Here is a 72,089-nt window from a genome sequence, read left to right as displayed (position 1 = left end):
TGTTTAAACACTTGAAAGTGATGCAGCATAGCTGTAAAAAGCTGATTAGAAAATATCACCTGAACATCTCTATGTAAAAAAGAAAGATATTTTACCTCAAAAGTTCCTCAGTAGCCACCTCCCATTGTAAAGGATTTCTAAGCAGCATATTAGTATGTCTGTCCTGGGACAGCTGAAAGGATGAGCATTGTGAACTCTCATATTATTTCACCAATCAGGTAAAGGAAGCTTACTATGAAATCTCATGAGAGTTAAGTCAAATCTCATGAGATCACAGTAAGAGTTCATGACCTCAGCACTGCTGATGCTGATTGGCTGCTGTTCATTTCTTCATTTTTTTTAAATTTTTTTACCTGCAGCTGGGAGCAGCTGAGTATAACTTTTTACACAGAACTTACTCTGCTGAGCTGAGGAAATTGTGAGGTAAAATATCTTCCTTTTTTACATAGAGATGTTCAGGTGATATTTCTCCAACATTGGTGTGTCCGGTCCACGGCGTCATCCTTACTTGTGGGATATTCTCTTCCCCAACAGGAAATGGCAAAGAGTCCCAGCAAAGCTGGTCACATGATCCCTCCTAGGCTCCGCCCACCCCAGTCATTCTCTTTGCCGTTGCACAGGCAACATCTCCACGGAGATGGTTAAGAGTTTTTTTGGTGTTTAAATGTAGTTTTTATTCTTCTATCAAGTGTTTGTTATTTTAAAATAGTGCTGGTATGTACTATTTACTCTGAAACAGAAAAGGATGAAGATTTCTGTTTGTAAGAGGAAGATGATTTTAGCAGACAGTAACTAAAATCGATTGCTGTTTCCACACAGGACTGTTGAGATGAAGTAACTTCAGTTGGGGGAAACAGTTAGCAGACTTTTCTGCTTAAGGTATGACTAGCCATATTTCTAACAAGACCATGTAATGCTGGAAGGCTGTCATTTCCCCTCATGGGGACCGGTAAGCCATTTTCTTAGTCAAACATAAAAGAATAAAGGGCTTAAAAAAGGGCTTAAAAACTGGTAGACATTTTTATGGGCTAAAACGATTGCTTTATTGGGGCATATTATGCAGATTCTAGCTAATAATTGGCATTATAATCTTTGGGAACGTTTAAAAAACGGCAGGCACTGTGTTGGACACCTTTTTTAGTCTGGGGGCCTTTCTAGTTATAGACTGAGCCTCATTTTCGCGCCATTACTGCGCAGTTGTTTTTGGAGAGCAAGGCATGCAGATGCATGTGTGAGGATCTAAGAATCACTAAAAAAGCTTCTAGAAGGCGTCATTTGGTATCGTATTCCCCTCTGGGCTTGGTTGGGTCTCAGCAAAGCATATAGCTGGGACTGTATAGGGGTTAAATTTGAAAACGGCTCCGGTTCCGTTATTTTATGGGTTAAAGCTCTGAAATTTGTTGTGCAATACTTTTAATGCTTTAAGACACTGTGGTGAAATTTTGGTAATTTTTGAACAATTCCTTCATACTTTTTCACATATTCAGTAATAAAGTGTTTTCAGTTTGAAATTTAAAGAGACAGTAACGGTTTTATTTTAAAACGTTTTTTGTGCTTTGTTGACAAGTTTAAGCCTGTTTAACATGTCTGTACCATCAGATAAGCTATGTTCTATATGTATGAAAGCCAATGTGTCTCCCCATTTAAATTTATGTGATAATTGTGCCATAGTGTCCAAACAAAGTAAGGACAGTAATGCCACAGATAATGATATTGCCCAAGATGATTCCTCAAATGAGGGGAGTAAACATGATACTACATCATCCCCTACTGTGTCTACACCAGTTTTGCCCATGCAGGAGGCCCCTAGTACATCTAGTGCGCCAATACTTATTACCATGCAACAATTAACGGCTGTAATGGATAACTCCATAGCAAATCTTTTATCCAAAATGCCTACTTATCAGAGAAAGCGCGATTGCTCTGTTTTAAACACTGAAGAGCAAGAGGGCGCTGATGATAACTGTTCTGACATACCCTCACACCAATCTCAAGGGGCCATGAGGGAGGGTTTGTCTGATGGAGAAATTTCAGATTCAGGAAAAATTTCTCATCAAGCTGAACCTGATGTTGTGACATTTAAATTTAAATTAGAACATCTCCGCGCACTGCTTAAGGAGGTGTTATCTACTCTGGATGATTGTGACAATTTGGTCATTCCAGAGAAATTATGTAAGATGGACAAGTTCCTAGAGGTTCCGGTGCCCCCCGACTCTTTTCCTATACCCAAGCGGGTGGCGGACATAGTAAATAAAGAGTGGGAAAAGCCCGGCATACCTTTTGTTCCCCCCCCTATATTTAAGAAATTATTTCCTATAGTCGACCCCAGAAAGGACTTATGGCAGACAGTCCCCAAGGTCGAGGGGGCGGTTTCTACTCTAAACAAACGCACTACTATTCCTATCGAAGATAGTTGTGCTTTCAAAGATCCTATGGATAAAAAATTAGAGGGTTTGCTTAAAAAGATTTTTGTACAACAAGGTTACCTTCTACAACCAATTTCATGCATTGTTCCTGTCACTACGGCAGCGTGTTTCTGGTTCGAGGAACTAGAAAAGTCGCTCAGTAAAGAATCTTCGTATGAGGAGGTTATGGACAGAGTTCAAGCACTTAAATTGGCTAACTCTTTTGTTTTAGATGCCGCTTTGCAATTAGCTAGATTAGCGGCGAAAAATTCAGGGTTTGCTATCGTGGCGCGCAGAGCGCTTTGGCTAAAGTCTTGGTCAGCGGATGTGTCTTCCAAGACAAAATTGCTTAACATTCCTTTCAAAGGTAAAACATTATTTGGACCAGATTTGAAAGAGATTATTTCAGACATCACTGGGGGAAAGGGCCACGCCCTCCCACAGGATAGATCTTTTAAGGCAAAAAATAAGCCTAATTTTCGTCCCTTTCGCAGAAACGGACCAGCCTCTAATTCTGCATCCTCTAAGCAAGAGGGTAATACTTCACAACCCAAACCAGCCTGGAAACCAATGCAAGGCTGGAACAAGGGTAAGCAGGCCAAGAAGCCTACCACTGCTACCAAAACAGCATGAAGGGATAGCCCCCGATCCGGGACCGGATCTAGTGGGGGGCAGACTCTCTCTCTTTGCTCAGGCTTGGGCAAGAGATGTTCAGGATCCTTGGGCGCTAGAAATAGTTTCTCAAGGTTATCTCCTGGAATTCAAGGAACTACCCCCAAGGGGAAGGTTCCACAGGTCTCACTTATCTTCAAACCAAATAAAGAGACAGGCATTCTTACATTGTGTAGAAGACCTGTTAAAGATGGGAGTGATACATCCAGTTCCAATAAGAGAACAAGGAATGGGATTTTATTCCAATCTGTTCATAGTTCCCAAAAAAGAGGGAACATTCAGACCAATTTTGGATCTGAAGATCCTAAACAAATTTCTCAGGGTACCATCGTTCAAGATGGAAACTATTCGAACGATCCTACCCACCATCCAGGAAAGTCAATTTATGACTACCGTGGATTTAAAGGATGCGTACCTACATATTCCTATCCACAAGGAACATCATCAGTTCCTAAGGTTCGCTTTTCTGGACAAGCATTACCAGTTTGTGGCACTTCCATTCTGATTAGCCACTGCTCCATGGATTTTCACAAAGGTACTAGGGTCCCTTCTAGCGGTTCTAAGACCAAGGGGCATTGCAGTAGTACCTTACTTGGACGACATCCTAATTCAAGCGTCGTCCCTGTCAAAAGCAAAGGCTCATACGGACATCGTCCTAGCCTTTCTCAGATCTCACGGATGGAAGGTGAACAAAGAAAAAAGTTCTCTGTCCCCGTCAACAAGAGTTCCCTTCTTGGGAACAATAATAGATTCCTTAGAAATTAGGATTTTTCTGACAGAGGTCAGAAAATCAAAACTTCTAAGCTCTTGTCAAGTACTTCATTCTGTTCCTCGTCCTTCCATAGCGCAGTGCATGGAAGTAATAGGATTGATGGTTGCAACAATGGACATAATTCCTTTTGCACGAATTCATCTAAGACCAAAACTGTGCATGCTCAGACAGTGGAATGGGGATTATACAGACTTGTCTCCGATGATTCAAGTAGATCGAAAGACCAGAGATTCACTCCGTTGGTGGCTGACCCTGGACAATCTGTCACAGGGAATGAGCTTCTGCAGACCAGAGTGGGTCATTGTCACGACCGATGCCAGTCTAGTGGGCTGGGGCGCGGTCTGGGAATCCCTGAAAGCTCAGGGTCTATGGTCTCGGGAAGAGTCTCTTCTCCCGATAAACATTCTGGAACTGAGAGCTATATTCAATGCTCTCAGAGCTTGGCCTCAACTAGCAAAGGCCAAATTCATAAGGTTTCAATCAGACAACATGACGACCGTTGCATATATCAATCATCAGGGGGGAACAAGGAGTTCCCTGGCGATGAAAGAAGTGACCAAGATAATTCAATGGGCGGAGGATCACTCCTGCCACTTGTCTGCGATCCACATCCCAGGAGTGGAAAATTGGGAAGCGGATTTTCTGAGTCGTCAGACATTCCATCCGGGGGAGTGGGAACTCCATCCGGAAATCTTTGCCCAAATAACTCAATTATGGGGCATTCCAGACATGGATCTGATGGCGACTCGTCAGAACTTCAAGGTTCCTTGCTACGGGTCCAGATCCAGGGATCCCAAGGCGACTCTAGTAGATGCACTAGTAGCACCTTGGACCTTCAACCTAGCTTATGTATTCCCACCGTTTCCTCTCATTCCCAGGCTGGTAGCCAGGATCAATCAGGAGAGGGCCTCGGTGATCTTGATAGCTCCTGCGTGGCCACACAGGACTTGGTATGCAGACCTGGTGAATATGTCATCGGCTCCACCATGGAAGCTACCTTTGAGACAGGACCTTCTTGTTCAGGGTCCATTCGAACATCCGAATCTGGTTTCCCTCCAACTGACGGCTTGGAGATTGAACGCTTGATTTTATCAAAGCGTGGGTTTTCAGATTCTGTAATAGATACTCTGATTCAGGCTAGAAAGCCTGTAACTAGAAAAAATTACCATAAAATATGGAAAAAATATATCTGTTGGTGTGAATCTAAAGGATTCCCATGGAACAAGATAAAAATTCCTAAGATTCTATCCTTTCTACAAGAAGGTTTGGAGAAAGGATTATCTGCAAGTTCTCTAAAGGGACAGATCTCTGCTTTATCTGTTTTACTTCACAAAAGACTGGCAGCCGTGCCAGATGTTCAAGCATTTGTTCAGGCTCTGGTTAGGATCAAGCCTGTTTACAGACCTTTGACTCCTCCCTGGAGTCTAAATCTAGTTCTTTCAGTTCTTCAAGGGGTTCCGTTTGAACCTTTACATTCCATAGATATTAAGTTACTATCTTGGAAAGTTTTGTTTTTAGTTGCAATTTCTTCTGCTAGAAGAGTTTCAGAGTTATCTGCTCTGCATTGTTCTCCGCCCTATCTGGTGTTCCATGCAGATAAGGTGGTTTTGCGTACTAAGCCTGGTTTTCTTCCGAAAGTTGTTTCTAACAAAAATATTAACCAGGAGATAGTTGTACCTTCTTTGTGTCCGAATCCAGTTTCAAAGAAGGAACGTTTGTTACACAATTTGGACGTAGTCCGTGCTCTAAAATTCTATTTAGAGGCTACTAAAGATTTCAGACAAACATCTTCCTTGTTTGTTGTTTATTCTGGTAAAAGGAGAGGTCAAAAAGTGACTTCTACCTCTCTTTCCTTTTGGCTTAAAAGCATTATCCGATTGGCTTATGAGACTGCCGGACGGCAGCCTCCTGAAAGAATCACAGCTCACTCCACTAGGTCTGTGGCTTCCACATGGGCCTTCAAGAACGAGGCTTCTGTTGACCAGATATGTAAGGCAGCGACTTGGTCTTCACTGCACACTTTCGCCAAATTTTACAAATTTGATACTTTTGCTTCTTCGGAGGCTATTTTTGGGAGAAAGGTTTTGCAAGCCGTGGTGCCTTCCATTTAGGTGACCTGATTTGCTCCCTCCCTTCATCCGTGTCCTAAAGCTTTGGTATTGGTTCCCACAAGTAAGGATGACGCCGTGGACCGGACACACCAATGTTGGAGAAAACAGAATTTATGCTTACCTGATAAATTACTTTCTCCAACGGTGTGTCCGGTCCACGGCCCGCCCTGGTTTTTTAATCAGGTCTGATTAATTATTTTCTCTAACTACAGTCACCACGGTATCATATGGTTTCTCCTATATATATTTCCTCCTGTCCGTCGGTCGAATGACTGGGGTGGGCGGAGCCTAGGAGGTATCATGTGACCAGCTTTGCTGGGACTCTTTGCCATTTCCTGTTGGGGAAGAGAATATCCCACAAGTAAGGATGACGCCGTGGACCGGACACACCGTTGGAGAAAGTAATTTATCAGGTAAGCATAAATTCTGTTTTTCCTGTCAGCTTTTTACAGTTATACTGCATCAGTTTCAAGTGATTTAGCATATGAGTATTATGTCCCTTTAACATATTAAATAATCACACAGTATACAGAGGTCCTGCATCTTATAACTATTGGCAAAGCCCTACCTTACACTATAATCACATGGGGGATCCATTGATTGTGGATAAGAATTTGCTATACCATATAATCACACATTATACAGACTTTTTGCTGCTGACAGGAATACTGGGTAATATTAGCCAGGGGTTCTGGGTAATAACCACTGAAATAAGATAACACACAGAGCTTCAGCAGCAATGAATTGTGGGTAATAACCTATCTCACCTCATAAATGTATGAGAAACAGAGCTCCCGTAGTAGCCATGGATTCTGGGTAATAAACTTCCTCACCCCATAATCACATGACATACAAAGTTCCTGTTGCAGCCAAGGGCTTGGGATAAATGATGTGCCATGCACTGTAATCTCACAACACAAAGAGCCAACAATAAGTCTGTGAATTCTAGTTAATACTTTTGATATATAAATTAATTTCATAATATACTTTTACAAAAAATAAAGCTAATATCTAAAAGATCACTGTAAAATGATGCTGCAAGTATCACAGATTTAACAGTGTGTGATAGATGTTTATAAGAGTGGGCACTTTGTCCTTGTATTGTGCCAGATAACAGAAGGCAGAAATGTTGTGGTCAGTAGACATACATATGAATCCATTTAAATACTCAGGAAAGGCACAGATTTTACAAGATGATCCAATTTCATGCTACATTAGTAAAAATTATTCTAGATTCACACACACACACACTGTGATTACAATGAACTTTGGTTTCTGAGGCATGGATACTGCATTAGACAAATTGCAAATGCTTAAACTCACAATGAATATAAACCAGAAAGAGGTTGCACAGAGTGCTTGCTGCCCAGACAGACACACAATTAGTGCAGAATTATTATTGACATTATTAGGCTAGAAACCCTCTCTGAATAAAACTGAACTTGACATTACCATGTACAAGAGTTTAATATATAAGTTATGTTCATCAATGAAATTTAGAATTTCTCTGCAAAAGATTATAATGACAATGTTACCAGGGTGCCCCATTGCTGTGTCATGGTATTTGTGCGTAGTGTCTGCAGAGAACTAGCGCTGGAGAGAATAGTTAAATAGGATTTAAAATAATTGTAAGATAAAATGCTGAGTGCCAAGTGTTAGTTGTTTTTAGACTAATTTTAAAAGGGATGTGATAGTCAATGAAACTGTGATGATTCAGATAGATCATGCAATTGTAAGAGACTTTTAAATCCACTTCTTTTATCAATTTTACTTTATTTTCTTGGTATCCTTTGTTGAAAAGCATATATGTACATATCCTAAAAGGGACATGAAGTACAAAATGTGACTTTAATCATTTAGATATAGCATATATTTTTAGAAACTTTCCAATTTACCTATGTTCCCAAATTTGATGCATTTTCTTGGTAACTTTTACTTGAACAATCCGAAATGAACTACTGGGAAATAGCTTAACACACCTTCGGCTAGATTTAGAGTTTTGTGGCCAAAGGGGTGCATTAGCTACGCGTGTTTTTACCCCCCCCCCTGCACCTTTTAAATAACGCTGGTATTGAGAGTTCTCTGAAGGGCTCCGTTAGGCTCCAAAAAGGGAGCGTAGAGGCATATTTACCGCCACATCATGGGGAAACAGTTTCTAAGTCTGCACCTAACACTCTAACATGTACCCTAAGTCTAAACACCACTAACCTTACACTTATTAACCCCTAATCTGCCACCCCCGCTATCGCTGACCCCTGCATATTATTATTAACCCCTAATCTGCTGCTCCGGACACCGCCACAACCTACATTATACCTATGTACCCCTAATCTGCTGCCCACAACATCGCCGACCCCTATATTATATTTATTAACCCCTAATCTGCCCCCCCATGTTGCCGCTACCTTACCTACACTTATTAACCCCTAATCTGCCGACCGGACCTCGCCCCCACTATATTAAATGTATTAACCCCTAAAGCTAAGTCTAACCCTAACCCTAACACCCCCCTAAGTTAAATATAATTTTATTCTAACAAAATAAATTAAATCTTATTAAAAAAATTAATCCTATTTAAAGCTAAATACTTACCTGTAAAATAAACCATAATATAGCTACAATATAACTAATAATTACATTGTAGCTATTTTAGGATTTATATCTATTTTACAGGCAACTTTGTATTTATTTTAACCAGGTACAATAGCTATTAAATAGTTATTTACTATTTAATAGCTACCTAGTTAAAATAATTACAAAATTACCTGTAAAATAAATCCTAACCTAAGTTACAATTAAACCTAACATTACACTATCAATAAATTAATTAACTAAACTACCTACAAATACCTACAATTAAATCAACTAAACTAAATTACAAAAACAAACAAACACTAAATTACAAAAAATAAAAAAAGATTAAAAGAATTTTAAACTAATTACACCTACTCTAAGCCCCCTAAAAAAATAACAAAGCCCCCCACAATAAAAAAATGCCCTACCCTAATCTAAAATAAAAAGTTAACAGCTCTATTACCTTACCAGTCCTTAAAAGGGCTTTTTGTGGGGCATGCCCCAAAGAAATCAGCTCTTTTGCCTGTAAAAAAAACATACAATACCCCTCCCAACATTACAACCCACCACCCACATACCCCTAATCTAACCCACCCAAACCCCCCTTAAAAAACCTAACACTAAGCCCCTGAAGATCTTCCTACCTTGTCTTCACCCAGCCGGGTACCATCCGATCCGTCCAGAAGAGGGTCCAAAGTCTTCATCCTTCCGGCCAGAAGAGGTCCTCCAGAGGGTCGGAAGTCTTCATCCAGGTGGCATCTTCTATCTTCTTCCATCCGGAGCGGCGCGGGTCCATCTTGAAGCAGCCGGCGCGGATCGATCCTCTTCTAACAACGTCCTAACACCAAATGAAGGTTCCTTTAAATGACGTCATCCAAGATGGCGTCCCTCGAATTCCGATTGGCTGATAGGATTCTATCAGCCAATCGGAATAAAGGTAGGAAAAATCTGATTGGCTGATTGAATCAGCCAATCAGATTCAAGTTCAATCGGATTGGCTGATCCAATCAGCCATTCAGATTGAGCTTGCATTCTATTGGCTGTTTAGATCATTATAAACTGGGTTTCAATTTACAACGGTTTCGATTTACAACCATTCCTTCTGGAACCTAACCCCGGTGTAAACTGATATATATATCACATATATATATATGTGTGTGTGTGTATGTGTATATATATGTGTGTGTGTGTATATATATATATATTCACACACACAGTATTTCACTATTCTTGAATTATGCATGAAGAAGTTGTCTGTTTTATAGGCATCTTAATTTAATATTATTTTATTTTGTGCACATTGGTGGATTTGTGCATTACATATTAATGTGACAATTATTAATTTATTCTTTATTTACTGCAGAAGAATTTTTTTTGTTTCTAACGTTTCTACGTTTGGTTGCACAGCATACAATGTTGTAAACAGTTTTTTTTTCTATAATGGTTATTACATATTATTATTATGAATGTTATAATAGTCAGGTAAATGTCTACGATTTCATAACTAGTGGGTTTATTATTTTAAAGTTTAATTGCAATAACCTATTTCTACATTCTTGTATTCCTACAAACCAATTTTATTTCCTTTGTTTTTAATAAGTATCTCAAGTATATTTTTGATATACTAATAATGAAAAAGTTTAATGCAGAATGTTATTGGAAAACAAAACTGTTATGTAACAATGTATGGCTCACAAAACAATGTGAATGCTATACTTTTTAACTCTGAAAAAATATATATTGAAATGATAAGTCATTATGTATTTCAGAGCAAATTAAAATGACTTTATCTTACACTTATGAGCTCTTGTTAAATATCATTTTAATATTCTCCTTTTTTTGCTGCAAAAATATGCTTACATTTAAAACAATGGAAACATAAAGAAAAGTTTATTAAAGACAGAAGCAACTTTTTGTATAATGATATTTAGAACTCCATTTATTAAATTATTATTTATTAAAGTGTCAACTTATCAACTAAGAGTGATTTAAAGGTATAGGAAACTCAACAATTTTCATTTGTGATTCAGACAGAACGTACATTTTTAAAAAAAGTTTCCACTTTAATTCTATGATCAAATTTGCTTCGTTCCGATGATATTCTGTGTTGAAGAGATACCTAGGTAGGCATCTGGGGCACTACATGACAGGAAATAGTGCTGCCATATAGTGTTCCAGAAATGGGCCGACTTCTAAGCATACATCCCTGATTTTCAACAAAACTTACCAAAAGAACAAAGAAAATTTGATAATAGAAGTAAATTAGAAAACTGTTTAAAAACGCATTCTCTATCTGAATCATGAAAGAAAAAATTAGGTTTCAAGTCTGTCCACTCAAGTCTGTCCACCGTTACCCACAACTAGGGATTAAACGTTCGGCGTCCACAATTATTAAAAAATATTATTTTTTTCATTCATGTTAAATCCGACGTGAGTTACAGCAGGCTGTTGATAACTTTGGGTACATTGATGTCGGGATTAAAGGGACATGAAACCCAAAAATTTTCAGACAGAGAATACAATTTTAAACAACTCTCCAATTTACTTCTTTACTTAGTGCACCGAGTTGATTGGTAATGTTGGTGAGTACGGATTTCTCCATTTATATATATATATATATATATATATATATATATATATATATATATATATATATATATATATATATATATGTATCAGTATACAAAAACAAAGGTTAAAACTTCCAGAGGAAAAATCTATTACCATTACCTTCTCAGTGACTTAATCATTAGATAAACAGGACATCAATAAAACATAAAACAACACACCTCATTCACATATATTAACATCGTAGTCATAATTTTAGTGTTGAAAATATTTTAAATACAATTCATATGCCATATCAATAAAAATAAATTTTCTGTGGGGCACATTCCAATATGCTTGGTAATATATTCTGATTTGTTGACATGGTACAATAAGACAAAATTAAAGCTATCTTAATCCATATTGAAAAACAGATTATCCAGTGGTTCTCAACTGACGTGCACCATATTTAATTTGTAAAATGGATAGCTGTAATGACAACAAAAACAGAGGCGCCACATGTGTAGATCAATAGGGACCAACAATATCCAAGTGAAACAAGCTACAGGATACTCACAAACGTGAAGGCACTCAATTGTGCCTATAGGAACAGGCTGCTATTCTCACAGCAAACCAGCTGGCTGTACAAGGGAATCCCCGTCGTGATGTCCTATGGTTCTTGTTGTCCCAACAGTAACCCTTGCCTGGGTCACTTACAGCAAGAAGGAACTGGAGTGGAGAGAGATCTCAGTACATACAAGGAGATTTGCCTTTCAACACACCCAGCTGTATTTTGATGCACTGATGGTATTTCTCCAACATTGGTGTGTCCGGTCCACGGCGTCATCCTTACTTGTGGGATATTCTCTTCCCCAACAGGAAATGGCAAAGAGTCCCAGCAAAGCTGGTCACATGATCCCTCCTAGGCTCCGCCCACCCCAGTCATTCTCTTTGCCGTTGCACAGGCAACATCTCCACGGAGATGGTTAAGAGTTTTTTGGTGTTTAAATGTAGTTTTTATTCTTCTATCAAGTGTTTGTTATTTTAAAATAGTGCTGGTATGTACTATTTACTCTTAAACAGAAAAGGATGAAGATTTCTGTTTGTAAGAGGAAGATGATTTTAGCAGACAGTAACTAAAATCGATTGCTGTTTCCACACAGGACTGTTGAGATGAAGTAACTTCAGTTGGGGGAAACAGTTAGCAGTCTTTTCTGCTTAAGGTATGACTAGCAATATTTCTAACAAGACCATGTAATGCTGGAAGGCTGTCATTTCCCCTCATGGGGACCGGTAAGCCATTTTCTTAGTTAAACATAAAAGAATAAAGGGCTTCAAAAAGGGCTTAAAAACTGGTAGACATTTTTCTGGGCTAAAACAATTGCTTTACTAGGCATATTATGCAGATTCTAACTAATTATTGGTATTATAATCTTGGGGAACGTTTAGAAAAACGGCAGGCACTGTGTTGGACACCTTTTTCAGATGGGGGCCTTTCTAGTTATAGACAGAGCCTCATTCTGGGACTGTATAGGGGTTAAATGTAAAAACGGCTCTGGTTCCGTTAATTTAAGGGTTAAAGATCTGAAATTTGGTGTGCAATACTTTTAATGCTTTAAGACACTGTGGTGAAATTTTGGTGAATTTTGAATTTCTTCATACTTTTTCACCTATTCAGTAATAAAGTGTTTTCAGTTTGAAATTTAAAGTGACAGTAACGGTTTTATTTTAAAACGTTTTTTGTGCTTTGTTGACAAGTTTAAGCCTGTTTAACATGTCTGTACCATCAGATAAGCTATGTTCTATATGTATGAAAGCCAATGTGTCTCCCCATTTAAATTTATGTGATAATTGTGCCATAGTGTCCAAACAAAGTAAGGACAGTAATGCAACAGATAATGATATTGCCCAAGATGATTCCTCAAATGAGGGGAGTAAACATGATACTACATCATCCCCTACTGTGTCTACACCAGTTATGCCCACACAGGAGGCCCCTAGTACATCTAGTGCGCCAATACTTATTACCATGCAACAATTAACGGCTGTAATGGATAACTCCATAGCAAATCTTTTATCCAAAATGCCTAATTATCAGAGAAAGCGCGATTGCTCTGTTTTAAACACTAAAGAGCAAGAGGACGCTGATGATAACTGTTCTGACATACCCTCACACCAATCTCAAGGGGCCATGAGGGAGGTTTTGTCTGATGGAGAAATTTCAGATTCAGGAAAAATTTCTCATCAAGCTGAACCTGATGTTGTGACATTTAAATTTAAATTAGAACATCTCCGCGCACTGCTTAAGGAGGTGTTATCTACTCTGGATGATTGTGACAATTTGGTCATTCCAGAGAAATTATGTAAGATGGACAAGTTCCTAGAGGTTCCGGTGCCCCCCGACGCTTTTCCTATACCCAAGCGGGTGGCGGACATAGTAAATAAAGAGTGGGAAAGGCCCGGCATACCTTTTGTTCCCCCCCCTATATTTAAGAAATTATTTCCTATAGTCGACCCCAGAAAGGACTTATGGCAGACAGTCCCCAAGGTCGAGGGGGCGGTTTCTACTCTAAACAAATGCACTACTATTCCTATCGAAGATAGTTGTGCTTTCAAAGATCCTATGGATAAGAAATTAGAGGGTTTGCTTAAAAAGATTTTTGTACAGCAAGGTTACCTTCTACAACCAATTTCATGCATTGTTCCTGTCACTACGGCAGCGTGTTTCTGGTTCGAGGAACTAGAAAAATCGCTCAGTAAAGAATCTTCGTATGAGGAGGTTATGGACAGAGTTCAAGCACTTAAATTGGCTAACTCTTTTGTTTTAGATGCTGCTTTGCAATTAGCTAGATTAGCGGCGAAAAATTCAGGGTTTGCTGTCGTGGCGCGCAGAGTGCTTTGGCTAAAGTCTTGGTCAGCGGATGTGTCTTCCAAGACAAAATTGCTTAACATTCCTTTCAAAGGTAAAACATTATTTGGACCTGATTTGAAAGAGATTATTTCAGACATCACTGGGGGAAAGGGCCACGCCCTCCCACAGGATAGGTCTTTTAAGGCTAATAATAAGCCTAATTTTCGTCCCTTTCGCAGAAACGGACCAGTCTCTAATTCTGTATCCTCTAAGCAAGAGGGTAATACTTCACAACCCAAACCAGCCTGGAAACCAATGCAAGGCTGGAACAAGGGTAAGCAGGCCAAGAAGCCTACCACTGCTACCAAAACAGCATGAAGGGATAGCCCCCGATCCGGGACCGGATCTAGTGGGGGGCAGACTTTCTCTCTTTGCTCAGGCTTGGGCAAGAGATGTTCAGGATCCTTGGGCGCTAGAAATAGTTTCTCAAGGTTATCTCCTGGAATTCAAGGAACTACCCCCAAGGGGAAGGTTCCACAGGTCTCAATTATCTTCAAACCAAATAAAGAGACAGGCATTCTTACATTGTGTAGAAGACCTGTTAAAGATGGGAGTGATACATCCAGTTCCAATAAGAGAACAAGGAATGGGATTTTATTCCAATCTGTTCATAGTTCCCAAAAAAGAGGGAACATTCAGACCAATTTTGGATCTAAAGATCCTAAACAAATTTCTCAGGGTACCATCGTTCAAAATGGAAACTATTCGAACGATCCTACCTACTATCCAGGAAAATCAATTTATGACTACCGTGGATTTAAAGGATGCGTACCTACATATTCCTATCCACAAGGAACATCATCAGTTCCTAAGGTTCGCTTTTCTGGACAAGCATTACCAGTTTGTGGCACTTCCATTTGGATTAGCCACTTCTCCAAGGATTTTCACAAAGGTACTAGGGTCCCTTCTAGCTGTTCTAAGACCAAGGGGCATTGCAGTAGTACCTTACTTGGACGACATCCTGATTCAAGCGTCGTCCCTGTCAAAAGCAAAGGCTCATACGGACATCGTCCTAGCCTTTCTCAGATCTCACGGATGGAAGGTGAACAAAGAAAAAAGTTCTCTGTCCCCGTCAACAAGAGTTCCCTTCTTGGGAACAATAATAGATTCCTTAGAAATGAGGATTTTTCTGACAGAGGTCAGAAAATCAAAACTTCTAAGCTCTTGTCAAGTACTTCATTCTGTTCCTCGTCCTTCCATAGCGCAGTGCATGGAAGTAATAGGATTGATGGTTGCAACAATGGACATAGTTCCTTTTGCACGAATTCATCTAAGACCATTACAACTGTGCATGCTCAGACAGTGGAATGGGGATTATACAGACTTGTCTCCGACGATTCAAGTAGATCAAAAGACCAGAGATTCACTCCATTGGTGGCTGACCCTGGACAATCTGTCACAGGGAATGAGCTTCCGCAGACCAGAGTGGGTCATTGTCACGACCGACGCCAGCCTAGTGGGCTGGGGCGCGGTCTGGGAATCCCTGAAAGCTCAGGGTCTATGGTCTCGGGAAGAGTCTCTTCTCCCGATAAACATTCTGGAACTGAGAGCGATATTCAATGCTCTCAGAGCTTGGCCTCAACTAGCAAAGGCCAAATTCATAAGGTTTCAGTCAGACAACATGACGACCGTTGCATATATCAATCATCAGGGGGGAACAAGGACTTCCCTGGCGATGAAGGAAGTGACCAAGATAATTCAATGGGCGGAGGATCACTCCTGCCACTTGTCTGCGATCCACATCCCAGGAGTGGAAAATTGGGAAGCGGATTTTCTGAGTCGTCAGACATTCCATCCGGGGGAGTGGGAACTCCATCCGGAAATCTTTGCCCAAATAACTCAATTATGGGGCATTCCAGACATGGATCTGATGGCGTCTCGTCAGAACTTCAAGGTTCCTTGCTACGGGTCCAGATCCAGGGATCTCAAGGCGACCCTAGTAGATGCACTAGTAGCACCTTGGACCTTCAACCTAGCTTATGTATTCCCACCGTTTCCTCTCATCCCCAGGCTGGTAGCCAGGATCAATCAGGAGAGGGCCTCGGTGATCTTGATAGCTCCTGCGTGGCCACGCAGGACTTGGTATGCAGACCTGGTGAATATGTCATCGGCTCCACCATGGAAGCTACCTTTGAGACAGGACCTTCTTGTTCAGGGTCCATTTGAACATCTGAATCTGGTTTCCCTCCAACTGACGGCTTGGAGATTGAACGCTTGATTTTATCAAAGCGTGGGTTTTCAGATTCTGTAATAGATACTCTGATTCAGGCTAGAAAGCCTGTAACTAGAAAAAATTACCATAAAATATGGAAAAAATATATCTGTTGGTGTGAATCTAAAGGATTCCCATGGAACAAGATAAAAATTCCTAAGATTCTATCCTTTCTACAAGAAGGTTTGGAGAAAGGATTATCTGCAAGTTCTCTGAAGGGACAGATCTCTGCTTTATCTGTTTTACTTCACAAAAGACTGGCAGCTGTGCCAGATGTTCAAGCATTTGTTCAGGCTCTGGTTAGGATCAAGCCTGTTTACAGACCTTTGACTCCTCCCTGGAGTCTAAATCTAGTTCTTTCAGTTCTTCAAGGGGTTCCGTTTGAACCCTTACATTCCGTAGATATTAAGTTATTATCTTGGAAAGTTTTGTTTTTGGTTGCAATTTCTTCTGCTAGAAGAGTTTCAGAGTTATCTGCTCTGCAGTGTTCTCTGCCCTATCTGGTGTTCCATGCAGATAAGGTGGTTTTGCGTACTAAGCCTGGTTTTCTTCCGAAAGTTGTTTCCAACAAAAATATTAACCAGGAGATAGTTGTACCTTCTTTGTGTCCGAATCCAGTTTCAAAGAAGGAACGTTTGTTACACAATTTGGACGTAGTCCGTGCTCTAAAATTCTATTTAGAGGCTACTAAAGATTTCAGACAAACATCTTCCTTGTTTGTTGTTTATTCTGGTAAAAGGAGAGGTCAAAAAACATAATTTATGCTTACCTGATAAATTCCTTTCTTCTGTAGTGTGATCAGTCCACGGGTCATCATTACTTGTGGGATATTAACTGCTCCCCTACAGGAAGTGCAAGAGGATTCACCCAGCAGAGTTGCTATATAGCTCCTCCCCTCTACGTCACCTCCAGTCATTCGACCAAGGACCAACGAGAAAGGAGAAGCCAAGGGTGTAGTGGTGACTGGAGTATAATTTAAAAAATATTTACCTGCCTTAAAAAACAGGGCGGGCCGTGGACTGATCACACTACAGAAGAAAGGAATTTATCAGGTAAGCATAAATTATGTTTTCTTCTGTTAAGTGTGATCAGTCCACGGGTCATCATTACTTGTGGGATACCAATACCAAAGCAAAAGTACACGGATGACGGGAGGGATAGGCAGGCTCTTTATACAGAAGGAACCACTGCCTGAAGAACCTTTCTCCCAAAAATAGCCTCCGAGGAAGCAAAAGTGTCAAATTTGTAAAATTTGGAAAAAGTATGAAGCGAAGACCAAGTTGCAGCCTTGCAAATCTGTTCAACAGAGGCCTCATTCTTAAAGGCCCAAGTGGAAGCCACAGCTCTAGTGGAATGAGCTGTAATTCTTTCAGGAGGCTGCTGTCCAGCAGTCTCATAAGCTAAACGAATTATGCTACGAAGCCAAAAAGAGAGAGAGGTAGCAGAAGCTTTTTTACCTCTCCTCTGACCAGAGTAAACGACAAACAGGGAAGACGTTTGTCGAAAATCTTTAGTTGCCTGTAAATAAAATTTAAGGGCACGAACTACATCCAGATTGTGCAAAAGACGTTCCTTCCTCGAAGAAGGATTTGGGCACAAGGATGGAACAACAATCTCCTGATTGATATTCCTGTTAGTGACTACCTTAGGTAAGAACCCAGGCTTAGTACGCAGAACTACCTTATCCGAGTGAAAAATCAAATAAGGAGAATCACAATGTAAGGCTGATAACTCAGAGACTCTTCGAGCCGAGGAAATAGCCATTAAAAATAGAACTTTCCAAGATAACAACTTTATATCAATGGAATGAAGGGGTTCAAACGGAACACCCTGTAAAACGTTAAGAACAAGGTTTAAACTCCATGGTGGAGCCACAGCTTTAAACACAGGTTTAATCCTGGCCAAAGCCTGACAAAAAGCCTGGACATCTGGAACTTCTGACAGACGCTTGTGTAACAGAATGGACAGAGCTGAGATCTGTCCCTTTAAGGAACTAGCGGATAACCCCTTTTCTAAACCTTCTTGTAGAAAAGACAATATCCTAGGAATCCTAACCTTACTCCAAGAGTAACCTTTGGATTCGCACCAATATAGGTATTTACGCCATATTTTATGGTAAATCTTTCTGGTAACAGGCTTCCTAGCCTGTATTAAGGTATCAATAACTGACTCAGAAAAACCACGCTTTGATAAGATCAAGCGTTCAATTTCCAAGCAGTCAGCTTCAGAGAAGTTAGATTTTGATGTTTGAAAGGACCCTGAATCAGAAGGTCCTGTTTCAGAGGTAACGACCAAGGTGGACAGAATGACATGTCCACCAGATCTGTATACCAAGTCCTGCGTGGCCATGCAGGCGCTATTAGAATCACTGATGCTTTCTCCTGTTTGATTCTGGCAATCAATCGAGGAAGCATCGGGAAAGGTGGAAACACATGAGCCATCCTGAAGGTCCATGGTGCTGTCAAGGCATCTATCAGGACCGCTCCCGGATCCCTGGATCTGGACCCGTAGCGCGGAAGCTTGGCGTTCTGTCGAGACGCCATGAGATCTATCTCTGGTTTGCCCCAACGTCGAAGTATTTGGGCAAAGACCTCTGGATGAAGTTCCCACTCCCCCGGATGAAAAGTCTGACGACTTAAGAAATCCGCCTCCCAGTTCTCCACTCCCGGGATGTGGATTGCAGACAGGTGGCAAGAGTGAGACTCTGCCCAGCGAATTATCTTCGATACTTCCATCATTGCTAGGGAGCTTCTTGTCCCTCCCTGATGGTTGATATAAGCTACAGTCGTGATGTTGTCCGACTGGAACCTGATGAACCCCCGAGTTGCTAACTGGGGCCAAGCCAGAAGAGCATTGAGGACTGCTCTCAATTCCAGAATGTTTATTGGAAGAAGACTCTCCTCCTGATTCCATAGTCCCTGAGCCTTCAGAGAATTCCAGACAGCGCCCCAACCTAGTAGGCTGGCGTCTGTTGTTACAATTGACCAGTCTGGCCTGCTGAATGGCATTCCCCTGGACAGATGTGGCCGATAAAGCCACCATAGAAGAGAATTTCTGGTCTCTTGAATGGAATGAAGGACACGGCATGCACTTTGAAGTTTTGTTAACCTGTCCTCTGTCAGGTAAATCTTCATTTCTACAGAATCTATCAGAGTCCCCAGGAAGGGAACTCTTGTGAGTGGAAAGAGAGAACTTTTCTCTTCGTTCACTTTCCATCCATGCGACCTTAGAAATGCCAGTACTATCTCTGTATGAGATTTGGCAGTTTGAAAGCTTGAAGCTTGTATCAGTATGTCGTCTAAGTACGGAGCTACTGAAATTCCTCGCGGTCTTAGTACCGCCAGAAGAGTGCCCAGAACCTTTGTGAAGATTCTTGGAGCCGTAGCCAGTCCGAATGGAAGAGCTACAAACTGGTAATGCCTGTCTAAAAAGGCAAACCTTAGATACCGGTAATGACTTCTGTGAATCGGTATGTGAAGGTAAGCATCCTTTAAATCCACTGTGGTCAAGTACTGACCCTCTTGGATCATGGGCAAAATTGTTCGAATAGTTTCCATCTTGAACGATGGAACTCTTAGGAATTTGTTTAGGATCTTTAAATCCAAGATTGGCCTGAAGGTTCCCTCTTTTTTGGGAACTACAAACAGATTTGAGTAAAACCCTTGTCCTTGTTCCAACCGCGGAACTGGATGGATCACTCCCATTAATAAAAGATCTTGTACGCAGCGTAGAAACGCTTCCTTCTTTGTTAGGTTTGTTGACAACCTTGACAGATGAAATCTCCCTCTTGGGGGAGAGGATTTGAAGTCCAGAAGGTATCCCTGAGATATGATCTCTAACGCCCAGGGATCCTGAACATCTCTTGCCCAAGCCTGGGCGAAGAGGGAAAGTCTGCCCCCCACTAGATCCGGTCCCGGATCGGGGGCCCTCAATTCATGCTGTCTTAGGGGCAGCAGCAGGTTTTCTGGCCTGTTTGCCCCTGTTCCAGGACTGGTTAGGTTTCCAGCCTTGTCTGTAGCGAGCAACAGCTCCTTCCTGTTTTGGTGCAGAGGAAGTTGATGCTGCTCCTGCTTTGAAATTATGAAAGGAACGAAAATTGGACTGTCTAGCCTTGGCTTTGGCCTTGTCCTGAGGCAGGGCATGACCTTTACCTCCTGTAATGTCATCAATAATCTCTTTCAAGCCGGGCCCGAATAAGGTCTGCCCTTTGAAAGGAATATTAAGCAATTTAGATTTAGACGTAACATCAGCTGACCAGGATTTTAGCCACAGAGCTCTGCGTGCCTGAATGGCGAATCCTGAATTTTTAGCCGCAAGTTTAGTTAAATGTACTACGGCATCTGAAATAAATGAATTAGCTAACTTAAGGAATTTAAGTTTGTGTGTGATGTCATCTAGTGTGGATGATTGAAGTGTCTCTTCCAGAGACTCAAACCAAAATGCTGCTGCAGCCGTGACAGGCGCAATACATGCAAGAGGTTGCAATATAAACCCTTGTTGAACAAACATTTTCTTAAGGTAACCCTCTAATTTTTTATCCATTGGATCTGAAAAAGCACAGCTATCCTCCACTGGGATAGTGGTACGCTTAGCTAAAGTAGAAACTGCTCCCTCCACCTTAGGGACCATTTGCCATAAGTCCCGTGTGGCGGCGTCTATTGGAAACATTTTTCTGAATATAGGAGGGGGTGAGAAAGGCACACCGGGTCTATCCCACTCCTTAGTAACAATGTCAGTAAGTCTCTTAGGTATAGGAAAAACGTCAGTACTCGTCGGTACCGCAAAATATTTATCCAACCTACACATTTTTTCTGGGATTGCAACTGTGTTACAATCATTCAGAGCCGCTAATACCTCCCCTAGTAACACACGGAGGTTCTCAAGCTTAAATTTAAAATTTGAAATGTCTGAGTCCAGTTTATTTGGATCAGAACCGTCACCCACAGAATGAAGCTCTCCGTCTTCATGTTCTGCAAACTGTGACGCAGTATCAGACATGGCCCTTGCATTATCAGCGCACTCTGTTCTCATCCCAGAGTGATCACGTTTACCTCTTAGTTCTGGTAGTTTAGCCAAAACTTCAGTCATAACAGTAGCCATATCTTGTAATGTGATTTGTAATGGCCGCCCAGATGCACTCGGCGCTACAATATCACGCACCTCCTGAGCGGGAGATGCAGGTACTGACACGTGAGGCGAGTTAGTCGGCATAACTCTCCCCTCGTTGTTTGGTGAAATATGTTCAATTTGTACAGATTGACTATTTTTTAAAGTAGCATCAATACATTTAGTACATAAATTTCTATTGGGCTCCACTTTGGCATTAACACATATAGCACAGATATCTTCCTCTGAATCAGACATGTTTAACACACTAGCAAATAAACAGCAACTTGGAAATACTTTTCAAAGTAATTTACAAATAATATGAAAACGAACTGTGCCTTTAAGAAGCACAGAAAAATATTATAACAGATAAAATAATTAAGTTATAGCATCAATCTTTGTCAGAATATACAGTTTTAGCAAAGGATTGTTCCCCTCAGCAAATGATAACTAACCCAGGCAGCAGAAAAAAAAAATACACAAATAAACGTTTTTTATATCACAGTCAATACAATCAGCACAGCTCTGCTGTATGATTACTTCCCTCAAAAAAGACTCTTGAGATCCCTGAACTCTGTAGAGATGAACCGGATCATGCAGGAAGAAAATGAACCTCTGACTGAGTTTTTCTGATGCATAGTGAAAGCACCAAAATGGCCCCTCCCCCACACACATAACAGTGAGAGGGATCAGTGAACTGCTCTAATTTAAATCAAAACTATTGCCAAGTGGAAAAAAAGTGCCCAAAACATTTTTTCACCCAGTACCTCAGAGAAAAAAACGTTTTTACATGCCAGCAAAAAAACATTTTACCTCAATAATTAATTGTCATTTAAAACCTATTGCAAGTCCCTGCAAAATAGGTTAAGTCTATGTATACAGTTTAAAAGCCAGAGAAGTACCATTTCCCAGAAAACTGAAGTGTAAAATATACATACATGACAGCCTGATATCAGCTACATCTACTGCATTCAAGGCTGAGTTTACATTATAACGGTATGGCAGGATTTTCTCATCAATTCCATGTCAGAAAATAATAAACTGCTACATACCTCTTTGCAGATTAATCTGCCTGCTGTCCCCTGATCTGAAGTTTACCTCACTCCTCAGATGGCCGAGAAACAGCAATATGATCTTAACTACTCCGGCTAAAATCATAGAAAAACTCAGGTAGATTCTTCTTCAAATTCTACCAGAGAAGGAATAACACACTCCGGTGCTATTATAAAATAACAAACTTTTGATTGAAGATATAAAAACTAAATATATCACCATAGTCCTCTCACACATCCTATCTAGTCGTTGGGTGCAAGAGAATGACTGGAGGTGACGTAGAGGGGAGGAGCTATATAGCAACTCTGCTGGGTGAATCCTCTTGCACTTCCTGTAGGGGAGCAGTTAATATCCCACAAGTAATGATGACCCGTGGACTGATCACACTTAACAGAAGAAAGCGACTTCTACCTCTCTTTCCTTTTGGCTTAAAAGCATTATCCGATTGGCTTATGAGACTGCCGGACGGCAGCCTCCTGAAAGAATCACAGCTCACTCCACTAGGGCTGTGGCTTCCACATGGGCCTTCAAGAACAAGGCTTCTGTTGACCAGATATGTAAGGAAGCGACTTGGTCTTCACTGCACACTTTTGCCAAATTTTACAAATTTGATACTTTTGCTTCTTCGGAGGCTATTTTTGGGAGAAAGGTTTTGCAAGCCGTGGTGCCTTCCATTTAGGTGACCTGATTTGCTCCCTCCCTTCATCCGTGTCCTAAAGCTTTGGTATGGTTCCCACAAGTAAGGATGACGCCGTGGACCGGACACACCAATGTTGGAGAAAACAGAATTTATGCTTACCTGATAAATTACTTTCTCCAACGGTGTGTCCGGTCCACAGCCCGCCCTGGTTTTTTAATCAGGTCTGATTAATTATTTTCTCTAACTACAGTCACCACGGTATCATATGGTTTCTCCTATATATATTTCCTCCTGTCCGTCGGTCGAATGACTGGGGTGGGCGGAGCCTAGGAGGGATCATGTGACCAGCTTTGCTGGGACTCTTTGCCATTTCCTGTTGGGGAAGAGAATATCCCACAAGTAAGGATGACGCCGTGGACCGGACACACCGTTGGAGAAAGTAATTTATCAGGTAAGCATAAATTCTGTTTTTTATTCTTGTACAATAAAATAATTGTTTCCTTTTTTACAAGCCTGGTGTTAGTGTGGTATTTCCCTTGCAAGTAACCTAAGGGCTGTTAACCTTTCTCCCCTCTCCACTCCAGTTCCTTCTTGCTGTAAGTGACCCAGGCAAGGGTTACTGTTGGGACAACAAGAACCATAGGACATCACGACGGGGATTCCCTTGTACAGCCAGCTGGTTTGCTGTGAGAATACCAGCCTGTTCCTATAGGCACAATTGAGTGCCTTCATGTTTGTGAGTATCCTGTAGCTTGTTTCACTTGGATATTGTTGGTCCCTATTGATCTACACATGTGGCGGCTCTGTTTTTGTTGTCATTACAGCTATCCATTTTAGAAGTTACACCATCGTTTGGGTGAAGACCGAGAGCTGCCTTTTCCACATTTGGACTTTTTGGACACCATTTGAACTCTACTATTGTCAGATTGGTCACGTGCCACGTCTGTATATACACGCTTTTAATTTCTTTACATTATGTATATTGTGTAACAAGTTGCACATTTATTTTAGTAATTTCTATTATTGTTCATTTAGCGCCTCCTATAGGAGATCTGTGGTATACAATATCACGGATATTCCTGTATTTATATTTAATTTGTCAGCTATTCACTGAATCTCCACACAAACCTCACAACAGTATTTAGTTAATTTGTAATCAAACCAGCAATATATATATATATATATATATATATATATATATATATATATATATATATATATATATATATATATATTACAATGTTGTTTTGCATTGGCTGCTACCATGGTGGCATTTGAAAACCTATGAAAACATTGTTTCACATAGCTATAGATATTTGTGTTTTTACCCAATCCCCGTGTAGGAGATCAAAATCTTCTAAAATTACCTATTATAGGTGTAGCTATGACGGTTTAATGTATACAGACACAAAAGTTTCACATGGATTGGAATACAGTTGTCTTTAAAACTAAAAATTTTGAATGTGAAATTTTGAAAGATTGGAATAAATCTAAATAGTAAATATAAATAGTTAATCCACAAGGACATGTGGTTTCTCATATAAAAAGAATAGAATATCTACTTTTAGTGTTAATATTCACCATCTCTTGAAATTAAAAATGAGAAATTAAAAAATGATCTTCTGCAACTTTGGACACTCATAAAGGTGGAAAAATGATATGTAATCTCTAAAAAAAAGTGCAGGGAGGAAAGGTTTGAAACATCTATTCTTTTTTTGAAAAGAAATACAAATAAAAAGTAATCTATGTTTGAATTCCAGTCTCGCTGGCTTTATTTGGCTAAACAATGTAGTTATTGTGGTAAAATGAAAATAATCCGTTACCATAACATACATTCTCATACTTTTTGATAGCTTTCAATATCAAGGATTTGGACTTTGTCCTTCTATAAACAGTAAAAGCTCTGATAAGAATTGACCCCTATTTTGGTTTTCAGACTAGTCTGTAGTTATAGTAACACTAATTGCAACATTCTACATTCTACCTGCATGTCATAAAGTTTAGTTTATGTAAGACCCTCCTTTTAACCTATTGACCAACATAGAGAAAGCTACTCGCAGTGACAGATGGACAGTTTATCAGATGAAAAGGTTATTGATTACTCTTTAATATAGTCAATAAAGAAAGGTCTAATGTAGAAAAAGACAACACTTTTTAATGTTATATATTAAAAGGACTTCACCAGTTAACTACTAAAGTTTAGAGAATAGTTGCAAGAAGATCTCCCCTCATGTAAATCAAAATACCCAGTGTTAAAATCTCCTCTCACAGCTCCCACCCCACACAAACATGATTAGGCACTTCATCACTACCGAACAATAACAATTACAGTTGTTTCCTATAATATATTAGATATCTCCTTAAATTTCATCCTGACCTGTATATACTTGTTTTTGAAGTAATATCAGATTATCAGTGCCCAATTGACTTGGCAGCAATACAAGAGGGAATTGGAGCAACCAAAAGTTATGTAAAAAATTATGAAAGAGAAATTCTTACGAATGGTAATAAAATAATGTAAAATCTTAATATTGCGTGTTTTAGAGAACTTCCATCTGATGCAACAAATTTGCATCAGCATCAAAACATCAACCAGGAGTTTTGAAATGAGGAAAGAAGCAAATACAAGAGGAAAGAATTGAGTACATTTCTCTAAAATCATTTTTTTAATCACTTAAAAAAAATATCTTGTTCACTGAAAGGCAGACTTTACCTTGTTTACTTGTGTTTTAAATATACAGGTATAAAACCCTTTATCCAAACTACTATCCAACAGATCCAGGGTAGACATGTGCGTTTTGCTTTGACACATTTGACAAATTCGGAGCTTGGGATTAATTTGAATTTCTGAATTGCCCTAGCAACGAAACTAAACTAATCCGAATGCATTTGTAACAAATAAATCCAAATTAGTTCCGATTTATTTGTTACATTTGAATGACCATGGACTAATCACAGTTACACTAGTAGTGTACAGTATATTAGGTTATATCACTCTGCTAGCTCTGTGTAGGGCACATTATGTAGCTGATACCTGTGAGGTTGGTACTTAGGCGGGATGTGCTGTGTATTACACTAGTATTATGTACTGTATATTAGGTTATATACGTCTGCTAGCTCTGTGCATATTGTGTAGCTGGTACCTGTGAGGTTGGTACTAATGTTGATTCAAATGGGTTACACCTAATATACAGTACATAATACTAGTCTAATACACAGCACATCACACCTAACACATACCGAATTTACGAATCGAATCCGAACCGAATACATCTAAATTTATTCAAATCTGAATTAATCCAAAAAGAATACATTCGAATGTATCCGAATTTGAATCGACCTGAAAACGAAATTTGAAAAAATCTGAATCAGTCCGAAACGAACCAAAACTATTTTTTCCGCAGCGCACAAGTCTAATCCAGGGCACAAATAAACAGCCCAAAATGGTGTAAAAACGTCCATTACAAATGCATTATATATACTTCTACTCACAAACAATAGATGAAAAACGGCATTGAAATATACAATTTCTCTGTCCTTGGGATCAAGATAACCAAGTCCAACATGGAACTCTCCAGAACTGCTGAGTTGCTGAGGCCTTTAGCCAGCAGCTGGCCGCATTAGCACAATCACTTCAGGAGCTACAAGTCAGCCAGACATCTCTCCTCCAACATGAACAACAGAGAGCTGAAGCAGTTCCTCTTCTGCCCTCATCTCCAAACCAAGTGCAACTGTCATTGACCTCTACAACTCCAGAGCCCACTATTCCACTACCGGTGAAGTTTGCAGGAAAGAAGTCAGATTTCAGATTGTTCATTATGTTTATGTGGTATGAGTTTAATTAATTGGAAGCTTGCTTATAAGACCAACTTTCAATCACATCATTCCATTTAAAATGCCAAAGATCACAGAATTTGACAGACAAAAAAACATAATTTATGTAAGCACTTACCTGATAAATTAATTTCTTTCATATTGGCAAGAGTCCATGAGCTAGTGACGTATGGGATATTCAATCCAACCAGGAGGGGCAAAGTTTCCCAAACTTCAAAATGCCTATAAATACACCCCTTACCACACCCACAATTCAGTTTAACGAATAGCCAAGTAGTGGGGTGAAAAAGAAAGGTGTAAAAAGCATCAACAAAGGAATTTGGAATTAATTGTGCTTTATACAAAAAAACCATAACCACCATAAAAAGGGTGGGTTCATGGACCCTTGCCAATATGAAAGAAATGAATTTATCAGGTAAGCTCTTACATAAATTATGTTTTCTTTCATGTAATTGGCAAGAGTCCATGAGCTAGTGACGTATGGGATAGATATACCCAAGATGTGGAACTCCACACAAAAGTCACTAGAGACGGAGGGATAAAATAATAACAGCCATTTTCCGCTGAGAAAATTAAATCCACAACCAAAAAAATAAGTTTTTCTCATAAATGAAAGAAAAAAAACTTAAAACATAAGCAGAGGAATCAAACTGAAACAGCTGCCTGAAGAACTTTTCTACCAAAAACTGCTTCTGAAGAAGCAAATACATCAAAACGGTAGAATTTAGTAAATGTATGCAAAGAAAACCAAGTTGCTGCTTTGCAAATCTGATCAACTGAAGCTTCATTCTTAAAAGCCCACAACGTGGGGACTGATCTAGTAGAATGAGCTGTAATTCTCTGAGGAGGGGCCTGATCCGACTCCAAATAAGCCTTATGAATCAAAAGCTTTAACCAAGATGCCAAGGAAATGGCAGAAGCCTTCTGACCTTTCCTAGAACCAGAAAATATAACAAATAGACTAGAAGTCTTCCTGAAATCTTTAGTAGCTTCAACATAATATTTCAAAGCTCTTTCCATATCCAAAGAATGCAAGGATTTATCCAAAGAATTCTTAGGATTAGAACACAAAGAAGGACAACAATTTCTCTATTAATGTTGTTAGAATTTACAACCTTAGGTAAGAATTTAAATGAAGTCCGCAAAACTGCCTTATCCTGATGGAAAATCAGAAAAGGAGATTCACAAGAAAGAGCAGATAATTCAGAAACTCTTCTAGCAGAAGAGATGGCCAAAAGGAACAACATTTTCCAAGAAAGTAGTTTAATGTCCAAATAATGCATAGGCTCAAAAGGAGGAGCATGTAAAGCCTTCAAAACCAAATTAGGAGAGATTGATTTAATGACAGGCTTGATACGGACCAAAGCCTGTACAAAACAGTGAATATCAGGAAGCTTAGCAATCTTTCTGTAAAATAAAACAGAAAGTGCAGATATTTGTCCCTTTAAGGAACTTGCAGACCTTTATCCAAACCATCCTGAAGAAACTGTAAAATTATAGGAATTCTAAAAGAATGCCAGGAGAATTTATGAGAAGAACACCATGAAATATAAGTCTTCCAAACTCAATAATAAATCTTCCTAGAAACAGATTTACGAGCCTGTAACATAGTATTAATCACTGAGTCAGAGAAACCTCTATGACTAAGAACTAGGCGTTCAATTTCCATACCCTCAATGATTTGAGATCCTGATGGAAAAACGGACCTTGAGACAGAAGGTCTAGCCTTAATGGAAGTGGCCAAGGTTGGCAACTGGACATCCAAACAAGATCCACATACCAAAACCTATGAGGCCATGCTGGAGCTACCAGCAACACAAACGAATGTTCCATGATGATTTTGGAGATCACTTTTGGATGAACTAGAGGCGGAAAATATAAGCAGGTTGGTAACACCAAGGAACTGCTAACGCATCCACTGCTTCCACCTAAGGTTTCCTGGAACTGGACAGGTACCTGGGAAGTTTCTTGTTTAGATGGGAAGCCATCAGGTCTATTTATGGAAGACCCCACATCTGAACAATCGGAGAAAACACATCTGGATGGAGCGACAACTCCCCCGGATGTAAAGTCTGACGGCTGAGATAATTTGCTTCCCAATTTTCTATACCTGGGAATATGAACCACAGAAATTTGACAGGAGCTGGATTACACCCAAGCAAGTATCCAAGATACTTCTTTCATTGCTTGGGAATGCGAGTCCCACCCTGATGATTGACACATGCCACAGTTGTGATATTGTCTGTCTGAAAACAAATAAACAGTTCTCTCTTCACCATCTCCATAGGAGGCAAAGTTTGTAAAACTGAATTGTGGGTGTGGTGAGGGGTGTATTTATAGGCATTTTGAGGTTTGGGAAACTTTGCCCCTCCTGGTAGGATTGTATATCCCATACGTCACTAGCTCATGGACTCTTGCCAATTACATTAAAGAAAATCATACTTTTGCATCAGCAAGGCCACTTTCAAAGGGAAATCAACAGACAAACTAGATACTCAAGATATGGTATTCAAGCTGTTATAAAGAAATTTGAAGAATCAGGAAAGATCAAGGACAACAAAGGACTGGAAGGCCAAGAAAACTTTCAAAATCAATGAGAAGTTTTCTTCATTTGGATGACAAGTTGACCCTTATACAGTCCAAAGAAGCTTGTTTAGGAATGGTTTTTGTAGAAGGATAGCAGCCAAGAAACCACATTTTCTTAAGGAGAACAGGGTGAAAAGGCTAAAGCTCACAAATATTGGAATGCAGATCAGTGGAAAATAGTATTATGGAGTGATGAATCCAGGTTTGAAATGTTTTGGTCCAATCATTGAAAATATGTAAGAAGAAGAGTTGGAGAGAGATGCAGCCTTTAGTGAAACATGGTGGAGGGATTATGAAGGCTGAAAAGTACAGACAGGTTTTAATTCATCATGCCATTCCTTCTGGAAAGCGCCTGATTGGGAATGGTTTTATTTTTCAGCATGATAACGATCCCAAGCACACTGCTAGTGCATTGTTATCATATTTGGAGAGAAAAACAGCTGATAAAACACTGACAGAGTCCAGGCCTGAATATTATAGAGGCAGTATGGGATCACCTGGACAGAGAAAGAAATAAGACAACCTAAATCTAAAGAAGAACTCTGGGAATTGATGAAAGAAGCCTAGTATAATATAACAGAAGATTACTTCAGAAAACATCAGGACAGTCTCCCAAAAGAGTTCAAGACTTAGTGCTGAGGGAGGCCACACTAAATACTGACTTTTGCCTGAAAAAGCAATTTTGTTCTGAAAATTGTGTTTTTTTTATATTTTATGTACATATTCCCTGTAATTTTTTTTTTCTTTTTTAAACTTAATAAAGAGACTGAAAATTAAATATAGATGGTCATTAAAACTTCCCTAAAACAACAAAGCTGGTGGTGACCTAAGACTTTTGCACAGTTTTGTGTGTGTGTATATATATATATATATATATATACACTAGTGGTAAAGCCCGTGTACACGGGCCATTTTCTGTAGTGCAGCTGTCCCACCCGACCGCGCTTCCGTCAAGTCACTCCCCTGACCACGCCCCCATCACACCTGCTCCTGTCGCACTCCCGCCCGGTAACGCCCCCACCATGGCCGTTCCTGCCCGGTCCCGCCCCCACTACGGCCGTTCCCGTCTGGTCATGCCCTGTCATGCCAGCTTCTGCATGCGCAACTGACGGCGGCGATGGACGCGTTACAAATGCGTTTATAGTAAAGATAATTATTTATCAGTCCCAAATAATTATTTTATACTTTTTTTCTCATTCCCTCAGTGTGCAAACAATTCCTTACAGAGGAATGGTGCATTGGGATTATAAACTATCACTATATAAAAAGCAAAAAAAAAATATATATATATCCTGGGTGTAGGAATCACTTCTTCTTTCTCAGAACAGATAATCCTATCCAGCACATGACAGTTTAGAAAAACATTGGATTCCTAAAAGGTGATGAAACTCAACCTTCACAATAACATTAAATGAAAATCATTTTAATTACAAATTTAAAAGTACAAAATACATGATGACAAAAATATATAGATCATAATACAGACTATGAACCAAAAGTCCTTGATAATCTCTCTATTGAGGGATACTTTATAAATACATTGTTTAAAAATTGTGACTTTGAAATTATGGAGCTCCCCAGAAAATTATTCTGTGACATGCTCATAGCACTTCCATTCATTAAAGGGACAGTCATAACTAAAATTGTTATTGTTTAAACAGATAAATAATGCCTTCACTACCCATTCCCCTGCTTTGTACAACCAACATTGTTATATTAATATACTCTTTAACATTTAAACCTCTAACTTTCTGTTAAACTTAACATTTAGACCTCTAAATTTCTGCCTGTTTCTAAGACACTACATACAGCCTCTTTATACATGTTTTTTTATTTACTTTTCACAACAGGAGACTAGTAGTTCATGTGGGCCGTATTGATAAAACTTTGTTCATGCCGTGGAGTTATTTAAGAGTCAGCACAACACAGCACTAATTGGCTAAAATGCAAGTCAATAGATAATAACGTCATGTGATCAGAAGGCTGTCAGAAGATGCTTAGATGCAAGGTAATCACAGAGGTAAACAGTATATTAATATAACTGTGTTGGTTATGCAACACTGAAGAATGGATAATAAAGGGATTATCTATCTTTTAAAACAATAACATTTCTATTGTAGGCTGTCCCTTTAAGAGTGTTCACTGATAAAATGATAATCCCTAGAAAGTCCAACAAACTAGCGCTGCAGAACCTGTTGGTGCTCTACAAATACCTGACAATAATACTAATAGTAATAACAAACATTCACAAACTACCAGAGCACAAAGTTGCAAAGTGTCTTGTGCTTATTATTTGATTAAAAATGTTATATTATCCAAGGCAGAATTAATATGCTTACATAGGTACAATCTATTCAATCAAGACCTTAGCGTGCTTCCTTTTACTTATGCAAATTGCCTGTTCAAGGCTACAAGGACATGAGTCAATACGCCCACTTATTTGAATTAAAAACTCTTTCTTTGGCATGTTCCTTTGAGAAAAATGTAACACAGTCGTGATATCAGAAATCCAGATGTTAGCACATTAAAAGGTTTTGCTATTTTCTTTCAACTTGTAATACGAGCACTAACCCACCAATGTTAAAAGTTTACATTCAGTGGTGTTCTAAAATGTTATAGCAAAAATATAATAATGTGTAGTTTGATGTAAGTTAAGAAAATTTAAATACTTTTAGTGCAATCAATAAAACGTGCAAAGTTGGCAATCATTTATAACCAACATCCATGTCTATTTAATCACCTCTGAACAAGTTTGGTTTTAAGTTAAAATATATTAAGGAAAACCTACTATAAGCATTCATTATGGAAGTAACAAATTCAAAATAATGCTACTTAAATAAATATATTCACTGTGATACATAATGTACTCTCTCTCGTTTACCAAAAGTATGTGGACAATTTGCTAACTAATAAGTTCCGATGTTTTAGCCACACCGTTTGCTAAGAAATCTCCATAGACGAACATTAGCAGTTCATTGGGTTTTACTGAAGATTCTAAACTGCCTTTGGAAACAATGTATTAGGAGCTTCATGAATTGGTTTCTATGGAAGAACATTGTCCAAATTTGTTAATAACTCAATGTGTATGTTGATTTATGTGTAGTTATCCTGTGTATATTCCCCAATCTCGAGTTCCACATATGCGGTTATACACAGTATCCTACTTATCATTAGCCCCAAAAGTAACACTCTTGTTAGAGTCCCACACTCGCGGTTTCACAAATGGGGCATAGATGAAAGTTCAAGTATATATTGGTTCCAAGTACAGTAAAAATATAAAAGAACATATGGCTTACCTTTTCCTCAGCTTGTTATCAGGAGTACGGACAGTGACGCAATGAAATCCCCCTCTGACAGTGTATGGTTCTCGAACACTTCAGTTGTGGCGTGTAACGCCAAGCTTCTCTGTGTTGTGGAAAGCCTCGTTCTGAAGCCGGCAATACGTCATCCAGCAAGGCTAGACCAGTAAGATTGTGGGGAGCCTCCACACCCCCAGAACAGCAACGATTGCAGAAAAGACTTCCAAAAATGATTACGATCTTTGCGGTTGTAATGAGCAAGGAGAGGAGAAGTATATGGCATAAAACTTCAATTTATTGAGTCATATTAAAAGCAAAAAAGAACACAGCAATTCAGAAGTTACAGCTGACGCATTTCCTGCCTCCACGGCAGTTCATCAGAGCTGGTGTACAAGCGTCCCTAACAGCTGTTAAATTGACACAGAGGAGGGTAGGTGTAACCAATCAAAATACGTATTCTATTAACACCTCAATTTAACTCTAACACTCCCTCTGAGCAAAAATATATTCAGTATATGTAAAATACCAATCTAGATGTAGAACAGCTACGGTGATCACTTGTTAAAAACATTATAAAATATGTTAAATCTAATTATGGAATTGGGACAAGTTGCCAATAACTAAGTATTACTGTTAGATGGTAATTCTACACTTATATTTCAAATTTGAAGCACGGTTAAAATGCAATGGAAAACATGTACCAATATCATATATAAGTTAAATGCAATTTATTTATTATCATTGTTATGTTCATGTGATACATTACATATTAGACATGTGCATGGCGAAAAAATTCGGTTCGGATCGATTCGAATTCGGAAAATTATGAATCGATTCGTTTCGGATTCGTTTCGGATTCATTCGGATTCGAAGAAATTCGGCTGGATTCGATTCGGTTCAATTCGGTTAGTAAATTCGGCATTTCGGTAAGTGTTAGGTGGGATTAGACTAGTATTATACTGTATATTAGGTGTTAACCTAACATACTGTACAATACTAGTGTAATCCTAATGGCCATCCGAATTTACGAATCGATTCGGTTCGATTCGGTTAGATTCGGAAAATTCTGCAGAATTTTAATTCGGAAATTCGGTTCGATCCGAATCGCCGAATTTGCCGAATTTTCCGAATTTCCGAATCGAACCGAAATGAATCGCACATGTCTATTACATATTCACCATATTCAAATAAATATATACTTAGGTTTAGACATAGAGATAGAGTTAGACTTTGTTATTGTAATTTTTAACCATTATTGAATACATTATAGTATATTAGATATAAACAAACTATCACTTACATTTAGGTTTTATTTTTTGAGCAGCAAATTGGTGTCAGATAATGAAATTCGTCAAGTTCTAATCTTTGTCTATAAATAATTTTACATCACTGATTTTATTTATACCTATTGGAAAACCTGTTTTTAAAGTTTAAATACAATAAATTTCTTTCCTGCTCAACGCATGGTACCTATCTCTTCCCCGTGGTCCTAAGAAAACATATTCTATTTCCTGGAAGCTTAAATAACTCAAGTTGCTATTATGTAATGAAAAATGTTTTGCAACAGGTGTTTTTGGAATTTCAGCCTCTATGGAAAGTATATGTTCCCTGATCCTGTCTTTCAGAAACCTAGAGGTAAGTCCTACATATTGGAAATTGCAACATTGGCAAGTAATAAGATATACCACATAAGTGGAGTTACAATCTATTCTATTCCTAATCTTGTACGTTTTACCTGTATTAGTTGAGGTGAAAGTATCACCCATTTTTGCATATTCACAACATTTACAGGGTCTACCTCCATATCTATAGACACCTACTTTTTTGGAAAGCCAATTTTTATTGTTCTTTTCCCCAGTTTTTTGTTTTTTTGAACCAAATTTTTTTTATTATTCTTTCTCCAATTGTTTCAGATCTTTTAGATACATATTTGCACATAGTGGAAATAGATTGTAAGTCTTTATCACTCTCTAGTATTGGCAACCTTTTTTTATAATGTCACATATGTCTTTATACTGTTTGTTATATCTGGTTATGAAATTTATACCAGTATTTCTTTTTTTTTTTATGTTATCCTTCAATAAGTTTTCTCTATTATAGTGCTAGACTTGTTCAGATATTTTCTTAAGATTATTCCCTTCATATCCTCTATTTACCAATCTTGCTGTTAAATCATTAGCATGTTTCCAATAGTTGTCTAAGTCTGTACAATTACGTCTTAATCTTATATATTGTCCCTTGGGTATACCTTTCTTTAAGTGGGATGGATGTAGTGAGTCTGCTCTCAATATGGTATTGCCCGTTATTTATTTTCTATGTACTTCTGTAACTACTTTACCCCCCTGAGTGATAAATTATCACATCTAGATATGCTATTTTGTTTTCTGAGGCTTCACATGCAAATTTTAGAATACCTAAGTTGTCATTGAGATAATTAAAAAAAATCTCTAGTTGCTGACTAGAGCCATCCCAAATTATCAGGATATCATCAATAAATCTAGTGTACATTTTTATGTTGCATCTAAATTCATTGTCCTGATTAAATATAGTTTCCATTTCAAAATTAGCAAGATAGAGATTTGCAAACGATGGGGCGAATTTCACCCCCATCGCAGTGCCCCTGAGTTGTAAAAAAAATTCTCTATTAAAGATGAAGAAATTGTGATCCAGTAGGAAGGAGATTGCTTCTACAATAAAGGTAATTAAATCAGTATTATACTCAGAGTATTTCTGTCTTAACTGCAATAATCCCTAACTCGTGTGGAATACACGAGTATAGGGAAATAGCATCAATAGTTACAAATTTGTAACCATCTTTACATGTACAGTTATGTAATTGTCAATAGAAATAGAGAGGGCACAGCATAGGTACTGCAATAATCAGTGTGCACGTTCCCAGGTTCTGCCAAAACCTTAAATCCAACGACAATCCAAAAAGAGGAACAGCACCACAATAATAATGCTTATGAAATTATTTATTGGGACATCAAATAAACACACTTATTATTGTAGTTATGTAATTGTCTCAGTAAATGTTTCGTGTCCCTTAAAAAACCTGGGAGTGATTGCACTACTGGTTGTAATTGTGCATCTACCCATTGCCCCAGTCTCTCCCCCAGGGAGCCAATAGCTGAAATAATTGGTCTCCCTGGGGATACACCAAAAATTTGTGTACCTTGGGCAATATCTTAAATACTGGGACTCTGGGTGATTCTACATAGATAAATTCTCCAGTTTTTGTAGTAAGTATTGAATTTTCCATTCCTATGTCCAAAAGATGTCTTAACTCTTTTTGGTATTTGCCAGTTGGAATGAATGTCAACTTTTTGTAGGTTTGGGTATGTCCCAATTGTCTATACACCTCTGTTAATTATTGTTTCTCATTCAATATTCTATGGAAGAACAACCTTGCATCATTATGTCCAATACCAGTTGTCCACTGTAGCAGTAGAAAGCTTTTCGCCACTGAAATCACATCTCACTATATGGCAGTCTGATGGAATAATTTGGGTGTGATGGATGCCAAGAAAATGCTACCTACTGAAATACATAGTGCATACTGTAAAGTTTGGTGGCTAGGGCTATTTTTCATGGATTGCGCTAGACCTTTTATTTACAGTGAAGAGTCATCTTAATGCAGCAGTATACAAATATATTTTAGAAAATTGGGTGCTTCCAACTTTGTGGCAACAATTCCTTTCCTGTTCCAGCGTGGCTGTGCCTCTGTGAACAAAGTGAGGTCTATGTAGACCTGGTTTGACGAGTTTGCTGTAGATGAACTGAAGTTGCCTGCATGGAGCCCTGATCTTAATCACTGAAACTACCCACTAAACTAACATGTTTCAAATAAATTCATTAATGCAAGTGATAGTCACAACAGGTTTTAACATTGTTTGGTGAACTATATCTGGTAAAAAAAATTATACCTGTAAGCAAGGAAATGTTTCTTCATCATTTCCAAGACTATTGCAATTTTTTAGAAAGGGAGATTGATGCCGAAGGAGTTATTCTACTTCTCTTCACAGGGAGGCTAAGACACACCGACTATGGGCTTGTTTCCATTGAGTCATTAAAAATGGCGCCGTAAACTGCAAAAGTTGCCAATAGCTAAAACTAGTTTACGGCTACATTTTAGTACCAGCTTTTTATTGAAATATTTGATGCGGTGCGTGCAGTCACTCTTTTGATGTAGGTGTATGTTAACTTTGTGCTAATGCTTCCATCCGACGTCGGAGTTCTTGAAAATAGCCAAAACAAAATCAGTGCTAAAGTAACATGACCTTACACTATAAAATTTACATTTAACATCTGTGCTACTTACCCGTGATAGCCTCTAGAGAGAGTAAAAAAACAATGATAAATTAAATTCATGAAAAAATGAAATAAAATGAAAAATATTGTATTTTAGGGGGGAAAATTGTTTTATTTAATTTTTAAATGTATTGTTAAATGTAATATTTATTGCTTCCCTGGGCATAGGACTAGTTGGAATTTTGGAGATGTGCTTGATGATATTTTTAGATGTAAATACATATTGTTATTTAAATAGGAACATAACTCTAATTAGTCCTATACCTGGATAAGCAATAAATATTACATAGAACAATACATTTATAGAGTGAAACACTTGCATTGTTTGCAAACTCTAATATCTCAATGGGAGCTAGGCCTTAGTAAGCTTTTTTCCCTCTTTTACAAGTAGTTGAGCATGTTGTAATGTTTGAGACTTTATCGACAACTTCCAACAATGTTTTACCTGTTTGCATGTTCAATGGAAACCTGGTGGAATTTAGCAATTTTTGGCTTTTATTATTTTCTATGGTACACATACATTTTTTCAAAAGAAGCAATGTAATACTAGCACCAATGGCTCGGCATATATATATATATATATATATATATATATATATATACCCACCAATCACTAACTAGCTCTCTCAGTAGTCCATTGCTGCTCCTGAGCCTACCTAGTTATTGTTTTCAAATAAGGTTACCAAGAAAACAATGTAGATTTAATAAAAAAGAAAATAACAAAGTCTCTTAAAGGGACATACTACTCATATGCTAAATCATTTGAAAGTGAAGCAGCATCACTGTAAAAAGCCGACATGAAAATATCACCTCAACATCTCTATGTAAAAAGGGAAGTTATAATACCTCAAAATGTCTTCAGTTCACCAGTGTAAGTGCTCTGTGAATAGTTAGAGCTACTGTAAATGTGTAAGTTGAAATTAAAAAAAAACACAATAGCCAATCAGCATCAGCAGTGATGAGGTCTTGCATTGCTCTGCTGTGATATCATGAAATTTCATTTAAATCTCATGAGATTTCACAGTAAACTTCCTTAAACTCAATAGTAAAATAACATGACTGTGCCTGCACATGCCAGATGCACGCTCCCTTGGACACTTTAAAGTCCTCTGACTAAAGTCTCTTTACAGTGGGGTGTGAATACTTAATACATTTTGAGGTAAATATCTTCCTTTTTACATTTAGATGTTCAGGTGATGCTTTCTAGACCGCTTTTTACAGCTATGTTGCATCCCTTTCAAGTGCTTTAACATTTGTGTATCATGTCCCTTTAAAATTGCCTGTTTTCTCTTAACCATGAAAGTGCAATTTTGACTTTCATATCCCTTTAACTCTAACTCTCTCCAATCAAAAAAGGGTACTTTTCTTTCTTCCATGGGGGTGCAGGTGCCCAATTTATTTTCAAAATTATGTTAAAGGGATAGTAAACACCACAAATGTTATTGTTTAAAAATATAGATAATTCCTTTATTTACCATATCCCAGTTTTGCACACCCAACACTGTTACAGAAATATACTTTTTACCTCTGTAATTACCGTGTATCTAAGCTTCTGCTGACTGCCTCCTTATCTCAGATCTTTTGACAGACTTGCATTTCAGGCAATAAGTGCTGACTCTTAAATAACTTCACGTGATAACTTCACGAGCACAATATTATCTATATGAAACACACAAACTAACGCCCTCTAGCTGTGAAAAATTGTCATATGCAGAGGCAGCCTTCAAGGTCTTAGAAATTAGCATATGAGCCTACCTAGGTTTAGCTTTCAACTAAGAATAACAAGAGTACAAAGCAAATTTGATGATTAAAGTAAATTAGAACATTGTTTAAAATGACATGCCCTATCTTAATCATGGAAGTTAAATTTGGACTTTACTATCCCTTTAAACAGACTCATTTCTGTACAGACAATGGTAGTATATTTAATCAAGATCTGTTGAGAGTATCAAATGGTTGATGCAATCGATACACAGAATATTGGTAACATGCATTCTGGAATATTTCTGATTGCTATATCAATTTGAATGAATATAAAACCCTGTTTGTTTCTTTTGTTGATTCAGACAGAACATACCATTTCTATTATTTGTTTGCTTTTTCCTATGATATTCTGTGTTGAAGAGATACCTAGGTAAATGTCTGTAGCACTACATGGCAGGAAATAGTGCTGCCATATAGTGCTCTTGCACTGGATAACATTCTTTAAAAAACTGCTGCTATATAGTGCTCCAGCCACATGCATGCTTCTGAGCTAATGTCCCTGCTTTTCAACAAAAGATACAAAAAGAACAAATAAATGGTGATAATTGGTGTAAATTAGAAAGTGTTTTAAAATTGTATGCTCTGAATCATGAAAGAACATTTTTGGGTTTCATATCCCTTTAAATATTTTGTCTATTGAACCTGTGTATCTCACTTGGGACACACAGTTTTCTGTGCAGAAGAACACATTATACTACACTTAAGTCATTTATTGGGTTTGGTGAAATAGAATTTCCAGTTCAGAGCCAATTCAATTATATGTGTAAGTTATCCTGTAATTAGATTCATTAACCTTTATGCTGCCAGAACACTTTAGCAGTGGCATTCATGTTAAAATATAATTCAACACACACAGAACTTTGTAAAAGATAATGAACAATTTGTCTTTTTTATAAACTCTTTTTCCTAAAGCATTTTCTGATGAATAAACTCTAATAATGCACTATCTGCAACTGGGGCTCTGGTGATTATGCAGCTAGTTGTGTCAGTAGCAGTGTTCCCTCTAAGGCCAGTTTTGTGTGCGGCCCAGCAGTGAAACAGTTAATTGGGTAACCACACCCTGCAATTACCAAACACTGCACAATACAGACTGTAAGATATTGTTCTCTTATTAACTGTTTCAGTACTGGGCTGCACAAAACTGGCCATAGAGGGAACACTGGTCAGTAGTATTGTAAGCAGTGGTGTTGGCACTGCTGCTGTTCTGAGATGGGTCAAGAAAAAGCATACGAAAAAAAGTCTGGGATTTTTTCTTGGACACAAGTTGTACTTCTGCATGTTGCCTCGCTATGGCTTTGTGAAAATTGCTGCTTGCTTATAATACTATCAACATTTTATTAAATTAGATTATTCCATGAGCTTTGGGGGTCTAATTAACGCTGGAACCGAGCGTGGATCTCTATGAGAACTCTCTATCTATCAATCTATCTATCTATCTATCTATCTATCTATCTATCTGTCTATCTATCTATAAACAACCCAACTCCAGCTCTGCCATCCTAGCAACAACTGCCTGGGTGCAATGATGCAGATAGATATTGAGTAAAGAATGCACTCTCAGGTCTTTTATAAACACAAGTACAAGTACTTTAATGTGTAATGTTTTCGGGGCTCTAGTCCCCTTCGTCATGCTGACGAAGGGGGCTAGATCCCCGAAAACACACTATAATCGCGTTTGTAACGCGCCTGTCTGTGTCGTCAGTTGCGCACGCATCCTCAAAAAAATGTTGACTGTACAAGGCCAAACTAACACTAAAAAACCTAAATTACCCATTGCCCCTAAAGGGGAATTTGTGTGGGCATTGTCCTTAAAAGGGCAATCAGTTCTTTTACAGCCCATTAAATCCCTAATCTAAAAAAAAAAAAAATCCTAACACTAAGCCTCAAATAGGATCCACGCATCGGGAAAGACTGCTCTGCACCTCCTCTCTGCGCAGCCTTTGTTCCAGGTGAAGATAGAAGATATGAAGCTGCCTGGAAGACGACCTACTCCGCCGGACTTCAGGAACAGTGAGTACCTATTTGGGGCTTAGTCTTAGGCTTTATTTTTAATTTGTGGGGTGGCTTTTTTTTTTTTTTTTAGATTAGGGTTTTTTTGGGCTGGAAAAGAGCTGATTGCTGATTTTTAGTGTTAGGTTTTTTAAATTTTGGTGGGTTTTACTGTTAGGGGGTAATTTGTTTTGGTAAAAGAGCTGTTTAACTTAGGGCAATACACTACAAAAGCCTTTTTAAGGGCTACTGGTAGTTTAGTATTAGATTAGAGGGTGTTTTTATTTTTGGGGGGATTTTTTATAGGGATATTAGTTTAGGTTTATTTTTTTTATTTTGGATAGCTTTGTTTATTTTTTTCTGCAATTTTACATTTTTTTATTTTGTGTCATTTTAGCTTTGGGGTTTGTTATTTTTTTTAAATTGACTGCCCTCTGGGCAGGCTTATCGCCTAGTATATATATATATATATATATATATATATATATATATATATATATATATATATATATATATGTATATAGCTTCTCAAGAGACAGCACATGCGGTAGAAAGACGGAGTATGACGGCCAAAATTTGTGAAATAAAAAATCTGCCAAATACAAATTTGCGCATGATGGGGCAAATTTTTCCCTCATCGCAGTTCCTCTCTTTTGGATGTAAAAATCCCCATTAAACACAAAATAATTGTGATTAAGAAAAAATATTATATCTTCAATAATGAAGTTGATAAGATCTTCCTCATAATTAGAGAATTTGATATCAACCGCATATTGAACTGTGATTGGTTGTAGATGCCACCTCCTTACTGACAAATAGTTCAGTTTGCTAAGTGTTAATTAGCTCTGATGAAAAGCTGCGTTGGACGTGAAACGCGTCAGCTGTGGACGCTGAGTACCATGTGTACTGTGCCTTTGTTTAAACTTTTTTAACCATGAGGTTTGAATAAAGTGATTTTTTATTTCACAAATTTTGGCCGTCATACTCCGTCTTTCTACTGCATATGCTGTCTCTTGAGAAGCTGCAATTCATTTAAAGAGGGCATGAGGGAGAGCCCTGACAGCTAAGGTGGAAGCTGCAAACCGGTTTGATGATACCGGTAAGGAGGAGGAAGACGCACGCGGAAGTGTCTACACGCTATAGGTGTGCGCACAGGGTTACGAGATTACTCACGAATTGGGTGATCCCGAAGAGGCGGTGAGTGTTCCTGACTGTGTGGAGACACAAGCGGTAAGTCGTAACCTCTGCAATACATTGCATTATGTTCACTGGATACAAACATATAATACAAATTGACTAAGGTTTTTGGTTGGCTTATGTTACAAGTAGCATTGAGAGGACACATATGCTTTTGTTGCCAGATGTGAGTTGTAAGCTACATATGATTTTACCCCAGCGTGTAAAATTACCTGCCGTACTGAGTTCACTCTCTGTTCTTTAGAAGTGTTATATATGTATTATATATATGTATTACATTTTGGTAAGAAGATACTTTAAACATATATAGATCAACATCTAGGGCCTCATTACATATGCAGCATCGCCAGCAAAATCCTTCTGTGCCAGATTTTACGTGATTTTGGTATTACATATACAGAGTAGCATACAAGTTACGCGCGTATATATAACCCGTCGCTCGCAATTATTACTCCCATAGGCTAACATGGAACCACGTCGTAAATAGGTATCCAATATCCAGTAGCAAGCCTTGCGCTGAGTATAGGAACACCGTAACTCCCGAAAATGCCTGCAAAAATAAACTAACACCTAATGCATGCGCAATGTCTATCTATCTGTCAAACGCAATCCCCCATCGCAATAACTAATAAAGTCTATTAACCCCTAAACCGCCATAGCCCACAACGCAATAAACCTATTCTAGTATTAACCCCTAAACTGCCATAGCCCACAATGCAATAAAGTACAAAGAGGCAGTTCCACAGCACCTTAAATAAAATGTCCTTTATTCAGCAATCTTGGACAGCATAACATGCGACGTTTCGGGAACGTTATCCCTTAATCATGCATACCTCACTATACACCTGTGCCTCTATTTAAAGGCATATCCAACCAATCACTGGTTACCTGTGAAACCTCTTCTCACCTAGTAATGCGTATACTTTACAACACCCTCTAGTGGACAATGAGAATTTCTATTTAAGTAGTTCATCTAATCTAAATAGTATACATATACATAATAGGTGTAATAGCGTTTTTGTGTCTTTGTAAACACAATATTTGTACAAAATTTCTCAAACAATAAAATCAATACATAATATATACAAAATTACATAAGAACTATAAGAGTTAATATTACTAAAATGTATTAATACAAAAATGTATAAATATGTATAGAAACTATGAGGCTGTTACCTTTAATTAATGTACAAAAGGAAAAACTGTGTTAGTTCATTGTATTATAGACTAATATTAAATAGATATTATTTCAAAATATATCAACCTTCAGTTGATACTACATCTATACTTATTACAAAGTACAAAATATCTATAGGAAGACAGATAGGTCCAATTCTCTATTCAAACCATTTGGATACATGGATTCCAACTTATGTATCCAACATGCTTCCTTTTGCTTAAGGATACGTTCCCTATCACCTCCTCCTCTAGGCATATCTACATGGTCTATTATCTGTAATCTTATCTGATTAATTTGATGTCCATTTTCCAAAAAATGGCTAGCTACAGGGGCTTGAACGTCACCAGTTCTAATGTTAGACTTGTGTTGATTTAGTCTTTCTCTAATCCTGGGGGTCGTTTCCCCTATATAAATCTTAGAGCAAGGACATTTTATCATGTATATTACAAAAGTAGAATTACAAGTGTAATGTGATTTTAACTTAAATTTATGCACACTCCGCGGATGTACAAACTCTTTACCTTTAATTATTGAATGGCAACTGGCACAATTCAGACATGGGAAACACCCTGTGTTCTTTTCAGTGATGTATCTAGTTTTACTACTATGTTTAGTACCCATGTCTGAGTGTACCAAGATGTCACTCAAATTCTTGACCCTTTCGATGTGCCATGATAGGATATTCCTTAAATATATCAATGTGTTTATTACAAGTTTGAATTATATGCCAATGTTTTCTTATGATGTTAGATATCTTTGTACTTTGATCATTGTATTGTGAAACAAAAACTAGTCTATTTGTATCCCTTTTCTCAGTTTTAATATCCTTCCTCCTTGGTTCTTGTTTAATTTTAAAGGTTTCATTTACCACCAACTTCTCAGGGTACCCTCTATCTAGGAATTTCTCACCCATTTCTTCTAGTCTTTTATATAAGTTAAAATCACATTACACCTGTAATTCTACTTTTGTAATATACATGATAAAATGCCCTTGCTCTAAGATTTATATAGGGGATACGACCCGCAGGATGAGAGAAAGACTAAATCAACACAAGTCTAACATTAGAACTAGTGACCTTCAAGCCCCTGTAGCTAGCCATTTTTTGGAAAATGGACATCAAATTAATCAGATAAGATGGCAGATAATAGACCATGTAGATATGCCTAGAGGAGGAGGTGATAGGGAATGTATCCTTAAGCAAAAGGAAGCATATTGGATCCATAAGTTGGAATCCATGCATCCAAATGGTTTGAATAGAGAATTGGACCTATCTGTCTTCCTATAGATATTTTGTACTTTGTAATAAGTATAGATGTAGTATCAACTGAAGGTTGATATATTTTGAAATAATATCTATTTAATATAAGTCTATAATACAATGAACTAACACAGTTTTTCCTTTTGTACATTAATTAAAGGTAACAGCCTCAAAGTTTCTATACATATTTATACATTTTTGTATTAATTCATTTTTGAAATACAGTATTTAATAACCCCTAATCTGCCGCCCCCAACGTCGCCTCCACCTACCTACAATTATTAACCCCTAATCTGCCGACCGGACCTCACCGCTACTCTAATAAATGTATTAACCCCTAAAGCTAAGTCTAACCCTAACACCCCCCTAAATTAAATATAATTTAAATCTAACGAAATAAATTAACTCTTATTAAATAAATGAATCCTATTTAAAGCTAAATACGTACCTGTAAAATAAATCCTAATATAGCTACAATATAAATTATAATTATATTGTAGCTATTTTAGGATTAATATTTATTTTACAGGCAACTTTGTATTTATTTTAACCAAGTTCAATAGCTATTAAATAGTTAATAACTATTTAATAGTTACCTAGTTAAAATAATTACAAAATTACCTGTAAAATAAATCCTAACCTAAGTTACAATTAAACCTAACACTACACTATCAATAAATTAATTAAATACGGAACGGTATAAAAGCCGGAACGGAACGGAACAGGCCGGAACTGGCCTTTTATGAAGGAAATTGATTTAAAATATAATGGTATGTATTAGAGACTCTTGAGAACAATTTTAGGAACAAGAATATTTGTGATATAATAATTAATTAACCCTTTAACTACCAAAATAGTGTCCAGAACCAAACATAACAGCCCGGAACAGCACCTTCCCAGAAAACCAGATACACCAAATTCACAAGTCACATGTGACTAAATGTAATAAGTGTAATCAGCCACAAACCATCCACAGAAACCACGTTCCAATACCCATTCCGGCCTGTAAAACGCTTTTTCATGAAAAGTGACGAAACAGCACCTTACCAGCAAACCAGATACACCAAATTCACCAGTCACACATGACTAAATGTTATAAGTATAATCAGCCACAAACCATCCACAGAAACCACATTATAATATCTCTTCCGGCCTTTAATACACTTTATTTTATAAAAAGTGATGGAACGGCACCTTCCCAGCAAAATATACAGACCAAATTCACCAGCCACACATAACTAGATGTGATAAGTGTAATCAACCACAAACCATACACATAAACCACGTTCCAATACCCGTTCCGGCCTGCAAAATGCTTTTTCATGAAAAATGACGGAACGGAGCCTTACCAGCAAACCAGATACACCAAATTCACCAGTCACACATAACTAAATGTTATAAGTGTAATCAGCCACAAACCATCCACAGAAACCACATTATAATATCTGTTCTGGCCTTTAATACACTTCATTATAAAAAGTGACGGAACGGCACATACCCAGCAAATATTAAAGGCCGGAACAGATATCATAATGTTGTGGTTTCTGTGGATGGTTTGTGGCTGATTACACTTATAACATTTAATTATGTGTGACTGGTGAATTTGGTGCATCTGGTTTGCTGGTAAGGTGCCGTTCCATCATTTTTCATGAAAAAGTGTTTTACAGGCCGGAATGGGTATTGGAACGTGGTTTCTGTGGATGGTCTGTGGTTGATTACACTTATCACATCTAGTTATGTGTGGCTGGTGAATTTGGTCTGTATATTTTGCTGGGAATGTGCCGTTCCGTCACTTTTTATAAAAAAAAGTGTATTAAAGGCCGGAACAGATATCATAATGTGGTTTCTGTGGATGGTTTGTGGCTGATTACACTTATAATATTTAGTCATGTGTGACTGGTGAATTTGGTGTATCTTGTTTGCTGGTAAGGTGCCGTTCCGTCACTTTTCATGAAAAAGCGCTTTACATGCCGGAACGGGTATTGGAACGTGGTTTCTGTGTATAGTTTGTGGTTGATTACACTTATCACATCTAGTTATGTGGGGCTGGTGAATTTGGTCTGTATATTTTGCTGGGAAGGTGCCGTTCCGTCACTTTTTATAAAAAAAAGTGTATTAAAGGCCGGAACAGATATCATAATGTGGTTTCTGTGGATGGTTTGTGGCTGATTAAACTTATAACATTTAGTTATGTGTGACTGGTGAATTTGGTGTATCTGGTTTGCTGGTAAAGTGCCGTTCCGTCACTTTTCATGAAAAAGCGTTTTACAGGCCGGAACGGGTATTGGAACGTGGTTTCTGTGGATGGTTTGTGGTTGATTACACTTATCACATCTAGTTATGTGTGGCTGGTGAATTTGGTCTGTATATTTTGCTGGGAAGGTGCCGTTCCATCACTTTTTATAACAAAGTGTATTAAAGGCTGGAACAGATATCATAATGTGGTTTCTGTGGATGGTTTGTGGCTGATTACACTTATAACATTTAGTCATGTGTGACTGGTGAATTTGGTGTATCTTGTTTGCTGGTAAGGTGCCGTTCCGTCACTTTTCATGAAAAAGCATTTTACAGGCCGGAACGGGTATTGGAATGTGGTTTCTGTGGATGGTTTGTCGCTGATTACACTTATCACATCTAGTTATGTGTGGCTGGTGAATTTGGTCTGTATATTTTGCTGGGAAGGTGCCGTTCCGTCACTTTTTATAAAAAAGTTTATTAAAGGCCGGAACAGATATTATAATGTGGTTTCTGTGGATGGTTTGTGGCTGATTACACATATTACATTTAGTCACATGTGACTTGTGAATTTGGTGTATCTGGTTTTCTGGGAAGGTGCTGTTCCGGGCTGTTATGTTTAGTTCCGGACACTATTTTGGTAGTTAAAGGGTTAATTAATTATTATATCACAAATATTCTTGTTCCTAAAATTGTTCTCAAGAGTCTCTAACACATCCCATTATATTTTAAATCAATTTCCTTCATAAAAGGCCTGTTCCGGCCTGTTCCGTTCCGTTCCGGCTTTTACACCGTTCCATTAAATACAATACCTACAATTATCTACAATTAAACCTAACACTACACTATCAATAAATTAATTAAATACAATACCTACAAATAAATACAATTAAATAAACTAACTAAAGTACAAAAAATAAAAAAAGAACTAAGTTACAAAAAATAAAAAAATATTTACAAACATTAGAAAAATATTACAACAATTTTAAGCTAATTAAACCTACTCTAAGCCCCCTAATAAAATAACAAAGCCCCCCAAAATAAAAAAATGCCCTAACCTATTCTAAAATTAAAATAGAAAAGCTCTTTTACCTTACCAGCCCTTAAAAGGGCCTTTTGCGGGGCATGCCCCAAAGAATTCAGCTCTTTTGCCTGGAAAAAAAAAACATACAATACCCCCCAACATTACAACCCACCACCCACATACCCCTAATCTAACCCAAACCCCCCTTAAATAAACCTAACACTAAGCCCCTGAAGATATTCCTACCTTATCTTCATCATGCCGGATATCACCGATCCGTCCAGGCTCCGATGTCTTGATCCAAGCCCAAGCGGGGGATGAAGACGTCCATCCTCCGGCTAAAGTCTTGATCCAAGCGGCGGCTAAAGATGTCCATCTTCGGGCAGAAGTCTTCATCCTATCCGGGCAGAAGAGGAGATCCGGAACGGTAGACATCTTCATCCAAGCGGCATCTTCTATCTTCCATCCGATGATGAGCGGCTCCATCTTCAAGACCTCCGGCGCAGATCCATCCTCTTCTTCAAATGAAGGTTCCTTTAAGGGACGTCATTCAAGATGGCGTCCCTCGAATTCCAATTGACTGATAGGATTCTATCAGCCAATCGGAATTAAGGTAGGAAAATTCTGATTGGCTGATGGAATCAGCCAATCAGATTCAAGTTCAATCCGATTGGCTGATCCAATCAGCCAATCAGATTGAGCTTGCATTCTATTGGCTGTTCCGATCAGCCAATAGAATGCAAGCTCAATCTGATTGGCTGATTGGATCAGCCAATGGGATTGAACTTGAATCTGATTGGCTGATTCCATCAGCCAATCAGAATTTTCCTACCTTAATTCCGGAATTCGATGACGTCCCTTAAAGGAACCTTCATTCGGTTTTAGGACGTCGGAAGAAGAGGATGGATCCACGCCGGAGGTCTTGAAGATGGAGCCGCTTGTCATCGGATGGAAGAAGATAGAAGATGCCGCTTGGATGAAGATGTCTACCGGTCCGCATCTCCTCTTCTGCCCAGATAGGATGAAGACTTCTGCCCGAAGATGGACTTCTTCAGCTGCCGCTTGGATCAAGACTTCAGCCGGAGGATGGACGTCTTCAGCCCCCGCTTGGGCTTGGATCAAGACATCGGAGCCTGGACGGATCGGTGATACCCGGCGTGGTGAAGATAAGGTAGGAAGATCTTCAGGGGCTTAGTGTTAGGTTTATTTAAGGGGGTTTGGGTTAGATTAGGGGTATGTGGGTGGTGGGTTGTAATGTTGGGGGGGTATTGTATGTTTTGTTTTCCAGGCAAAAGAGCTGAATTCTTTGGGGCATGCCCCGCAAAAGGCCCTTTTAAGGGCTGGTAAGGTAAAAAAGCTTTTCTATTTTAATTTTAGAATAGGGTAGGACATTTTTTTATTTTGGGGGGCTTTGTTATTTTATTAGGGGGCTTAGAGTAGGAGTAATTAGCTTAAAATTGTTGTAATATTTTTCTAATGTTTGTAAATATTTTTTTATTTTTTGTAACTTAGTTCTTTTTTTATTTTTTGTACTTTAGTTAGTTTATTTAATTGTATTTATTTGTAGGTATTGTATTTAATTAATTTATTGATAGTGTAGTGTTAGGTTTAATTGTAGATAATTGTAGGTATTGTATTTAATTAATTTATTGATAGTGTAGTGTTAGGTTTAATTGTAACTTAGGTTAGAATTTATTTTACAGGTAATTTTGTAATTATTTTAACTAGGTAACTATTAAATAGTTATTAACTATTTAATAGCTATTGTACTTGGTTAAAATAAATACAAAGTTGCCTGTAAAATAAATATTAATCCTAAAATAGCTACAATATAATTATAATTTATATTGTAGCTATATTAGGATTTATTTTACAGGTAAGTATTTAGCTTTAAATAAGAATAATTTATTTAATAAGAGTTAATTTATTTCATTAGATTTACATTTTATTTAACTTAGGGGGGTGTTAGGGTTAGGGTTAGACTTAGGTTTTGGGGTTAATACATTTATTAGAGTAGCGGCGAGGTCCGGTCGGCAGATTAGGGGTTAATAATTGTAGGTAGGTGGAGGCGACGTTGGGGACGGCAGATTAGGGGTTAATAAATATAATATAGGGGTCGGCGGTGTTAGGGGCAGCAGATTAGGGGTACATAGGTATAATGTAGGTTGCGGCGGTGTACGGAGCGGCAGATTAGGGGTTAAAAAAAATATGCAGGGGTCAGCGATAGCGGGGGCGGCAGATTAGGGGTTAATAAGTGTAAGGTTAGGGGTGTTTAGACTCGGGGTACATGTTAGGGTGTTAGGTGCAGACTTAGGAAGTGTTTCCTATAGGAAAAAATGGGGCTGCTTTAGGTTTTTTTTCAGCTCAAACTGCCCCATTGTTTCCTATGGGGGAATTGTGCACGAGTGCGTTTTTGAAGCTGGCCGCGTCCGTAAGCACCGCTGGTATTTAGAGTTGCAGTGGAAGTAAATTATGCTATACGCTCCCTTTTTGGAGCCTAACGCAGCCCTTCTGTGAACACTAAATACCAGCGGTATTTAATAGGTGCGGGGGGAAAAAAAACAGCGTTAGCTACGGGGGTCGTTACCGACAAAACTCTAAATCTAGCCGTTAAAGTCTTCATTTCAATGCTTTAAAAATTATGTATTAGGTGTTACTTATGCCAATTTTGAGAGGGGCCTGGAACCTAACTCCCTCACTTCCCATTGACTTACATTATAAACTGGGTTTCAATTTACAACAGTTTCGATTTACAACCATTCCTTATGGAACCTAACCCGGTGTAAACTGAGAGCTACCTGTAATTAATAATTACATTGTAGCTATTTTAAGATTTTTTTTTATTTTACAGGCAAGTTTGTATTTATTTTAACTAGGTAGACTAGTGAAACTAGGTAGCCAATAGGATTTTTCCTACCTTAATTCCGATAGGCTGATAGTATTCTATCAGCCAATCGGAATTGAAGGGACAACATCTTGGATGACGTCATTTAAAGGAACCTTCATTCTTCGTTAGGACATCGTAAGAAGAGGATGCTCCACGCTGGATGTCTTCAAGATGGAGCCGCTCCTTGTCAGATGGAAGAAGATAGAAGATGCAGCTTGGATGAAGACTTCTGCCCATCTGGAGGACCTCTTCTGCCCGGATTCGATGAAGACTTCTGCCCGGCTGGGTGAAGACGGCTCAAGGTAGGGTGATCTTCAAGGGGTTAGTGATAGGTTTTTTTAAGGGGGGATTGGGTGTTTTTTAGAGTAAGGTTGGGTGTGTGGGTGGTGGGTTTTAATGTTGGGGGGGTTGTATTTCTTATTTTACAGGTAAAAGAGCTGATTACTTTGGGGCAATGCCCCGCAAAAAGTCCTTTTAAGGGCTATTTGTAATTTAGTATAGGGTAGGGAATTTTATTATTTTGGGGGGCTTTTTTATTTTAGTTGGGGGCTTAGATTAGGTGCAATTAGTTTAAACTTCTTGTATTTTTTTTATTTTCTGTAATTTAGTATTTTTGGGTTTATTTGTACTTTAGTTTATTTTATTTTATTGTATTTTATGTTAGGTAATTGTAGTTAATTAATTTAATTTATTTAAAGATAGTGTAGTGTTAGGTGTAATTGTAACTTAGGTTAGGATTTATTTTACAGGTAAATTTGTATTTATTTTAACTAGGTAGCTATTAAATAGTTAATAACTACTTAATAACTATTCTACCTAGTTAAAATAAATACAAACTTGCCTGTAAAATAAAATTAATCTTAAAATAGCTACAATGTAATTATTAATTATATTGTAGCTATCTTAGGGTTTATTTTATAGGTATTTAAAGGTTTAATTGTAACTTAGGTTAGGATTTATTTTACAGGTAATTTCGTAATTATTTTAACTAGGTAGCTATTAAATAGATATTGACTATTTAATAGCTATTGTACCTGGTTAAAATAAATACAAAGTTACCTGTAAAATAAATATTAATCCTAAAATAGCTACAATATAATTATAATTTATATTGTAGCTATATTAGGGTTTATTTTACAGGTAAGTATTTAGCTTTAAATAGGCTTAATTTATTTAATAAGAGTTAATTTATTTCGTTAGATTTAAATTATATTTAACTTTGGGGGGTGTTAGTGTTAGGGTTAGACTTAGCTTTAAGGGTTAATACATTTATTAGAGTAGCGGTGAGATCCGGTCGGCAGATTAGGGGTTAATTATTGTAGGTAGGTGGAGGCGACGTTGGGGGCGGCAGATTAGGGGTTAATAAATATAATATAGGGGTCGGCGGTGTTAAGGGCAGCAGATTAGGGGTAAATAGGGATAACGTAGGTTGCGGCGGTGTGCGGTCAGCAGATTAGGGGTTAATAATTGTAGGTAGGTGGCGGCGACGTTGGGGGCGGCAGATTAGGGGTTAATAAATATAATATAGGGGTCGGTGGTGTTAGGGGCAGCAGATTAGGGGTACATAGGGATAACGTAGGTTGCGGCGGTGTACGGAGCGGCAGATTAAGGGTTAATAATAATATGCAGGGGTCAGCGATAGCGGGGGCGGCAGATTAGGGGTTAATAAATATAATATTGGGGTCGGCGGTATTACGGGCAGCAGATTAAGGGTACATAGGTATAACGTAGGTGGCGGCGGTGTACGGAGTGGCAGATTAGGGGTTAAAAAAATTTATTAGAGTGGCGGCGATGTGGGGGGGCCTCAGTTTAGGGGTACATAGGTAGTTTATGGGTGTAAGTGTACTTTAGAGCACAGTAGTTAAGAGCTTTATGAACCAGCGTTAGCCCAGAAAGCTCTTAACTACTGACTTTTTTCTGCGGCTGGAGTTTTGTCGTTAGATTACTAACGCTAACTTCAACCAAGACTCTAAATACCGGCATTAGAAAGATCCCATTGAAAAGATAGGATACACAAATGGCGTAGGGTGATCTGCGGTATGGAAAAGTCGCGCCTGCAAAGTGAGCGTTAGACCCTTTCCTGACTGACTCTAAATACCAGCGGGCGGTAAAAACCAGCGTTAGGAGCCTCTAACGCTGGTTTTGATGGCTACCGCCAAACTCTAAATCTAGGCCCGAGTTTGCAAATCAAGAGCAGTTCAAGGAATCCACCTCTTGAAAAGCCTGATGGATTTCATATTTCCTGTCTACTTTTCTGTCCTGTTGAATCATTGCCTCATCCTCTGACAAAAGTTCATTGGCCTACGGTCAATGAAACCCAAGACTGAAACAATAAAACGCTGTAACATCGCAAGTCGAAAAATGTGTAATTCCTAATCATTTCTATATGCCTGTCCTTACAACCATGAGTTGGGAGTTCAGCTCTCTATAATCTATGGAGCTGCAGCTATCTCAAAATTGTTCACTTTGCACTGCATAGAACAAGTTCAAATGTGGACACCAGCATCAAAAACACCTTTGAAACTTTGCAAAAATACATTTAAAAAAAATGGGAAAAAACATCCTATATGAAACAGACCACCTTAATATAAACATAAAAGAAAACTTTGAAAAAAGAAAAGAAAAATGGAGAACCCCCCCCAAAAATAAAACATTACAATCTCATTAGCTTTGAAATAAGTAGACAAAACCACAAAATGAGATACTTTACAAGGGCAATAGAACAGAACATTCTCCATGTCTGTAATTCTCAGAGGCGCCTTCATTTTCTATCCAAACGAACATTTATATAAACATTGTTTCAAGTGTGTTTCTGAAGTAGTTGTTATTCATTATATGCATAGCAATAGGTTCTCTTTAGTGATGTCGCGAATAGTTCGCCGGCGAATAGTTCCCGGCGAACATAGCTTGTTCGCGTTTGCAGTGGCGGTTGAACATATGCGATGTTCGATCCGCCCCCTATTCGTCATCATTGAGTAAACTTTGACCCTGTATCTCACAGTCAGCAGACACATTCCAGCCAATCAGCAGCAGACCCTCCCTCCCAGACCCTCCCAGCTCCTGGACAGCATCCATTTTAGATTCATTCGGAAGCTGCATTCTTAGTGAGAGGAGGGACAGTGTAGCTGCTGCTGATTTAATAGGGAAATCTATAGCTAGGCTAGTGTATTCAGTGTCCACTACAGTCCTGAAGGACTCATCTGATCTCTGATGTAAGGACAGCATAGCAAAAAGCCCTTTTTAGGGCTAGAACATCAGTCTGTTTTTTTTTCCCCTGTGTAATCTAATTGCAGTTGCCTGCCTGCCAGCGTGTGTGTCAGACTCACAGTGTATACTGTGCCCACTTGCCCAGTGCCACCACTCATATCTGGTGTAACAGTAGTGTAAATTAAAAAAACAAAAAACTTTTTGACTGTGAAACATCAGTCTGCTTGTGTAATCTAATTGCAGTTGCCTGCCTGTCAGCGTGTGTGCCAGGCTCACAGCGTATACTGTGCCCACTTGCCAAGTGCCACCACTCATATATGGTGTAACAGTAGTGTAAATTTAAAAAAAAAACTTTTTTGACTGTGAAACATCAGTCTGCTTGTGCAATCTAATTGCAGTTGCCTGCCTGTCAGTGTGTGTGCCAGGCTCACAGCGTATACTGTGCCCACTTGCCCAGTGCCACCACTCATATCTGGTGTAACAGTAGTGTACATTTAAAAAAAAAAAATTTGACTGTGAAACATCAGTCTGCTTTTTTGTGTCAGGCTCACAGCGTATACTGTGCCCACTTGCCCAGTGCCACCACTCATAACTTGTTTACTAGTAGTGTAAGTGTACATTTAAAAAAAACAAAAAACTTTTTTGACTGTGAAACATCAGTCTGCTTTTTTGTGTAAGGCTGACAGCGTATACTGTGCCCACTTGCCCAGTGCCACCACTCATATCTTGTTTAATAGTAGTGTAAGTGTACATTTAAAAAAAAACTTTTTGGACTGTTAAACATCAGTCTGCTTTTTTTGTCAGGCTCACAGCGTATACTGTGCCCACTTCCCCAGTGCCACCACTCATATCTTGTTTAATAGTAGTGTAAGTGTACATTTAAAAAAACAAAAACTTTTTTGACTGTGAAACATCAGTCTGCTTTTTTGTGTAAGGCTCACAGCGTATACTGTGCCCACTTGCCCAGTGCCACCACTCATATCTTGTTTAATAGTAGTGTAAGTGTACATTTAAAAAAAAAAAAAACTTTTTTGACTGTGAAACCTCAGTCTGCTTTTTTTGTGTCAGGCTCACAGCGTATACTGTGCCCACTTGCCCAGTGCCACCACTCATATCTTGTTTAATAGTAGTGTAAGTGTACATTTAAAAAAAACAAAAAACTTTTTTGACTGTGAAACATCAGTCTGCTTTTTTTGTGTCAGGCTCACAGCGTATACTGTGCCCACTTGCCCAGTGGCACCACTCATATCTTGTTTAATAGTAGTGTAAGTGTACATTTAAAAAAAACAAAAATGTTTTGACTGTGAAACATCAGTCTGCTTTTTTGTGTCAGGCTCACAGCGTATACTGTGCCCACTTGCCCAGTGCCACCACTCATACCTTGTTTAATAGTAGTGTAAGTGTACATTTAAAAAAAAAAAAACTTTTTTGACTGTGAAACATCAGTCTGCTTTTTTGTGTAAGGCTCACTGCTTTTTTGTGTAAGGCTCACAGCGTATACTGTGCCCACTTGCCCAGTGCCACCACTCATATATTTTTTAATAGTAGTGTAAGTGTACATTTTAAAAAAACAAAAACTTTTTTGACTGTGAAACATCAGTCTGCTTTTTTGTGTAAGGCTCACAGCGTATACTGTGCCCACTTGCCCAGTGCCACCACTCATAACTTGATTAATAGTAGTGTAAGTGTACATTTAAAAAAAAAAAAAATTTTGACTGTGAAACATCAGTCTGCTTTTTTGTGTCAGGCTCACAGCGTATACTGTGCCCACTTGCCCAGTGCCACCACTCATATCTTGTTTAATAGTAGTGTAAGTGTACATTTAAAAAGAAAAAACTTTTTGGACTGTTAAACATCAGTCTGCTTTTTTGTGTCAGGCTCACAGCGTATACTGTGCCCACTTGCCCAGTGCCACCACTCATATCTTGTTTAATAGTAGTGTAAGTGTACATTTCAAAAAAACAAAAAACTTTTTTGACTGTGAAACATCAGTCTGCTTTTTTGTGTCAGGCTCACAGCATATACTGTGCCCACTTGCCCAGTGGCACCACTCATATCTTGTTTAATAGTAGTGTAAGTGTACATTTAAAAAAAAAAAACTTTTTTGACTGTGAAACATCAGTCTGCTTTTTTGTGTCAGGCTCACAGCGTATACTGTGCCCACTTGCCCAGTGCCACCACTCATATCTTGTTTAATAGTAGTGTAAGTGTACATTTAAAAAAAAACAAAAATTTTTTGACTGTGAAACATCAGTCTGCTTTTTTGTGTCAGGCTCACAGCGTATACTGTGCCCACTTGCCCAGTGCCACCACTCATACCTTGTTTAATAGTAGTGTAAGTGTACATTTAAAAAAAAAAAAAACTTTTTTGACTGTGAAACATCAGTCTGCTTTTTTGTGTAAGGCTCACAGCGTATACTGTGCCCACTTGCCCAGTGCCACCACTCATAACTTGTTTAATAGTAGTGTAAGTGTACATTTAAAAAAAAAAACTTTTTTGACTGTGAAACATCAGTCTGCCTTTTTGTGTCAGGCTCACAGCGTATACTGTGCCCACTTGCCCAGTGCCACCACTCATATCTTGTTTAATAGTAGTGTAAGTGTACATTTAAAAAGAAAAAACTTTTTGGACTGTTAAACATCAGTCTGCTTTTTTTGTGTCAGGCTCACAGCGTATACTGTGCCCACTTGCCCAGTGCCACCACTCATATCTTGTTTAATAGTAGTGTAAGTGTACATTTAAAAAAAAACAAAAAACTTTTTTGACTGTGAAACATCAGTCTGCTTTTTTGTGTCAGGCTCACAGCGTATACTGTGCCCACTTGCCCAGTGGCACCACTCATATCTTGTTTAATAGTAGTGTAAGTGTACATTTAAAAAACAAAAAACTTTTTTGACTGTGAAACATCAGTCTGCTTTTTTTGTGTCAGGCTCACAGCGTATACTGTGCCCACTTGCCCAGTGGCACCACTCATATCTTGTTTAGTAGCAGTGTAAGTGTACATTTAAAAAAAAAAAACTTTTTGGACTGTGAAATATCAGTCTGCTTTTTTGTGTCAGGCTCACAGCATATACTGTGCCCACTTGCCCAGTGCCACCACTCATGTCTTGTTTAATAGTAGTGTAAGTGTACATTTAAAAAAAAAAACTTTTTTTGACTGTGAAGCATCAGTCTGCTTTTTTGTGTCAAGCTCACAGCGTATACTGTGCCCACTTACCCAGTGCCACCACTCATAACTTGTTTAATAGTAGTGTAAGTGTACATTTAAAAAAAAAACTTTTTTGACTGTGAAACATCAGTCTGCCTTTTTGTGTCAGGCTCACAGCGTATACTGTGCCCACTTGCCCAGTGCCACCACTCATATCTTGTTTAATAGTAGTGTAAGTGTACATTTTAAAAGAAAAAACTTTTTGGACTGTTAAACATCAGTCTGCTTTTTTGTGTCAGGCTCACAGCGTATACTGTGCCCACTTGCCCAGTGCCACCACTCATATCTTGTTTAATAGTAGTGTAAGTGTACATTTAAAAAAAAACAAAAAACTTTTTTGACTGTGAAACATCAGTCTGCTTTTTTTGTCAGGCTCACAGCGTATACTGTGCCCACTTGCCCAGTGCCACCACTCATATCTTGTTTAATAGTAGTGTAAGTGTACATTTAAAAAAAACAACAACTTTTTTGATTGTGAAATATCAGTCTGCTTTTTTATGTCAGGCTCACAGCGTATACTGTGCCCACTTGCCCAGTGCCACCACTCATGTCTTGTTTAATAGTAGTGTAAGTGTACATTTAAAAAAAAAAAAACTTTTTGGACTGTTAAACATCAGTCTGCTTTTTTTGTCAGGCTCACAGCGTATACTGTGCCCACTTGCTCAGTGCCACCACTCATATCTTGTTTAATAGTAGTGTAAGTGTACATTTAAAAAAAAAAAAACTTTTTTGACTGTGAAACATCAGTCTGCTTTTTTGTGTAAGGCTCACTGCTTTTTTGTGTAAGGCTCACAGCGTATACTGTGCCCACTTGCCCAGTGCCACCACTCATATATTTTTTAATAGTAGTGTAAGTGTACATTTTAAAAAAAAAAAAACTTTTTTGACTGTGAAACATCAGTCTGCTTTTTTGTGTAAGGCTCACAGCGTATACTGTGCCCACTTGCCCAGTGCCACCACTCATAACTTGATTAATAGTAGTGTAAGTGTACATTTAAAAAAAAAAAAAATTTTGACTGTGAAACATCAGTCTGCTTTTTTGTGTCAGGCTCACAGCGTATACTGTGCCCACTTGCCCAGTGCCACCACTCATATCTTGTTTAATAGTAGTGTAAGTGTACATTTAAAAAGAAAAAACTTTTTGGACTGTTAAACATCAGTCTGCTTTTTTGTGTCAGGCTCACAGCGTATACTGTGCCCACTTGCCCAGTGCCACCACTCATATCTTGTTTAATAGTAGTGTAAGTGTACATTTCAAAAAAACAAAAAACTTTTTTGACTGTGAAACATCAGTCTGCTTTTTTGTGTCAGGCTCACAGCATATACTGTGCCCACTTGCCCAGTGGCACCACTCATATCTTGTTTAATAGTAGTGTAAGTGTACATTTAAAAAAAAAAAACTTTTTTGACTGTGAAACATCAGTCTGCTTTTTTGTGTCAGGCTCACAGCGTATACTGTGCCCACTTGCCCAGTGCCACCACTCATATCTTGTTTAATAGTAGTGTAAGTGTACATTTAAAAAAAAACAAAAATTTTTTGACTGTGAAACATCAGTCTGCTTTTTTGTGTCAGGCTCACAGCGTATACTGTGCCCACTTGCCCAGTGCCACCACTCATACCTTGTTTAATAGTAGTGTAAGTGTACATTTAAAAAAAAAAAAAACTTTTTTGACTGTGAAACATCAGTCTGCTTTTTTGTGTAAGGCTCACAGCGTATACTGTGCCCACTTGCCCAGTGCCACCACTCATAACTTGTTTAATAGTAGTGTAAGTGTACATTTAAAAAAAAAAACTTTTTTGACTGTGAAACATCAGTCTGCCTTTTTGTGTCAGGCTCACAGCGTATACTGTGCCCACTTGCCCAGTGCCACCACTCATATCTTGTTTAATAGTAGTGTAAGTGTACATTTAAAAAGAAAAAACTTTTTGGACTGTTAAACATCAGTCTGCTTTTTTTGTGTCAGGCTCACAGCGTATACTGTGCCCACTTGCCCAGTGCCACCACTCATATCTTGTTTAATAGTAGTGTAAGTGTACATTTAAAAAAAAACAAAAAACTTTTTTGACTGTGAAACATCAGTCTGCTTTTTTGTGTCAGGCTCACAGCGTATACTGTGCCCACTTGCCCAGTGGCACCACTCATATCTTGTTTAATAGTAGTGTAAGTGTACATTTAAAAAACAAAAAACTTTTTTGACTGTGAAACATCAGTCTGCTTTTTTTGTGTCAGGCTCACAGCGTATACTGTGCCCACTTGCCCAGTGGCACCACTCATATCTTGTTTAGTAGCAGTGTAAGTGTACATTTAAAAAAAAAAAACTTTTTGGACTGTGAAATATCAGTCTGCTTTTTTGTGTCAGGCTCACAGCATATACTGTGCCCACTTGCCCAGTGCCACCACTCATGTCTTGTTTAATAGTAGTGTAAGTGTACATTTAAAAAAAAAAACTTTTTTTGACTGTGAAGCATCAGTCTGCTTTTTTGTGTCAAGCTCACAGCGTATACTGTGCCCACTTACCCAGTGCCACCACTCATAACTTGTTTAATAGTAGTGTAAGTGTACATTTAAAAAAAAAACTTTTTTGACTGTGAAACATCAGTCTGCCTTTTTGTGTCAGGCTCACAGCGTATACTGTGCCCACTTGCCCAGTGCCACCACTCATATCTTGTTTAATAGTAGTGTAAGTGTACATTTTAAAAGAAAAAACTTTTTGGACTGTTAAACATCAGTCTGCTTTTTTGTGTCAGGCTCACAGCGTATACTGTGCCCACTTGCCCAGTGCCACCACTCATATCTTGTTTAATAGTAGTGTAAGTGTACATTTAAAAAAAAAAAAAAAACTTTTTTGACTGTGAAACATCAGTCTGCTTTTTTTGTCAGGCTCACAGCGTATACTGTGCCCACTTGCCCAGTGCCACCACTCATATCTTGTTTAATAGTAGTGTAAGTGTACATTTAAAAAAAACAACAACTTTTTTGATTGTGAAATATCAGTCTGCTTTTTTATGTCAGGCTCACAGCGTATACTGTGCCCACTTGCCCAGTGCCACCACTCATGTCTTGTTTAATAGTAGTGTAAGTGTACATTTAAAAAAAAAAAAACTTTTTGGACTGTTAAACATCAGTCTGCTTTTTTTGTCAGGCTCACAGCGTATACTGTGCCCACTTGCTCAGTGCCACCACTCATATCTTGTTTAATAGTAGTGTAAGTGTACATTTAAAAAAAAAAAAAAAAACTTTTTTGACTGTGAAACATCAGTCTGCTTTTTTGTGTCAGGCTCACAGCGTATACTGTGCCCACTTGCCCAGTGCCACCACTCATATCTTGTTTAATAGTAGTGTAAGAGTACATTTAAAAAACAAAAATTTTTGACTGTGAAACATCAGTCTGCTTTTTTGTGTCAGGCTCACAGCGTATACTGTGCCCACTTGCCCAGTGCCACCACTCATATCTTGTTTAATAGTAGTGTAAGAGTACATTTAAAAAACAAAAAATTTTGACTGTGAAACATCAGTCTGCTTTTTTGTGTCAGGCTTTCAGCGTATACTGTGCCCACTTGCCCAGTGCCACCACTCATATCTTGTTTAATAGTAGTGTAAGTTTACATTTAAAAAAAAATAAACTTTTTTGACTGTGAAACATCAGTCTGCTTTTTTGTGTCAGGCTCACAGCGTATACTGTGCCCACTTGCCCAGTGCCACCACTCATATCTTGTTTAATAGTAGTGTAAGTGTACATTTAAAAAAAAACTTTTTTGACTGTGAAACATCAATCTGCTTTTTGTGTCAGGCTCACAGCTTATACTGTGCCCACTTGCCCAGTGCCACCACTCATATCTTGTTTAATAGTAGTGTAAGTGTACATTTAAAAAAAAAAAAAAACTTTTTTGACTGTGAAACATCAGTCTGCTTTTTTGTGTCAGGCTCACAGCGTATACTGTGCCCACTTGCCCAGTGCCACCACTCATATCTTGTTTAATAGTAGTGTAAGTGTACATTTAAAAAAATATTTTTTGGACTGTTAAACATCAGTCTGCTTTTTTGTGTCAGGCTCACAGCGTATACTGTGCCCAGTGCCACCAATCATATCTTGTTTAATAGTAGTGTAAGTGTACATTTAAAAAAAAAAAACTTTTTTGACTGTGAAACATCAGTCTGCTTTTTTGTGTCAGGCTCACAGCGTATACTGTGCCCAGTGCCACCACTCATATCTTGTTTAATAGTAGTGTTAGTGTACATTTAAAAAAAAAATTTTTGGACTGTTAAACATCAGTCTGCTTTTTTGTGTCAGGCTCTCAGTGTATACTGTGCCCAGTGCCACCACTCATATCTTGTTTAATAGTAGTGTAAGTGTACATTTAAAAAAAAATGACAGGCAGAGGCAGGCCACCCCGCAGGTGCAGTCGTTGTCATGGTGCTGTGATTCCCTTTGGCCCTAGAATAATGCCCAGTGTTCAGAGGCCACGTACCATGGACTCGAAAAGTTCTGAGGACATAGTTGACTGGCTAACACAGGACACCCAATCTTCTACAGCTTCCGCTCAGAACCTTGATGCACTATCCTCCTCTAGCTTAGCTTCGGGCACCTCTAAAGTTACCACTCGCCCGCCTGCCGCCACCACCAACACTAGCACCACAGCCGCTTCACTTGATCTGTCAGAGGAGTTATTTACACATCAGTTTGAAGAAATGAGTGATGCGCAACCATCATTGACAGAGGATGTAGATAACAGTGATATGTCTCAGTCAGGCAGCATTACAGACATGGACGTACGGTGTGATGATGATGATGTTGTACCCGCTGCTGCTTCCTTTGTTGAGTTGTCAGATACAAGTGAAGCGGTTGATGATGACGATGCGTCTGTGGATGTCACGTGGGTGCCCGCTAGAAGAGAAGAACAGGGGGAAAGTTCAGATGGGGAGACAGAGAGGAGGAGACGAGTTGGAAGCAGGGGGAGGTCGTCGCAAGGAGCTAGTGGCACAGTCAGACAGCATGCATCATCACCCGGGGTCAGCCAGACAGCAAGCCAATCAACGCATGCTGTTGCCACCACCAGAATGCCGTCATCGCAGAGCTTAGCAGTGTGGCATTTTTTTTGTGTGTCTGCCTCTGACAACAGCGAGGCCATTTGCAACCTGTGCCAAAAGAAACTGAGTCGTGGGAAGTCCAACACCCACCTAGGTACAACTGCTTTGCGAAGGCACATGATCGCACATCACAAATGCCTATGGGATCAACACATGAGTACAAGCAGCACACAAACTCAAAGCCGCCATCCTCCTCCTGGTCCAGCATCTTCAGCCACGTCAACCACTGCTGTCCTCCTTGCCCCCTCTCAACCATCCGCCACTCCGTCTCTCACCTTGAGCAGTTCCGGCTCATCAGCCCATAGTCAGGTGCCTATCAAGGACATGTTTGAGCGTAAGAAGCCAATGTCACAAAGTCACCCCCTTGCCCGGCGTCTGACAGCTGGCTTGTCTGAACTCTTAGCCCGCCAGCTTTTACCATACAAGCTGGTGGAGTCTGAGGCGTTCAAAAAATTTGTAGCTATTGGGACACCGCAGTGGAAGGTACCCGGCCGAAATTTCTTTGCACAAAAGGCAATCCCCAACCTGTACTCGATTGTGCAAAAGGAAATAATGGCATGTCTGGCACACATTGTTGGGGCAAGGGTTCATCTGACCACTGATACCTGGTCTGCAAAGCATGGTCAGGGCAGGTATATCACCTACACTGCACATTGGGTAAACCTGCTGACGGCTGCCAAGCTCTGCAGATGAGTTGGTGACACCGCCACGACTTGCAGGCAGGCCTGCTGCCACCTCCTCTACTCCTCCTACTCCATCCTCTTCCATAACCTCCTTGGCTGAGTCCTCTTCTGCTGCTGCATCTTGCTCCACATCAACGGCTCCCCAGGTACTATTTCACATACCGGATACGGCAGGGTCACGCCGTCTTGGGGTTGACTTGCCTGAAAGCAGAGAGTCACACCGCACCAGCACTCCTGTCCGCCCTGAATGCACAGGTGGATCAGTGGCTGACTCCGCACCAACTGGAGATCGGCAAAGTGGTTTCTGACAATGGAAGAAATTTGGTGGCGGCATTGAAATTGGGCAAGTTGGCACATGTGCCGTGCATGGCACATGTGTGTAATCTGATCGTACAACACTTTGTGCATAAGTACCCAGGCTTACAGAATGTCCTGAAGCAGGCCAGGAAGGTGTGTGGCCATTTGAGGCGTTCCTACACGGCCATGGCGCACTTTTCTGATATCCAGCGGCGAAACAACATGCCAGTGAGGCGCTTGATTTGCGACAGTCCGACACGTTGGAATTCAACACTCCTATTGTTCGACCGCCTGCTCCAACAAGAAAAAGCCGTTAACGACTATTTGTATGACCGGGGTGCTAGGACAGCCTCTGCGGAGCTGGGAATTTTTTTGCCACGTTACTGGACGCTCATGCACAATGCCTGTAGGCTCATGCGTCCTTTTGAGGAGGTGACAAACCTAGTCTGTCGCACCGAAGGCACCATCAGCGACATCATACCATTTGTTTTCTTCCTGGAGCGTGCCCTGTGAAGAGTGCTGGATCAGGCCATAGATGAGCGTGAAGAGGAAGAGTTGTGGTCACCATCACCACCAGAAACAGCCTTATCAGCATCGCTTGCTGGACCAGCGGCAACGCTTTAAGAAGATTATGAGGAAGAGGAGTCAGAGGAGGAATGTGGCTTTGAGGAGGAGGAGGAAGACCAACCACAACAGGCATCCCAGGTTGCTCGTTGTCACATATCTGGTACCCGTGGCGTTGTACGTGGCTGGGGGAAGAAGATACCTTCAGTGAGATCACTGAGGATGAGGAACGGGACATGAGTAGCTCGGCATCCAACCTTCTGCAAATGGGGTCTTTCATGCTGTTGTGCCTGTTGAGGGATCGTCGTATAAAAAAGCTGAAGGAGAACGACCTGTACTGGGTGTCCACGCTACTAGACCCCCGGTATAAGCATAAAGTGTCTGAAATGTTACCGAATTACCGCAAGTCAGAAAGGATGCAGCAGTTCCAAAAGAAATTAAAAAGTATGCTTTACACAGCGTATAAGCGTGATGTCACAGCACAACGGGAATCTAACAGGGGAAGAGGTGAAAGTAATCCTCCTCCTCCCACGACCACGCCGGCAAAGACAGGATGCTTTACAGACGTGTTGTTGATGGAGGACATGCGGAGCGGTTTAAGTCCTCAGAGAACGACTCGACCGACAGGTAGCAGACTACCTCGCCTTAACTGCAGATTTCGACACTCTGAGGAGCGATGAACCCCTTGACTACTGGGTGTGTAGGCTTGACCTGTGGCCTGAGCTATCCCAATTTGCGATAGAACTTCTGGCCTGCCCTGCTTCAAGTGTCCTGTCAGAAAGGACCTTCAGTGCAGCAGGAGGTATTGTCACTCAGAAGAGAAGTCGCCTAGGTCAAAAAAATCTAGATTACCTCACCTTTATTAAGATGAATGAGGGATGGATCCCAAAGGGACTGACATTGGGCGATACATTCAACTAAAAAAGGCCTGATGAGATGAGCTGCCTTGGGCTAAAAATGGTCCACATGCTGCTGTATTTTATCTCTGAATGCCGAATGACTTGCGTGACTTATCCGCCACCAACTAGGGTTCAAGCCGGAATGTTTTAGGGCACTTTCTGCCTGGGAAACAAACATAAATTTTTCTGGCTGCTGCAACAATACCTTCTTTTTCAGGCATGTGTACATGCCTAATTTTTCTGGCCTCTGGTGCAGCACTTTGGCTTCAAAAACCAAACCAATAAAAAAGGCACATAACAGGGATTAAACTGATAGGAAAAGTACTACTTAACACACCACTCCTATCTGGTGGCACAGTAGATTGCATGCGCACTGCCCCAAATTTGAAGTAGAAGAACCGACCAAGCATCTTTTTCCATCTCCCGGTTCCTAAAATCCATGCCATATACACGTCCCCTGATAGGGGACGTAACAGGGATTAAACTGATAAGAATAGTACTACTTAACACACCACTCATATCTGGTGGCACAGTATATTGCACATGCAGTGCCCCAAATTTGAAGTAGGAGGACCGACCAAGCATATTTTTTCCCATCTCCCGGTTACTAAAATCCATGCCATATACACGTCCCCTGATAGGGGACGTAACAGGGATTAAACTGATAAGAATAGTACAACTTAACACACCACTCATATCTGGTGGCACAGTAGATTGCACGTGCAGTGCCACAAATTTGAAGTAGGAGGACCGACCAAGCATCTTTTTCCATCTCCCGGTTCCTAAAATCCATGCCATATACACGTCCCCTGATAGGGGACGTAACAGGGATTAAACTGATAAGAATAGTACTACTTAAGACACCACTCCTATCTGGTGGCACAGTAGATTGCATGTGCAGTGCCCCAAATTTGAAGTAGGAGGACCGACCAAGCATCTTTTTCCATCTCCCGGTTCCTAAAAATCAATGCCATATACACGTCCCCTGATAGGGGACGTAACAGGGATTAAACTGATAAGAATAGTACTACTTAACACACCACTCATATCTGGTGGCACAGTAGATTGCATGCGCAGTGCCCCAAATTTGAAGTAGGAGGACAGACCAAGCATCTTTTTCAATCTCCCGGTTCCTAAAATCCATGCAATATACACGTCCCCTGATAGGGGACGTAACAGGGATTAAACTGATAAGAATAGTACTACTTAACACACCACTCATATCTGGTGGAACAGTATATTGCACGCGCAGTGCCCCAAATTTGAAGTAGGAGGACTGACCAAGCATCTTTTTCCATCTCCCGGTTCCTAAAATCCATGCCATATACACGTCCCCTGATAGGGAACGTAACAGGGATTAAACTGATAGGAATAGTACTACTTAACACACCTTATAATAATGCAGAGAGAGGCAACGCAGAGAGAGGAGTCTGAAGAAGAGGAAGGTGGCTTTGAGGAGGTGGAAGACCAAACACAGCAGGCATCCCATGGGGGTTGTTGTCACCTTTCGGTGACCCTTGGTGTTGTACGTGGCTGGGTGGAGGAAGAGACCTTCAATGACATCAGTGAGGACAAGGAACTGGACATGGCTTACTTGGTATCCAACCTTGTGCAAATGGGGAGTTTGCGGTTGTGCAAATGGACTGTTTGCGGTTGTTTGCGGTGCGTTAAACGGGGAGTTTGGTCTGTCACTGTGAAGCGGGCGTAACCCTTACACTACCTGATCGATACAACATCATACCTGATGTTTTAAAGCAAGTTATTGCAAACAATTTAGGAATGTTAGGTGATTTATGCCCTTTATAGATTAAAACCAGACTCTGCATCAACTATGTAATTTTCCGTGGGAGTTTTGCCATGGATCCCCCTCCGGCATGCCACAGTCCAGGTGTTAGTAACCTTGAAACAACTTTTCCATCACTATTGTGGCCAGAAAGAGTCCCTGTGGGTTTTAAAATTTGCCTGCCTATTGAAGTCAATGGCGGTTTGCCCGGTTCGCCCGTTCGCAAACTTTTGTGGAAGTTCGCGTTCGCGGTTTGCGAACGCAAAATTTTATGTTCGCGACATCACTAGTTCTCTTCATGAATTGTGCAACTACAGATATTAACGACGGGAATGCCCATTGATATACTCTTAAATAAAAAGGACATTCCGGTCAAAACTGAAATGCACATAGATGAATTACACCTTTGACTAGAAACATACTTGCTATATACATGTCTTGGCATAAACTCTTCTAGTAAAAGTTATCACCTTTTTAGTGTTAACATTTTTCTCTGCACGTGCATGTAAAGCATAGCTAGATATTCTCAGTGCACCAGCATTTTAAATACTGCAGCTGCTCAGAGAGCAAGTGGGGCTGGTATCGTGTCAGCAATTAACAAATTTAATCGTTACCATATGGTACAAGCACCTTAGGCTCTCTGAGCAAATGATGTGTCTAAAATGCTGGTGCACGATGCATACTTAAATATACAGTAGAAGCAGTTTTGCTAATACATGTGTATTACAAAAAATGCTTCTATTCAAAACTAAAATGCATCCATGTGAATTTCAATTTTGTCTGGAATGTCCCTTTAAGTCGATGAAAAGTCAATGAGTTATGCCCAAATATATTAATATACTTAACCCTCTGCATACCATGACTAAAAAATATTCTGTGATAAAATCTAAAACTGTCTGTTATGTAAGGTTTCACAGTGGGCATAGTATGTGGCATAGAGACTGCTATTTGCTTTGTAACTCCCTAGGATATCATTTCCATTTTAAATTGTTTTCTATGAAGTGCTTACATGTAAATTTCATTGAAACCATAAGTAAATCAAGTATCCAGCACATACACACCACACCTAAATGGTCTCATATTTACAGTTGTAATGATTACTGTTTAATGTCAATATAATAATATGTTTTTCTAATCATACCAAGCCAGAGTTATACATGCAATTTCTCATGACTTTAGTATGGGGGTTTTCAGACCTGTCCTCTGCCCTCCTTAACAGGGCAGATTTTCAGGATTACCTTTGCTGAGATCAGGTTAATAACCATCGGCTAGATTACGAGTTTTGCGCTGGTTACATTAGCAGTGAGCTGGCTGAACGTGCTTGTGCACGATTTCCCCATAGGAATCAATGGGGGAGAGCCGGCTAAAAAAAAACCTAACACCTGCAAAAAAGCAGCTTTTAGCTCTTAACGCAGCCCCATTGATTCCTATGTGGAAATAAAATTTATGTCTACATCTAACACCCTAACATGAACCCTGAGTCTAAACACCCCTAATCTTACACTTATTAACCCCTAATCTGCCGCCCCGACATCGCCGACACCTATATTATATTATTAGCCCCTAATCTGCCGCTCCGGACACCACCGCCACTATAATAAATATATTAACCCCTAAACCGCCGCACTCCCGCCTCATAAACATTAGTTAAATATTATTAACCCTTAATCTGCCGTCCCTTACATCGCCGACACCTACCTACATTTATTAACCCCTAATCTGCCGCACCAACGTCGCCGCAACTATAATAAACATATTAACCCCTAAATCTAAGTCTAACCCTAACCCTAACACCACCTAACTTAAATATAATTAAAATAAATCTAAATAAATATAACTATCATTAACTAAATAATTCCTATTTAAAACTAAATACCTATAAAATAAACCCTAAGATAGCTACAATATAACTAATAGTTACATTGTAGCTATCTTAGGGTGTATTTTTATTTTACAGGCAAGTTTGTATTTATTTTAACTAGGTAGAATAGTTACTAAATAGTTATTAACTATTTAACAAACTTCCTAGTTAAAATAAATACAAAAGTACCTGTAAAATAAAACCTAACCTAAGTTACAATTACACCTAACACTACACTATAATTAAATTAATTTCCTAAATTAAATACAATTAAATAAAATTATCTAAAGTGCAAAAAAAAAAAAAACACTAAATTACAGAAAATAATAAACAAATTACAAGATTTTTAAACTAATTACACCTAATCTAATCCCCCTAACAAAATAAAATAGCCCCCCCAAAATAAAAAAAAGCCCAACCCTACACTCAATTACAAATAGCCCTTAAACGGGCCTTTTGCAGGGCACAACCAACCCTACTCTAAAACCCACCCAATCCCCCCTTAAAAAAAATGAACACTAACCACTTGAAGATCCCCTTACCGGGAGACGTCTTCACCCAACCAGGCCGAAGTCCTCAACGAAGCTGGGAGAAGTCTTCATCCAAGCCGGGCGAAGTGGTCCTCCAGACGGGCAGAAGTCCTCATCCAGACGGCATCTTCTATCTTCATCCATCCGGCGCGGAGCGGGTCCATCTTCAAGACATCTGGCGCGGAGCATCCTCTTCCATCGAAGTCTTCTTACTAAATGACGGTTCCTTTAAGTGTTCTATCAGCCAATTGGAATTAAGGTAGAAAAAATCCTATTGGCCAATAGGATTGAACTTCAAACCTATTGGCTGATCCAATCAGCCAATAGGATTTTTTCTACCTTAATTCTGATTGGCTGATAGAATTCTATCAGCCAATCGGAATTGAAGGGACGTCATCTTGGATGACGTCACTTAAAGGTACCTTCATTCAGTCGTAGCTGTGGAAAGAAGAGGATGCTCCGCGTCAGATGTCTTGAAGATGGACCTGCTCCGCGCCGGATGGATGACGATAGAAGATGCTGTCAGGATGAAGACTTCTGCCCGTCTGGAGGACCACTTCGTCCGGCTTGGATGAAGACTTCTCCCAGCTTTGCTGAGGACTTCAGCCCGGTTGGGTGAAGTTGTCTCCCAGTAAGGTGATCTTCAAGGGGTGAGTGTTAGGTTTTTTTAATGGGGTATTGGATGGGTTTTAGAGTAGGGTTGGTTGTGTGGGTGGTGGGTTTTAATGTTGGGGGGGATTTGTATTTTTTTTTTTACAGGTAAAAGAGCTGTTTACTTTGGGGCAATGCCCCGCAAATGGCCCATTTAAGGGCTATTTGTAATTTAGTGTAGGGTATGGCTTTTTATTTTGGGGGGCTTTTTTATTTTGTTAGGGGGATTAGATTAGGTGTAATTAGTTTAAAAATCTTGTAATTTGTTTATTATTTTCTGTAATTTAGTGGGGGGGGTTTGTACTTTAGATAATTTTATTTAATTGTATTTAATGTAGGGAATTAATTTAATTATAGTGTAGTGTTAGGTGTAATTGTAACTTAGGTTAGGTTTTATTTTACAGGTACTTTTGTATTTATTTTAACTAGGTAGTTTATTAAATAGTTAATAACTATTTAGTAACTATTCTACCTAGTTAAAATAAATACAATCTTGTCTGTAAAATAAAAATAAACCCTAAGCTAGATACAATGTAACTATTAGTTATATTGTAGCTAGTTTAGGGTTTATTTTATAGGTAATAATATTTAACTAATGTTTGCGATGCGGGAGTGCGACGGTTTAGGGGTTAATATATTTATTATAGTGGCGGAAATATCCGGTTCGGCAGATTAGGGGTTAAAAATAAAATGTTAATGTTTGCAATGTGGGAGGGCCTCGGTTTAGCACTTTAGTTAAGAGTTTTATGCTACGGCGTTGTAGTGTAAAACTCTTAACTACTGACTTTAAAAAGCGTGACCAGTCTTGACAGGAGAGGGTCTACCACTCACTTTTTGGAAGACTCGTAATACCGGCGCTATGCAAGTCCCATTGAAAAAATAGGATACGCAATTGACGTAAATGGATTTGCGGTATTTCCGAGTCTGGCCAAAAAAAAAAGTGAGCGGTACACCTGTACCTGCAAGACTCGTAATACCAGCGGGCGTTAAAAATCAGTGTTGGGACCGGCCAACGCTGCTTTTTAAGCCTAACGCAAAACTCGTAATCTAGCTGCATGTTTACTAATCAGCTGATTATTTCACCTATGCTTCAGTTTAGATATCCAGAAAATCTGGACTGTTAAGCCTGAGGACAGCTTTTAAAATCCCTGTCTTAATACCTCTTACACTTAATTACCATTAAATGAATAATTTAATTAAAACAATGATTATAATAATACTACTACTGATAATAATAATATTAATAATGTTCCTTCAATTAAAAATATTTAATAAAACACAAATACAAATTTGAAGGAGTTTTCCATCCTATATAATAAAAGGCCAGGTATGTTTGTCAGATAAAGTCATGTGCAGTAGACTGCGCAATGACAAATATCAACTTCAGATCAGATCGGCCGTTGCGGGGGCGTGGGCATGGCCAGGTGGAGCGGGCATGACGAGTGGGCATAGCTGATGGGCGTGCCGTGATGAGGACGTGACCAGACGTGGTCGGACCTGGAGTGGGCGTGGTCAACTGAGAGTGGGGGTGGTCTGATAGCGACAAAGAGTGGGGAGAGATAGAGGGGGCAAAAGAGAGAGGGGAGAAAGAGCAAAGGAGAGGATGGAGAGAGAGCAAAGGAGAGGGGGAGAGAGAGCAAAGGAGAGGGGGGAGAGAGAGCAATGGAGAGCAACAGAGAAGGGGGGAGAGAGAGCAAAGGAAAGGGGGGAGAGAGAGCAAGGGAGAGAAAGCAAAGGAGAGAGGGGAGAACAAAAAAGAGGGGGAGAGAGAGCAAAAAGAGGGGAGAGAGAGCAAAAGAGGGGGGGAGAGAAAGCAAAAGAGGGGGAAGAGAAAGCAAAAGAGGGGGGAGAGAGAGCAAAAGAGAGGGAAGAGAAAGCAAAAGAGATGGAGAGAGAACAAAAGAGAGGGGGAGAGAGAGAGAGAGAGAGAGAGCAAAAGAAAGGGGGAGAGAAAGAGAGCAAAAGAGAGGGGGGAGAGAAAGCAAAAGAGAGCACAAAAGAGAGGGGAGAGAGAGAAGGCGCAAACGATACAGGGAGAGAGAGCAAAAGAGAGGAGGAGAGAGAGCAAGGGGTGGGACTGCTGTACTAGAAAAAATGGCCCGTGTGCACGGGCTTTAAGACTAGTTTTTGATAACCCATCTACCCCTGCTGCCTCTAAACTTCTCTCACTCACAAACTCCTTTAGTCTTTCACAATCCACCCTATTCCCTACTCACCATGATGGAAACTCTCTTGATCTGGTATTCTCCTACCTCTGCTCCCCTTCTGATGTCACCTGTCGCCCATTTCCCATCTCAGACCACGATCTGCTCACCTATAATCTCAATGTACAGGCTAAACCTATTTCTACCCCCCGCCTCCGCACCTGTAGAAATCTGCACACTGTGGATCCTCTCCAACTTTCTATCCTTATTCAAAAACACCTTCCCCACACTTCCATGGTATCCTGCCCTGACCTTGCTACAAACCACTATAACAATACTCTTTCCTCTGCACTCGACACCCTTGCTTCTCCACAAATACGCAAAACCCCATGTCGTCAGCTCCAGCCCTGGCACTCTCAGCAAACACGCTATCTATAAAAATGCTCCCGTGTTGCTGAACGCGCCTGGAGGAAATCCCGCTCTGAACACGATTTCCTACACTACAAGTTCATTCTTTATTCTTAATCATCTGCCCTTCACTTAGCCAAGCAAAACTACTTCTCTTCTCTCATATCTTCTCACTCCTCAAACCTTAAACGTCTC

The sequence above is a fragment of the Bombina bombina genome, chromosome 7 (assembly GCF_027579735.1).
Source record: "Bombina bombina isolate aBomBom1 chromosome 7, aBomBom1.pri, whole genome shotgun sequence".
NCBI lineage: Eukaryota > Metazoa > Chordata > Amphibia > Anura > Bombinatoridae > Bombina > Bombina bombina.
The sequence above is the reverse complement of the archived record's forward strand: the minus strand, read 5'-3'. Positions refer to the sequence as shown.